Here is a 50,611-nt window from a genome sequence, read left to right on the forward strand (position 1 = left end):
TGCGACAGCTAGGAAACTAACATCTAAATGATTTGAACCCCTAATGCTAGACAAAAAGTTCTGTGTGCATGTATACATGCATGTACATGCGTGTTTCTGTGCGTGTTTGTTTGTCCATCTGTATCTGCATCATTCAAGTGTCAATCTGTTGAAGGGGAGGATTAATTCTGGTGCTAAATGTCACTCTTTCACCCTATCCCATCACCTCTGACACGGTCACCCCTGACTCACAACCCCCCCCCCCCCCCCCCCCCCTCTGCCCCAAGACAACCACATTTCCCAATGTATCATCATTTAGCTAGTAACAGAGCAAATAAGGAGGTGATCAAGATGTGAGAATGCAGTTCAAATCTCTCTCTCACACACACACACACACACACACACACACACACACACACACACACACACACACACACACACACACACACACACACTCCAAACTCAATAAAAAGAGCTTGAGGGGTTTAAAAGCAGCAGATTAAGACTTTAAATGAGGCCATAATTAAGACTTTAAATGAGGCCATAATTAAGACTTTAAATGAGGCCATAATTAAGACTTTAAATGAGGCCATAATTAAGACTTTAAATGAGGCCATAATTAAGACTTTAAATGAGGCCATAATTAAGACTTTAAATGAGGCCATAATTAAGACTTTAAATGAGGCCATAATTAAGACTTTTGACCTTCTCAGTCTCAGCTAAAACCATCTGTCACGGAGTGAGCAACCAAATACGTCAAACCTCTGTGAGACGTTTTGGAAATGTATGTTACAACATCCAAAGACCAAAGAGAACGGTCCGTGTCTATTTAAAATGTCTCTTCATCCTTCTATGATCATTTCACATTAACCCCGTCATTTCTTCTTCTTTGTTCCCTATTCGACCACTTTAGATTCTATCCTTCTAGATCAGGGATGGGCAACTTTGATAGGGGTGGGGGCCACAAAAAAATCTGAACTCATAATGAGGGGCTGCAGTGAATAGTGGGTCTGCATACCCACATTCATACCCAAACAAGCAGTCAGCACTGGCCATAGCCTTTTTGGGGCCCTAAGTGACATTTTGTTGCCCCCCCCCCCCCCCCCCCCCCTCACCTTCCAAGCAAAACATTTTCTTGACAGCGAAGGAACATTCTTTAGAGTTCATGTCCTGTAATTCTACACATTTTGCCATGGGGTGTAGAACAAATATGACCATTTTAAAGCAGGTTTGCTGCAATTCTACACATTTTGCCATTGGGTGGAGAGATTTGCCATTTTATAACTAAATTCATGCAATTCTACTAATTTTGCTATGGAGTGGAGAGAAATCTGAGTGACTAACAACATCAATGCCCCCCCCCCCCTAAGTAATGTCACCATGATAAATACAAGTTTAGATGGCTGACTAGACTAATTGACCAATCTTAACCATGCTAGCTAACATGGGTTAATTGAGTGAGTCAGTGACTGACAATAAAAAGCTCATGCACAACCACATTTCCAAGTAGCACCTTGTGTATTCTACTATTATAACCCTCAACAGTAAAGACCCTGGCTGACTTTCTATAGAAAGTTGCTCATTTGCCAATCCCTGCTCTAGACACTACACCTTGATAGGGACCTGTAATGCAGCTAAGGCTGTAAGTGTGTGTTTCTGGTGTTTTATTATACAGTGGTGTTGTACTGTGTTTTCTCCTTAGCGATTTGACCTTTTGGAGGAAAGCCAGAGAAAGAGAGACTCCCACACGGTTCCGTTTTAGTAAAACCAAGAAAATGTTTATTCACAGCTTCCATTGAAAAGAAAATGTGCAACATTATCACAGTTTCCTTCATATTCCATTCAACCACATGGTCAGGGGAGGAGAGGGAGTGGCACATGGGGAGTGACAAACAGAAATGCCCCGACACTCATTATTACCTGGTTGAGTTTGCATTTGATTTGACAGAGATGTACATTCAGCCATGCACCTGCTGTCGGGAGTGTGTGTGTGTGTGTGTGTGTGTGTGTGTGCGTGCGTTAGATCTGGAATCAAACAGCTGTGTCTTCTGCTCCCAGTGGAATCCTCTTAGAGTCAGACTTATTTAAATAGCACAGCTTGCTAACGAGAGGGATTGTTAAACGACTTTTAGCACGAGAGGCTACTGACAAACACACACACATTAAAGGAATGACTGGGGCACTCCTTATCTGGTGCTGACCCGCAGCAGGACACTGTCACTCCTTTGGACTGGATCAAACCTGCTAGACCCGGGCTTCAGTCACCATAATGGGCTATAGGTTCTTCCCAGTATACCGTCCTTCTGTGTGCATCTCACATTAACACAGAGCGAGACACACACTGTGGTCACGAGGGGAACGACAGACTTGGAAACAAGAGGTAGAGACGGACTATTGAAGGGAAAGATTTCCATATATCTTTTCAAATCTCCTCAATCTTTACTAATAAACATGAGGGTGTTGCTCATGGCAACAATCACCAATGGAAAAAGAGAAAGAAAAACTAGAAAACCTGAAGAATGTTGAAGCATGGGCTTCATACAATAAACTACACAGCAGTGTCATGTATGTAGCTATCTAGTGTCACAAGTGTATCACTACCTACAGAGTTCGTGTGAGATATTTACAGTGTGGTTTTTATTGATGGTGTTGACAGGAAAAATATATTACATGTCAAATGTTGGGAGATGGAGAGAGGCACCCTCGTTTTCACTCCCTTACTGGCACTCTGACCTGGCCTGATGTCTGTTGTATGTCGTAACAACTCTTAATCCTATCACTCTCACACTCTCTCTCTTTTATCCCGTCTCTTGCTTGCCAGCATCCTTGAAAGTCTTGTATTTTCCTTTCTGTCCTATCCCTGTTACATAACACGCTCACATCCTTTACTTCACATCTATCCACCTCTCCTTTACCATTTCAGTGACAGATGTCTCACTGCAGTATTTGTCCATAAGTATTCTTGTCTTCCTGCTATTCCCTCTATGAGATACCCTCCGTGTTCTCTGTCTCCTGCTGCGGTAGCCCTGTAGGAGCAGCACTCTGGTGTCCCTGGTCTCTCAGGTAGAGAGGTGAAGGTTGAAAGGTCAGTGACAAAGATGAAGCCAAAGGAAAGTGTTGCTTTTGAAAATCTTTTCTTAGCAGGACTGGCACGCAGTGGTTGACAATGGTGAGCGTTTTGACGCCATACAAAATAGCCAGTGTCACAACGCCTGCGTTGTTCGCTGCGAATATAAACTAGTAGTTATGGTGATAAAATTCCTGAAAATGCCACCAGCTTACTGAGTGGTATGAATTGAATGCAGCGCTATGGTGTGGTACTAAATGTATGGATGTATTGGTGTGTGGTGTGTTAGTACGGTAGAAGCAGTAGTGATTGGAACTTGCGTAAGCTGGCCACACTATCGTGCTGTCAATGGCGACAGAACCTGCTGCTGTGATGTCATCTCAGTGAAAAATGAGCTCAGCCCTATCAGCAGCAGCGGTGCCCTCCAATCAAATGGTGTCCTACACTGCATCTCACCTGTACTCCTGAGAGCAGTTCCCTACTGCCTGCCTGCCTGCCCGCTCCTACATCAGTGTACCGCCCCCTGGGGGCCAGGGGGGAAACTGAAAGGAATCAAGATCCAGGTGTGCAGAGGAGAAAGAGAAAGTTGGAGAAATAGAGTTGGAGAAAAAGAGAAGCTGACAGGGCTGTTCAGCCAAAGAGAAGGTGGAGGCAGAGAGTTAGCACAGAAAGGGAGAGGAGAGGGATGAAAGACTGAGTGGGGGAGAAGGAGGAGGAGGGCAGGAGGACCGGGGTGTCGTAGCCGGGCGGACACTCAAGCTCGAAGCAGCGCACGGAGGCATCTTCGTTCCCGTAGTTGGCCCAGTACTCCTCCTGGTCCACCTTGGGCAGGTTCACCTCCTCCTCCGCAAGCTCGTACTTAGAGAAGAAGGAGTTGGAGGAAGGGTTGGAGGGCTGGTTGGGCTTGACCGAGGAGAAGGGGTGCGCCTTGACCGTTTCGGAGCTCTTCTGGAAGATTCCTTTGGACGAAGCCACAGGCTTGTGCTTGGAGAACCACCATCTTGTCTTGGTGCTGAAGGTGGTCGTGGTGGTGCCGGCCAGTGACCCAGGGTCGGGGAGGGGGCAGAGGGCAAAGTCCATCTCTCGAAGGAAGCGCAGGTCCTGTCCGCGGCGGGGGGAGGGGGAAGTGCACATCAGCTCGGAGGAGGAGATGCGAGCTGTACGGAACCACTCCCACAGGGGGCGGGCCTCACAGCCGCAGGACCAGGGGTTCCCATTGAGGCGGAGGAACTGGACTGCCACAGCATCTTTCATGGCCTGGCCCGGAAGCTCTGCCAGGGAGTTGTTGAACAGGTAGAGGATGGTCAGACGGCCCAGGTCGCGGAAAGCACGGCGGTTCACCTGCCGGATTCGGTTGTCGTGGAGCAGGAGGCGGTCCAGGTTAACCAGGCCGTGGAACGCGTTCTCGGACAGCGTGCGGATGCGGTTGCCGTGCAGGAAGAGGTGGTTCAGGTTGACCAGGTCGGAGAAGAGGTCGTCCTGGATGAAGTGCAGCTGGTTCTCCTGTAAGGAGGAAGGACAATGTCAGTGTGTGTGTGTGTGTGTGTGTGTGTGTGTGTGTGTGTGTGTGTGTGTGTGTGTGTGTGTGTGTGTGTGTGAGAGTTATACGAGTATGTGTATCCATACCTGCAGGTAGAGGAACTGCAGGCTGTAGAGCTTGAGGAAGAGGTCGTGGGGGAGAGCGGCCAGCTTGCAGCGATGCATGTGCAGGCTCTGCAGCTTCTCCAGTCCCCGGAACGCTCCACCCTCCAGTCGCCGTAGCGATGGGTTGTCACCAAGGTCCAGCTCTTCTAGAACCCTCAGGTTGCTGAAGGCTCCAGCCTCAATCAATGTGATGTTATTGGAGTAGAGCCAGAGAACCTATAGGGGGAGGGGTTGAAAAGGGAAGAGGTATATAGAAAGTGATCGTTACACATCTGAGAAAGGACACAGCTCCAATACGAACACACAGAGCTCAAATACTAAGCAAAATACTACATTTAAATGCAAAACTATGCAATATCAATCCACAAAAACAATTATAGTTCATTAAAGAATAACCTACACAAAAACACACACATTCTAACCTGTGTCTCGAAGCCAAAAGAATCTGCTCTGAGCTCGGTGATGCGGTTGTTCTGCAGAAAGACGCGCTGGGAGTCGTAGGGAACTCCGGAAGGCACGGTGGTGAAGTTCTGAGACTGGCAGCTTACCGTCATGGGTGACGGGTAACACACACACAGCCTTGGACAAGTCCCCGCCCCACTCGGCTTCACCGCCACCAACCACACCAGCCATAGGGTGAGCCCACCTGAAACATACACACACACACAGAGAAAGAGACATAGATTAAAATAATGGAACATTATAACAACTAGCAGATGAATAGTACAGTAAAGACAACCAGAAAAAGAAGGAGTGAAAAAGAGAAAGAGGACAAGGGATGCAGAGCTGTTTTCAGCACTTGGAGCTGTCCAGTCGAGTGGTGCAGAAAGTTGTTGATGGACACGGATATGACGCAAAAGCCAAGATTGATGATCTCAATCTCGGATATGACGCAAAAGCCAAGATTGATGATCTCAATCTCGGATATGACGCAAAAGCCAAGATTGATGCCATGATCTCAAGTCTGACTAATAGGCCAGTCGCACTCATTCATAATACATGACATTATACAAATCACCCTCCTATTCATCTCTACCTGATCATGTTACATAGGCTAGTCAGCCTATTGGGCATAGACCAGTTTAACTTCTAGTTTTGATTTACATTTGGTTGAGTTGTCAAATAATGTGAATTCAAAATGAAATCAACCAACCACCATGTCATTGGATTTAGGATAAGAGTTGGATGAAAAAAATATGAAATTCCCTAACATTGATGACTTTTTTCAAATCCAACCATTTTTCCACGTTGATTCAACGTCAACACATATATTTTTGTTGGTTGAAATGAGGAAACAATGTTGACTCAGCCAGTTTTTGCCCAGTGGGAGTACAGGTTTATAATTCTGGTAACTTCATTCAACATTTATCCCAGACTAAATAGCTGAATGAGCGTAAAACCAATCTTCTTCACCTCTGGTTCGAAGTGCTATCAAGTTCTATCACACGAGCCACACAAGGGCTAAACAAGATTTACCCTAGTAGCCTAAATTCACGAGCCAACTTCACAAAAAGGTTGGCTCACGAAGAGGTTACAGAGTATGGACAAGCGTAAAACAAGGTAACCGGACCCGGCTCGGTTTCTCTCTGCACATGGATTATTCAGAGGCGGTTTGGCAAGCTCGGATAACGGGGCACAAAGAAAAACTCGCATGAAAAAAAGTATCGCGTGCCCATTCAGCTACCCCCTCAAATGTTCCAACGACCTCACCTTTCTTACGCCAACCCGGTAACGACATAGCTCGTTAACTGCGCGCGCACGGGACGTGGAGAGGACTTGTTTAGTAGGTGTGCGCAGCATGAACAATCTCCGCGCGTGTGCGCAACATGAACAATTTACAAATGTGCTGTTTGTTGTTGTTTGTTTAGTAGGTGTGCTCAACATGAACAATTTCCAAATTTGTTTTTGCTTTATAAAGTTGAGGTGGATGGAGACTGAAAATGATATAGGTTTTAAGTGGCATCTTGTTTGCAAGAGACAGATGTATACTTCAGGAAGCCAACAACGTCTTTGAAAACGTGAGCCTAGATACAGTAGCCTAGATGTGTATGCATGCAAGCACGGGCATACATCTGTTTACGCACCTAACTCTGAACGAAATCAACTGAGTAGTTCAGTACTTGAGACGTTCTTGTCTATTGCTGTTCTGTATTATCTCATGTTTCATGTTTTGTGTGAACCCCGGGACGAGTAGCTGCTGCTTCAGCAAAGCTACGGGGATCCTAATAAATACAAAAAAATACATAAAACAGTGATTCACTGTAAATCATATCTTAGGACATCACCCTCCTCATCCCCAGTACCACCAACAACATCAAGACTACAACAACAAAAAGAATAATAACCTAGTCAAGCCTGTAGCCTATGAACTGAAGTCAACTCACTTTTGAAGTTGTGGATGTTGGAGCTCCAAGACCTCCGTGCAGTCGAGAGAGTTTCCATCTCGAACCAAAGCCGACAGCGAGTTAGCCTGAGCGCTGAGAAAGTGCCTGCTATCTCCGCTGAAGTTCAGCTCTGGTAACGGAGTCGGTGAGACTGAGTGAGTGACGAGGAGAATTCCCGGGATTTATACTTGATGAGCTCGCGCCCACGGCTGTGGACTGCGGCGGAATCTCTCATACGTCACCCTGTATGGGTCAGATTCGCGCGGGCGAATGGGAGGGGATGGGGTGGATGAGAGAGTTGCTCAGAGGAAGCGACTGGAAAGGAGAGGACGCTCACAGTGGAGTGCGTGTGTATGTGTATGCGTGCGTGCGTTGAGGGAGCTCGGCGCGGTGTGAGTTTGGATCACAGAGGGGGATTGGAGGAGGATAAGCAGGTGGGAAAAGAGCATTTGGCTTATAAACAAATAACTTTTGCTCATTTAAAGCATCAATCTGTAGTCGCTACATCCATTTTTGGACTTATACATTTATGATATGTACCCATTGATTCTTGAATAATATACATTTTAAATAAATGTCTCATGAGCTTAGTTCAACTGTTGTACCACATCAGAACCCAAAATATAAGCTTGTTTTTTTCTCCAACGTTTGTAAATAAAGCAAATATAAACAAACAAGCTATAGCCTGGAAACATGGTTAAAACGAACATGTTGATAGCATGTTCTTGGATGATTAGTCCTTGCATCCATAGCTCTGTATTTGCATTTGAGAGTGGTTACATTTCTCCAGGCCCATAACTCAGCTTTTTTACAGAAACAGTGGCGGGGCTTTCGCTTTGTTATTGTTTAATGCCGATCGCGAGTTGGATGGCATGCGATTGAGAATATCTTAATAAAGTATTTTGTCTTTACTTAATAAAGAGATAGAGTAGCCTACCTGTGAGATGAGAGAGGGCATCGTGGACGTCAATTACTATGCAGGAATGAGGCAGTTAGTTAGGCCTACCTCATCATCTCAAATGTACAGTATATATCGTCGCTCTACAGCCAATACTAGTATGTCTTGATCATGCGTGTGTTATAGGCCTACATCAAACATTCATAACCTTTTACACAATAGTCTATACCGTTTCAAGTATTCTACCCTGATGCCCCTAAAGGCATCGCAGCCCACAGGCCGTTTTTCCTTGGGATTTAACCACACATTTTCATCGACCTTATTAAGAAGTGTGTTATTGTGTAAAAGACTAGATCAGGGATGGGCAACTTTGATGGGAGTAGGGGCCACAACAAATCTGAACTCATCATGAGGGGCTGCAGTGGCTCGCGAGTCTGCGGGTCACATTCATACGCCCTTGCCTTTGGCTCCCACATTGCGAGTAAAACATTTTCTTGACAGGGGAGAGACAAAATGTCTGTTTCAGAGTTAATTTCCTGCGACTGTAGGCCTACACATTTTGCCATGGGGCAAAAAGAAAATATTACTGTTTTAAAGCAAGTTTGCTGCAATTGTACACATTTTTCTATAGGACAGAGAGAATGTTTGATAGCTGGCTTGACTAATTTACCAATCTTAAAAATGTTAGCTGACATGGGCTAATTGAGTGACAATCAATGACTGATATAACAATTAACTGCTGATGCTCAACCACATTTCCAAATTGCATCTTGTGTATTCTGTTATTCTAACTCTCAACAATTGCGACCCCACTGACTTTCTAAACAAATATATAGAGTACCATTCATAAGTTTGGACACACCTACTCATTCAAGGGTTTTTCTTTATTTGTACTATTTTGTATATTGTAGAACAATAGTGAAGATATCAAACCTATTAAATAACACACATGGAATCATGTAGTAACCAAAAAAGTTGTCACGACTTCTCCCGAAGTCGTTGCCTCTCCTTGTGCGGGCGGTGCTCGGCGTTCGACGTCACCGGTCTTCTAGCCATCATTGATCCATTTTTCATTTTCCGTTGGTTTTGTCTTGTCTTCCCACACGCCTGTTTTCAATCCCATTCATTTACCTGTTGTGTATTTAACCCTCTGTTTCCCCTCATGTCTTTGTCAGAGATTGTTTTATTTGTCAGTGTTGTTTATTGTTGTGTTGGTGCACGACGGGTCCTCGTACCCATGTTTGTTCATGTCTGTACTTTTAGTGTTATGGAGCATGTTCCGTGGACATTTATTAAAAGACTCCATTTACACTCCATTTTGACTCTCCTGCGCCTGACTTCCCTGCCACCTATACACACGACGCTGACAAAAGTGTTAAACAAATCTAAATATATTTTAGATTTTAGATTCTTCAAACCTCCTCCTCCATGCTTGATGGTGGGAACCACACATGCAGAGATCATCTGTGCATCTACTTTGCGTCTCACAAAGACACGGAGGTTGGAACCAAAAATCTCAAATTTGGACTCATCAGACCAAAGAACAGATTTCCACAGTTTATTGTCCATTGCTTGTGTTTCTTGGCCCAAGCAAGTCTCTTCTTCTTATTGGTATCCTTTAGTAGTGGTTTATTTGATGCAATTCGACCATGAAGGCCTGATTCACACAGTCTCCTCTGAACAGTTGATGTTGAGATGTGTCTGTTACTTGAACTCTGCGAAACGTTTATTTGGGCTGCAATCTGAGGTGCAGTTAACTTTAATGAATTTATCTTCTGCAGCAGATTTAACTCTGGGTCTTCCTTTCCTGTGGCAGTCGTCATGAGAGCCAGTTTCATCATAGTGCTTGATTGTTTTTGAGACTGCATTTGAAGAAACTTTCAAAGGTCTTGAAATTTTCCGTATTTCTTGACCTTCATGTCTTAAGTAATGATGGACTTTCATTTCTCTTTGCTTATTTGAGCTGTTCTTGCCATAATATGGACTTGGTCTTTTACCAAATAGGGCTATCTTCTGTATACCACCCTACCTTGTCACAACACAGCTGATTGGCTCAAACCCATTAAGAAGGATAGAAATTCCACAAATTAACTTTGAACAAGGCACACGTGTTAATTGAAATGCATTCCAGGTGACTACCTCATGAAGCTGGTTGAGAGAATGCCAAGAGTGTGAAAGGCTGCTTTTGATTTGTTTAACACTTTTTGGGTAGTTTTGATGTCTTCACTATTATTCTACAATGCAAAAAATAGTACAAATAAAGAAAAACCCTTGAAGGAGTAGCTGTGTCCAAACTTTTGACTGGATCTGTATTTATTTAGTTTAATCCTTGGGCCTACAAAAGGGGGGCAGCGGGCGCCCGTTACCCATCCCTGGGCTAGATGGATTCATACTTCAAAAGTCTGAAGTTGCTAGACCTTTCAGTGTGCGGATGTCCTGAAGAAAATGTTGTCAAAACATCCATTCACGTGTCGTTACACGCAAGACTGACTGGTTTATTTTTGTACCGTTAGAATGGACATTCTGTCTCAGACTACACTCTAAAAGATGTTAGGTTGTTTGGTTGACCCAACTGTTGGGTTGCAGGCATTGGGTCACTTAGTTGGTTTGTAATTTTGTAGCCTCCCTAAAAGCCTATGCTAATCATATTGTTGGGATAGATACCACTTTATTATAATATGTAATAAAAAAAATCATAATATTCTAGCAATATGTGTCAAATGCAAAAAAATGCAGGGAATAAAAATCAATAAAAATCAATTGCAGCATATAAACTCAACATGATCAACAGGAATGACATTTACTCTCACGGGTGGTCAATAAAATATATCAGAAAGCCACATCCCTAATAATCCACACCTCCTACAAATAATACAATGACCCAGCTGCTAGGTCAAGCCAGCATGAAAGTAAAAAATAACCAACTGATGGTTAAATTATCCCACATTTGGGTAATCTCATCAACCCACCAGTTTGGGTTATTCATGCAACCCAACAGGCTGGGTCAAAATAACCCAGCATGTATTCTGTCCAATATTTACCCAGCCTGTGTTACCAATGAACTCAAATTGGGTTGTTTTTAACCCAGCCTTTTTTTTTAGTGTAGAATCAGATGAATTAGTCAGGTTTTGCTTGATATTGGTTTTGGATTAGGTTATTGATTTGTGAAATTACAACCAAAGAAGAAAGTGTCCAAAAGTAGGGCCTAACCTGAGTCTGGATCTCCTTAGTAAATGGACAGAACACTACTCAATTTGTGTGTGTCTGTTTGTGCATGCGTGCGCAGTCTGTGTGCTTTCTAAGGTACATTTCAGTGGGTGGAGGAGGGGGGTGGTTTGGTAGGGATTTTATGTAGCATGTGTGTGCATGGTTAAGACATGTTTTGGGGGTGGGTTGAGTCAGAACTGAGTCCTCTCCCGCCATGACTTGGGTCAACGCTGTTCCATATCCAGCAGCATGATGCACACAGTCTGTTCCTGATGGCAACACAGAGGTAACGGCACAGAACAATAACAATTGCTACTCAGGAGAAGGTCAGCTCCACAAGCTGTGTAATAGCATATGACATCATTCATTCGCAGATGACATCTTTGTGTGTGTGTGTGTGTGTGTGTGTGTGTGTATGTGTGTGTGTGTGTGTGTGTGTGTGTGTGTTTGTTTGTTTGTTTGTTTGTGTGTGTGTGTGTTTGTCTGTGTGCACCTAGGATCTTTTGCATAACAATCACACTACCTAAACCTTGGTCACAACTTAAAATATCTGGTGATCAATTAACCAGCTAGCAATCTGCTATGTGTGTGTTAGTGCACAATGTTCCTTGAGCCTCTAAGCTTTGGGGGTGGTAGTCAGCTCTGTGAGCTGGCACCAGTGGTCACCATGGGTGGCCGTGGAGAGTTGGTAAGGAGTGGAGAGGGGTTGGAGAGGGGTGGAGAGGGGAGGGATGGGGGGAGTGAGAAGCCGATTGCACAGCTGACTGAGGGTGGCTCTGTGTGCCCCCCTCCCTTCATCACGCACCCCTACATTGGTCATGAGGCAGTATGTGTGTGTGTATATGTGTGTGTGTGTTAGTATTCTGTCGATGATCTATTGAAGTAGTCAAAGATCACAAGCCTTCACCACAACTTTCTTTCTTTCTCTGCTCTCCCTCCTCTCTCTCAAATCCCTATCTCTGCTCTGGTACACTAACATGTGATCTGGTGTAAACACAACATATTGAAAAGATTTGTCCTCCTGTCACATGCCAACCCATCCCTCCTCGAAAACACTCACGCACCCCTACACACTTGCACCGACCCCCATAGCCAGCACCTACACAAAATCAGGCATGGACACATTGTCGTGTCTTTGCTATTCTATAAAATAATTTATCCGTAATTAATATCACCTGATTGAGCTAATCATGTAAATGTAATTAACTAGAGAGTCGGGCACCACAAAATAATATTTATAGAGCTGTTATCTTCCGAATAAACTCTTAAAGACCTAGTAATATTTTACATCCATAGCAGTCAACATTAATCTTCATCTTACTTCAGTCTTATCTGAAAGTTGTAAATTCTTGGTTATCTGCAAGAACCCTGGCTAACAATTTGAATCAGCAATACAATATTGGGTGTAATCATTTATTTACTAAATACCTAACTAATCACACATACACATAATTAAATCATAACTTGATTACAAATGACAACATAAAGGAAAACGTCCCTAGCGGGCGGAACAGAAATGACAGCTTGTTACACAAAGGAAAAGGGGCTGGGTTGAGTGAAAGAGCGGGAAGACCGGAAGAAAGTCGAAGCTGTGCTATCGTAAATACAGTATCTTATGCATTCTAAATTACCGCCCATTTGGAAAAGGAAAATGCAATAAATATTTACTCTGAGCTGCGCTTCAGTAGGTTGGTGGTAGATGGAAGGCCGTGTTGCCAAACCGAGTCCTCTGTCCTTTGAAGAATGTCTCTGGTTGTCAATTGGATACGTTGTAGTGACGTTGTTGTGTGATAGACGGGATACTCTGTCTGTTCCTTTCTAACCTGCGTTTGCAGCTGCGGTCGCTAACTCAACAGCTAGGAGGTATCACTTCTGTAGTGAATAAGAGTTCAAAGTTCATACCATTCGCGACCAAAGCTCCTGCTGATGTTGGCTTCATCCTGTAGTTATTTTCTGAACCATTCTGACATAGGGTTGTCATCCTACCTCATCAGAACAGGAAGTTATGTTGTTGTCAAGGGCTTATATAGAAAGGGAGAGGAGGGTGTGTTTGAAAAGTTTTATAGCCCTTGTCCCTTCACAGGGGAGGGCCACTGATTGAGCAGCCCTATCTTATGAAAATCCAAATCTCACATTTTAGAAGCTAAAATCACATTTCATCCCATCACAAATAATTTCAAATTCAAACATTTAAATTGAACAACAATTCCATATGAATCCGATAACTCTGATGTGTAGACTTTCCACTGTAGAGTTTATGTCATCTTATCATTGATGAGAATGTCTCAGATGACAACCGAACTGACATCATATTAATTAAGTACCACTGCATATGTTAAATTGTTCGGATTACAAGAATATAAGAATATAGTTCATTTCCCCCCACATACTGATGTTCCCAGAATCTCTATGTTAACCAAGGGTTTTTTAAATGTAACCTCAGTAGGTTAGAGAAGGGAAAAGGGGGGAAGAGGTATTTATGACTATCATAAACCTATCCCCCAGGCCAACGTCATGACAACATACAGTACAGAGCCGAACTAACACAGACACGTTTCTACTATAGATGCAAACATACTATACACACATGAAATAAAGAGAGATGGGCAGGGCAGAGAGATAATAGGAGGGAGAAAGAAAGAAAACATAGGGGATGAGGATTAAAACAGACATGGAGAAGTTGAAGAGAAATAGGACTACTTGGGTGGGATATGAAAGGGAGAAATGACTGTTTCTCGTTTTGGTTTCCTGTCCTTTTAGAATACAGAAAACATGAGAGTGCATTAGTGGATGTATTGAATGACGTGCAGCCGGTATTCTAGTAAAAGTGTTGACTGATAGTGTGAGAGAAAATAAAGGAGAATCCCACTTTCAATTACATAACTGTGATAAATCAGAGGGAGCTGTATAAATCTATGCCAGAGTCTGTGTGTATGTATGTGTGTGCCATGAAAAAACATTCCCTCCTTCTCTTTCTGCCTTCGAGACTTGATTAAAAAAGACAGAAAAACATCACGTCAGGCTCATTAGCACTGACGGAATTATTTATATCTCATTCTCCTCCCTACATTTCTCTATTGCTATTTCTTATTTGTTCATTCCTTTATTTTTACATTGTGACGTGGGATGGGGATCATTGATGACGCAGATAGATGACAGTCACCGAACTAGACTGAACAAACAGCTGGGCAGGAGCTGTCTGAGTGTGACTCAAAATAACAGAGACTTGAAAATATTTGTTATTTCAACAGTTTCAAAACTAAAATTAAGTAAATTAAAGTTTATCTCCAAGTTATTTACTTCCACCTAACTAGGCTGCATTGGTGTAAAGTACTTAAGTAAAAAATACTTTAAAGTATTACTTAAGTAGTTTTTTGGGGTTTCTGTACTTTACTATATTTTTACTTTTACTTCACTACATTCCTAAAGACAATAATGTACTTTTTACTCTACATTTTCCCTGACACCCAAAATTACTCGTTACATTTTGACAGGAAAACGGTCCAATTCACTCAATTATCAAGAAAACATCCCTGGTGATCCCTACTGCTTTTGATCTGGCGGACTCACTAAACACAAATGCTTTGTTTATAAATATGTCTGAGTGTTGGAGTGTGCCCCTGCTATCCGTCAATAAAAAAAACGAGAAAATGATGCCGTTGAAATGATTTGTACTTTTACTTTTGATACTTAAGTACATTTGAGCAATTACATTTCCTTTTGATACTTTAACATATTTAAAACCAAATACTTTTACTGATGTAGTATTTTACTGGGTGACTTTCACTTTTACTTGAGTCATTTTCTATTACGCTATCTTTACTTTTACTCAAGTATGTCGACTGAGTACTTTTCCCACCACTGCTAGGCTGGAGACCTTTCACGTACCACCTCAACACAAGGCTGCGGTAAACTGCTCACAAGTGGAGGGTCGTCACTTGTTACCTCACCCACAAAGTCACAAACCCCGCCTATGTCCACAGTTTATCTTCTTAAACATTTATTTTAAAACTAACTTTAAGCACACTGCTAACCTTATGCCTAACCCTAACTTTAAATTAAGACCAAAATATCCTTTTTGTTCTCATGAATTCGTACAATATAGCCAATTCTGACTTTATCGCTGTGGTAGCTAGTGGAAACTCCAAGCGGTCCCCAGTCGCTATTCATTGACGTCGCGGTATTATGTACTGTATTTTGCTGCTTTCATTTTTTCTTGTAGCTAATCTGCTAGCTAGTTGTCAACAATGGGCGATAGTGAGCAGGTAGAGTGGACGTTTATGAAATTATACCTTAACGATATTGGAAACGCTCTTTCACATAAATCTGGAACATGGATGTCGAAAAGAAGTAGGTGGCATGCTAATGTATCAACACATAGCAAAATGTTAACGTCACCAGCTAGCTATTTGCTGCTTTATGTTTCAGCCAAGGCGGTAGTGTTAGCTAGCATCTATAGCTAGCATAGTCATTCACAAGTTCTGCAAGTATAGTTTTAAACGTGCATCGTCTAGGGGTCAAGCATCGCGACCTAATTAGCAATGTCTGATGCCACTGGGCACACACTGGTTGAATCAACGTTGTTTCCACGTCAAATGACGTTGGACCAACTTGGAATATACGTTTAATTGACGTCTGGATTGTTTCCACTAGTTACCACAGCCACAACGTCAAATTGAGTGTATCGTAAAAATACATAAACAAAAATGAGCTTTTTGGTCTTAATTTAAGGATAGAATTAGGCATGTGGTTAAAGTTGGGTTTAAAGTCACATATTTTTAAGAATAAAAATCGTAGAAAAAGTCGGGGTATATGACTTTGTGGCTGTAGTAACTAGTGTGACAACCCAGTGGGACAGAACAGCACTGAAGCAGCAAAGGCTGAGAGATAACAATAGAGCCCCACAGTGGATGTGCCATAATACTCATAAAACCTAGTGGTCAAACACGAAAATGTTTCCAATCATTTTTCACATAGGGGATTTTTAGAAACACATAAAATAAGGGCTGTGTTTCGTGTAGGCTTACACAAGCGTGACGTTTTGATAACCATGTAAATCTCTCTCGACTAGGTGACTTTTATCACTATATTTGGCACTATTTACGCTGATTCGAAAATGCTAATTAGCATCAAAGACTACAAATCCCTGCAAGCACTTACACCTTTGCTAACAGGTATTGTCAATTTAAAACTTGCACAAAACAGTCACCGAATTTTCAATTTAAAGAAAAGTAGCAAATTGAATAATGACTACATTCAGCTAACATTAGATAGTTAATCCGAGATTCTTAACTTTGCCTCGATTCGGTAGTCTCGTCCAGATCATCAAGGCATTTGTTGTTCTTTATGATAGTCACATTAGCAGCAAATTAGCATTTCATTTTTGGGGGGTAAATACAGGCAACTATATTGATAAAAGTCAACTTGTCCTAGAAAGATTTATGCGGTTATCAAAACGTTATGCCAGTGTAAGCCTACATGGAACACAGGCCTTCTTTTAAATAAAAATATGGTCTGTGGTAAACACAGGTTTAGGAGATCGTATATGTCTGGTTCAATGACATCATGTTCGTCAGCTAATGTCACTTTAAATTAATTGTGACGCATTTATGTAATAAAAAGCTCACAAAGGCTTCATAATTCATGAAGGTAACGTTAACTGACTAATATTATCTCATAGAACAAAGCATATAAGATCTCCAAGCCTGTGTTAACTTCAGACCTTATTTTTGGCATTTATCCCAAAACCCAATTTTTTCCCCCATTTTAATTTCCCCCATAGGAAAGAACCAGAGGTAACTCATTTCTGTTTTTTAAGACTACAAGCTGGGGAGCTCTATACGGTGTGGTTCCAGCAGATACCTTCTCACGCCACAGACACTGTGAGACATACGGGATAAGACAGGATGTCGAATGGTGCTAGTTTGTACTAGCTAGAGTGTGTGCTAGGTAGGTAGTTTGTACTAGCTAGAGTGTGTGCTAGGTAGGTAGTTTGTACTAGCTAGAGTGTCTGCTAGGTAGGTAGTTTGTATTAGCTAGCGTGTCTGCTAGGTAGGTAGTTTGTATTAGCTAGCGTGTCTACTAGGTAGGTAGTGTGTACTAGCTAGTGTGTACTAGCTAGGTGCACAAGCAACAGTGGTTAACATAACATCCTGGACCAGAGCTAGTGCGCCGACTGGTATGTTCGTAGCACACTGACGCCCTGAAACAAAGCTACCGACTCACACAATACAAGAAACTAACAAATGTCAACAGGTTGCGAGCACACATACCTTTTCAGATGGAAAAATACCATCTGAGACGCATGCGCTTTGAGGTTTGTAGACCACACAGACGACGTGGCGCAATTGGGCATAATCTGCAGCAGGAGGCTTCTGAGAAATAATAATTTTGATTCCCAGCACACACATCTGGGGCATATTCATTCGATTCTGTTGAGAAACATTTTTACAATGTTGGACAAATTCAGGTAGGTCCATCCCCGTTTCGTTTGCTTCCGTTTAAGAAATGTTTTGCAGCAGAATGGGTGCAATGAACACGCATCTCAGTGCAAGAGGTGTCACTGCAGTACCTGGTTCGTATCCAGGCTGCATCACATCCGGCCGTGATTGGGAGTCTCATAGGGTGGCGCGCAATTGGCCCTGCATTGTCCGGGTTTGGCTGTGGTAGGCCGTCATTGTATGTCTTGCCTAGGTGGAAAAAAAAACAAATTGGGCCTTATATGGGAATTATTTTTAAAAATTGTGCTCTTTCAAAAATGTATAAAACCCCGCTCCTCTTTTTCCCGCAGAACCGGCTGCCTATCATGAAGAAGAACAGGCACCCACTCTAAGGTCAGAGAGGCAGCTGAGAACTCCCCAGAGAAACTCCAGGTGGCAAAGTCCCAGGACGCATTCTAAACACCTGACAGAAGAAGAGAGGGGCTTTTCTCCTGTGTCTGGGTCTGGGGAGGAGAGCGACAAGGAGGCCTCCCCACCAAAAAGGAGGACCACAATAAGCAGCTCAAAAAAGACAAGAACCAAGTCTCACACAAAGGATTATGATGACTGTTCTGGGACAGAATCTGGCAAGCAGCCAGAGAAGAGCACACAAAGAAAGAAAGGGCACAGCAACTCAAAAAATAATAAGACTAATACTCACTGTAAGGAGGAGGATAATGACAACTTGTCAGACAAACCAACTGTGGTGGCTTCCCCCAGAAAAAGGAGCAGGCAATGTAGTGACTTCAATGTATTTGAAGCAGAGGCTGAATCATATAATACTGTGTCTGAGCCTGAGGTGGAGGTAGTTGTGGAGGGGGAGACTGAAGTGGCGTCTGCTTCAAAGAGGTGGAAACAGAACAACCCCCCCAAAATAACTAAGCCTCATGCCGAGGACAAAGCTGAGAGTGAACATTATGAGTTGGTAGAACAGGCTGAAGAGACTCCCATTAGAAAAAAAGTTAGCAAGTCTAAAAAGATAAGAACGAGGACTCCCTCTGAAGACGTGACGGAAGATGAAAGTGACCACTTTGAGACGGAAGGACATGCTGCAGCTGAAGACACTACCCTCAGAAAAAGACAGAGGAGGTTGATGAAATCCAGAAAGAAGAGCTCCAAGAGTCCTTCGAAGAAGGCCAGCGATGCAGAGAGTGATGGTGAATCAGGCAAACATGTTTCCAAGACTCTGCCTAAGGACTTACATGAAGAAGAGAGTGACCAAGATGCTGAGACGCAGTCTAAGAACCTCTGTGAGGAGAGTGACCAAGACTCCCAGACGGAGCCTAAAGGCTTAGGTGCAGAGAAGTGGCACCGCTCTGACCATCCAGAGGAGGAGACAGAACAGGAGGTGTTACCTGCAAAGAGAGAAAGAGGACCCAAGAGCATGAAGACCGTGAAGTTAGATTCTGACTCTGAAAATGTCACTGTTAAAAACAAAGGCAAAAAGCAAGGTGCCACGGGTTTGAAGGCACCAAGAGTAAGATTTAGACCACCTATAGAGAAAAAGAAAAGGGTGAAAATACTTCATATTTGCAGTTTCTGTGAAAAGGTCCTGCCTAACAGGGATGCTCTGGGTAGGCACCTTCAGCGTCACACAGGGGAGAAGCCTTACCACTGTGAAGAGTGTGGCAAAGACTACGGCAGCAAAAACACCCTGAAGATTCACAACATGCAGGTTCACCACAAGGGGACAAAGGACTTCATATGCAATGATTGTGGTCAACAGTTTACCCACTTCACGTACCTCAAACGCCACCTGTACTCCCACACGGACAAGGAAAAGAGGCCACACCTGTGCAATGTGTGTGGGAAACATTTCATCCAGAAGTCTCACTTGGACCGTCACAAGATGATTCACACCGGAGAGAAACCATTCAACTGCGAACACTGCGCCATGGCCTTCAATCGGCCGGACTCCCTGCGGATGCATCTGAAGCTGCACGTGTCGGGTAGTGAGGGGCCAAATCTGGCAGAGCAAGAGAAGACTAAGTGCACAGCGTGTAAGAAGAGCTTTGTCAACCCAAATTACCTCAAAGTCCACATGAGAATACACACTGGGGAGAGGCCATACAAGTGTGAGGACTGTGCCAAGAGCTTCACCCAGATCAGTATTCTCAACGCGCACCGGCGCACGCACACTGGAGAGAAGCCACACGAGTGCAAAGCGTGCGGCAGCTGCTTCACCCGTCGCAAGTACCTGGATGATCACATAGGCAGAAAGCATGGGTCTTTAGAGCAAATGATTGAACAGGAGGATGAACAATGATACCTGAGTTTTTAGGTGTTGTGACTTAATGTGTGTAACACATAATATAAATATTGAAGATCAGGCAAGGCTGGACTGTTGCCTAGTAGTTTCTCTTGTGATGTTGCAGGATGTTTTTTCCTGTCATGCCATGATAAAAATACTGTTTTGGCTTTATAGTGGCGCCCATTCTGAAAATGGATATGTTGCCTTCACGATCATTCCTTTGAATCTATACTAAACTTTGATGGTCCACACAATTTACTGTAATGCTTTATTGGTTTGCAAAAGTATGTGGACGGCTGCTCGTCGAATATCTCATTCCAAAATCCTTGGCATCAATATGGAGTTGGTCCCCCCTTTGCTGCTGTAAAAGCCTCTACTCTTTTGGGAAGGCTTTCCATTAGATGTTGGAACATTGCTGCAGGGACTTGCTTCCATTTAGCCACAAGAGCGTTAGTGAGGTCGGGCGCTGGTGTCGGGCAATTAGGCCTGGCTCACAGTCGTCGTTCCAATTTATCCCAAAGGTGTTTGATGGAGTTGAGGTCAGGGCTCTGTGCAGGCCAATCAAGTTCTTCCACGCCGATCTCGACAAACCATTTCTCTATAGACCTCACTTTGTGTACGGGGGTATTGTCATGCTGAAGCAGGAAAGGGCCTTCCTCAAACTGTAGCCACAAAGTTGGAAGCACAGAATCGTTGGAAGCACAGTTATTGACAGACAATTTTTACATGCTAGGCGCTTCAGCACTCGGCGGTCCCGTTCTGTAAGTTTGTGTGGCCTACCACTTTGCGGCTGAGCCGTTGTTGCTCCTAGACGTTTCCACTTCACAATAACAGCACTTACAGTTGACCGTGGCAGTTCTAGCAGGGTGGAAATTTAACAAACTGACTTGTTGGAAAGGTGGAATCCTATGAAGGTCACTGAGCTCTTCAGTACTGGCCATCAGGACCGAGAGACTGAAAAACAGCTTCTATCTCAAGGCCATCAGACTGTTAAACAGCCACCACTAACATTGAGTGGCTGCTGCCAACACACTGACACTGACTCAACTCCAGCCACTTTAATAATGGGAATTGATGGGAAATGATGTAAATATATCACTAGCCACTTTAAACAATGCTACCTTATATAATGTTACTTACCCTACATTATTCATCTCATATGCATACGTATATACTGCACTCTATATCATCGACTGTATCCTTATGTAATACATGTATCACTAGCCACTTTAACTATGCCACTTTTTTACATACTCATCTCATATGTATATACTGTACTCGATACCATCTACTGTATCTTGCCTATGCTGCTCTGTACCATCACTCATTCATATATCCTTATGTACATATTCTTTATCCCCTTACACTGTGTATAAGACAGTAGTTTTGGAATTGTTAGTTAGATTACTTGTTGGTTATTACTGCATTGTCGGAACTAGAAGCACAAGCATTTCGCTACACTCGCATTAACATCTGCTAACCATGTGTATGTGACAAATACAATTTGATTTGATTTGATTATCTGATATTTTCTCCTTGCCATTACTGATATTTTATTATTATTTTAATTAATTAATTAATAGTTGAGAACAAGTTGCAACTGCGACCTGGCCAAGATAAAGCAAAGCAACACATACAACAACACAGAGTATGCGACACATACAACAACACAGAGTTACACATGGAATAAACAAACGTACAATCAATAACACAATAGGAAAAAATCTATATACAGTGAGTGCAAATGAGGTAAGATTAGGTAAGGCAATTAAATAGGCCGCATAAGGCATGTGCTTTAACTCAGTTATACTGTATTTACCAGATACTGTTTATCTAGTGGGGTGCTGATCGTGCTGTGCAATACTGTTTGCTGATAGAATATCAGCCGTGATTACCACATCCTGTTCTACGATACATAAACCCTGTAAAGCTTCTCGCTGTTATGATATTTGTTGGTTCGACCCTTAAAATACTTCACATATAGACAGACCATCTGTCATGTTGACAGGTTTTGTTAATAAGAGGATCCTGTGGAAATAAATAAAGTCATTTGGAAACAGGCTGCATTCTCTGTTAATGCCAGTAGGTGGCAGACGTGTACTGTTTCTACTCTGTCAAGAGGTTGATTTAAGAGCAGCTCAAACTCTTTAAAACATTGCTCGAAGAGACAATACTTGGCCTACTGGTCAGCTGCTAGATAAGCAAAAACCACTTGGGCTAGCTAACGTCAGCTACAGTGCCTTCAGAAGGTATTAATGCCCCTTATTCAACATTTTGTGTTACAGCCTGAATACAACATTTCTTAAATTGATTTTTTTTCTCAACCATCTACGCACAATAACCCTTAATGGCATTTTTGCAAATAAATTGAAAATGACCCCTGAGTCAATACATGTTAGATTCACCTCAAAGGCAGAGGTGACAGCTGTGAGTTTTCTGGGTAAGTCTCTAAGAGCTTTGTACACCTGGATTGTAAAATGTTTGTACATAATTCCTCGAGCTCTATTGAGTTGTTTGTTTATCATTGCCAGACAGCCATTTTCAAGTGCTGCCATAGATTTTCAAGCCGATTTAAGTCAAAACTGTAACTACACCACTCAGGAACATTCAATGTCATATTGGTAAGCAAATCCAGTGTATATTTGGCCTTAGGTTATATTGTTTTAGGTTATTGTCCTGCTGAAAGGTGAATTCAGCTCCCACTGTCTGTTGGAAAGCAGATTGAACCAGGTTTTCCTCTAGGATTTTGACTGTGCTTAGCTCTATTCTGTTTCTTTTTGTCTTTTTTACTGGTAGACCAGCTGTAATTCTGCAGATAGATTGTGGCTGCTATCAATGTAATTGTCCGTATCATGCCCAATCCCCCATATATTTTTTAGTAAATATATATTTGATTTTCCTTTTATTATTTTCCCATAACCCTAACATCCCTCCCTAATTGGAGTAAACGAATGGACAACAATACAGCTTATAAACAATAAATACATTTTAAGGACAAGATACCTTTTACATTACCGGAAATTATATTTTATTTTTTGTCCCACTCTTCAGCTCCCCTCAACCCCTCCCATCTAGCTCTGAAGCCGTTCAGTTTTAACTTCTACTTCCATATATTTTTTAACTGTGCTGTGATGTTTCACAGAAGTTCTGAACATTTCTATTCCCATAATTTCTACAAATGGTAGATTAAGAGTATTATTATATTATTGATCAAATTACTTTGGCTTCTCAAGTCACCCAGAAGTGCTATTTGCAGAGTTTGCGTTAGGTAAATGTTGTGATTTTCCAGCCATTCCTGAACCTGCGACCAAAAACAAGCTACGTATGGGCAGTACCAAAACAAGTGATCTAATGATTCTGTCTCTTCGCAGCAAAATCTGCAGAGCTAGGATGGTTGTATCCCTCATATACATAACGTTCTATTGGTTGCAAGGATTTTGTTTTCTCATTTAAATAGAAAATGTCAAAGTTTTGAATCCGGCGTTGTTTTGTATATCAGTTGTGCAATGGAATCGGCACATCGAAATCTCCCAATTACTTTGTAACCTGTATGGCTCAGGTGTCAATTTGTTGGTCCTAAATTGGAACTGGATACTTTTTTAAATGTGTTTATTTTTTAAATCAAATGTTGGTGTTTAATGCAGACGCGCTCCTTTTAGCTTCTCCCACTCTCCTCCTCCAGTTTTTGCGGTAATGCTGCAATCAGTTTTAGATAGAGCAGACATTTACATCTAGTTTTGTTAGCTGCATGTGTGTAGTGGTGGGAAAAGTACCCAATTGTCACACTTGAGTAAAAGTAAAGATACATGAATAGAAAATTCACCCAGTGAAATACTACTTAAGTAAAAGTCTAAAAGTATTTGGTTTTAAATATGTAATTGCTAAAAACATACTTAAGTATGAAAAGTAAAACTATAAATCATTTCACATTCCTTATATAAAGCCAACCAGATGGCATAATATTCTTGTTTTTTTTATTTAGTGATGGTCAGGGGCACACTCCAACACTTGGACATAATTTACAAACAAATAATTTGTGTTTAGTGAGTCCGCCAGATCAAAGGCAGTAGGGATGGAAAGTATTCAGTCCCCTTGATTTATGTGAATAAAGTATTTATGTTTAAAAATAAATATATATATACATTTGCAAAAATATCAAAACAACTGTTTTTGCTTTGGAATTATGGGGTAATGTGTGTAGATTGAGGATTTTATTTATTTAATACATTTTAGAATAAGTCTGTAATGTAGCACAATGTGGAAAAGGGGAAGGGGTCTGAATACTTTCCGAATGCACTGTATAAGCAGATTTCAATATAATTCCAATGCAAGAACCTTCCCAAAATGTTGTCTCCTCGCCGATTTCAACTGCCCCCTTAGTCACTTTATCCTGGCACTGGGTCTGTATTGCCCAAGAATGGTTGAAAAATCACAACATTAATTGGAAATGAACCCTACAAATAGCACTATTGGGAGATTTGGAAATACAAAGTCAATCAATCAACAATATAATACTCTTCTCAAAAATATTTTCTGATGCTATCCTGTCAAAAATAGTATGACATTGTTGCAGCCCATAGCATAGCATTGAATGTAAGGAAAGCCAGTGAGCATTTGGCCTCCCTTGATATTTTTTAAATAATAATAGCTAATCAGCATTGAGCTAAGCTGAGTGAGGTCAGCTGTGAATGGTCCTGGGGCACCAAAAAAAAAAAAACAGTCAATAGAAGCCAGTTTGGATTTGGCTTTAGACCAATGACTTCACATCAGAATCTAAATGTCATTGACAGAAAATTGATGCATCTCATTTTGTTGTTGTCCTCCGGTGGCTGGCTAGTTATTAAGACTGTCCCTTCCTAAATGAGCCATGGATGGAGAGGGATTTGGACTTGTGGTTTTACCTAATTCTCCTTCCCGACCAATGATTATAACAGCGATTCTGATCCTACCATTAACTCATACATTGTTGTGCCCCTGGCCTGAGAGGATAGAAGTTCAATATGTACCTAGATGTTGTATGTTAATGTTAACTAGCTGGCCTGGCTCATCGTTGCCCATGAAAGGAAGTTTGGCTACCTAGCAAGCATTTTAGCCAGGTAGCCAAGGACAACAAACATGGTCATAGACCATTTAGACAACATGAAAGAGGAGAATGCCATTAACGTTTCTCTACATGCATGGTGAGTCGACATCTTTTTTCTACTTGCACGCACGCACACACACATACACACACACACACACGCACACAGTAATCTGTACAATGGACAGCCACATATTTAGTTTACGTTGATTGGACTAAATAGTTTTTGGTATCTTTTAGTTGTCACTATTAGACTAAGCATAGGTGATTAGATGATGTTGAATTTGAAATGGTGCTGGAATAGTGGAGGCAGTTCCTGCTTTCTTTGCGACTTGCGGTAACTCCGTGGTTCTAAATCAATAGTTGTTTAGTAGTCCGAAATTGTCGGAAACATTAACTTGATTGACCATGCTGCAGGTCATGTAACTGCTTGTGACATGCAATATATTATGTGGACTTCACCGGACAGATGATGCTCTCCGGTTTTGTAATGAAACAAATGTGTTGTTGAATATATTCTGCCACCGAGTTTTCTTATTGTATCGGCCTTAGGCCTATATATCATGGTGTAAAGGAATATGAACTAACATGTTATAGAGCAAACAACGCAATAATCACAACACAGGTTGTAATATGGTTTTGGGTGGGGGCTTGGCTTCCCTGGTGATTTTACCCACACACCGCTACTGTGGTCTGCAGAAATAGGTGGGATGGACTGAGAGAAACTGAGGGTTGGGATAAAGAAAACTGGTGATCTACTGTAGTTATGGCTGGGACTACTGTGGAAAAGATTACTATGTATGTATAGAATGGGCTCCGGTTTTGCAGTTTATTAAATGTATGATTGAATTTGCCTGTTAACTAATGCCACACACACACAGAGAGCCCCACAGTGGAGGTGTCATAATACCCATAAAACCTAGCGGTCAAACAGGAAAATGTAGAAACACTTAAAGTAAGGGTCGTGTTTTGTGCAGGCTTACTCTGGCGTGAAGTTTTGAAAACTGTCTAAATTTCTCTAGGACAAGGTGACCTTTATCAATATATTTGGCTCTATTTGCTCTCAGATTCGAAAATGCTAATTAGTATCAAAGTAGACATGCAAGACTACAAATCCCTGCAATCTCCTGCACATCATCTCTAGCTGACACCTTTGCCAACAGATCTTGTTTCAATTTAAACCTTTCACAAGACCATTCACAGAATTGTCAATGTAATTTTTTTCCTAATGAATCCTTTACTAAATTTAGCTAAGATTAGATAGTTAATCCAGAGATTCTTACCTTTGCCTCGATTCAGCAGTCTCGTCCAGATCATCATGGTATTTGTAGTTCTTTATGATAGCCACATTAGCAGCTAATAGCATTTAATTTTGCAGGTGGGAAATACAGGCGCATATATTGATTAAAGTCACCTTGTCCTAGAGAGATTTACACGGTTGTCAAAACATCATGCCAGAGTAAGGCTACACGAACACAGTCCTTATTTTAAGTGTTTCTAAAATCTCCTAAGGGAAAAAGGAATGGTAGAAAAACGATTGGAACCATTTCCCTGTTTGACCACTAGGTTTTATGGGTATTAGGACTCATACTGTGGTACTCTATACGCACACACATACACACACACACACACACACACACACATTGTACACACACACGGGCTCGGGGGACAACAGGAGGGTTTTGGGTGTTCGAAGAGTCTTCACTTCAGTGTAGAATGTATGTTTACAAATCTCAGGAATTTGATCAGAAGTTCTGTACATTTTAGCATCTGAGGATTGCTGTTCTGCTACAGATACATTCCAACACAGATCCAAACATGCTAACTGCTAGCTTGTTAGCCCCGGCCTACTAATTGCTAGCTTGTTAGCACCGACCTGCTAACTATCTGACTTGTCGTGTCCCCAGCCAGCCCAACCACTCAATGGAACCATATGTTCATTTGGCTACGCATGCCTCTCTTTAATATCAATATGCCTCATCCATTACTGTCCTGGTTAGTGATTACTGTCTTATTTCACTGTAGAGCCTCTAGCCCTGCTCAATATGCCTTAACCAACCATGTTGTTCCACCTCATACATATGCGATGACATCACCAGGTTTAAACGTCTCTAGAGAATATATCTCTCTCATCATTACTCAATGCCTAGGTTTACCTCCGATGTACTCACATCCTACCTTACCTTTGTCTGTACACTATGCCTTGAATCTATGCTATTGTTCCCAGAAACCTGCTCCTTTTACTCTCTGTTCCGAACGTACTAGACGACCAGTTCTTTTAGCCTTTAGCTGTACCCTTATACTACTTCTACTCTGTTCCTCTGGTGATGTAGAGGTTAATCCAGGTCCTGCAGTGCCTAGCTCCACTCCCACTCCCCATTTGTTAATTCTGTAACTGTAAAAGCCTTGGTTTCATGCATGTTAACATTAGAAGCCTGTGGCCTCCCGGGTGGCGCAGTGGTTAAGGGCGCTGTACTGCAGCGCCAGCTGTGCCATCAGAGACTCTGGGTTCGCGCCCAGGCTCTGTCGTAACCAGCCGCGATCGGGAGGTCCGTGGGGCGACGCACAATTGCCCAATACTTATTTTCCACCATAATTTGCAAATAAATTCATAAAAAATCCTACAATGTGAATTCCTGGATTTTTTTTCTCATTTTGTCTGTCATAGTTGATGAAAATTACAGGCCTCATCTTTTTAAGTGGGAGAACTTGCACTTGTGGCTGACTAAATACTTTTTTGCCCCACTGTATGTAAACTTCTGACCCACTGGAATTGTGATACAGTGAAATAATCTGTCTGTAAACAATTGTTGAAAAAATGACTTGTGTCATGCACAAAGTAGATGTCCTAACCGACTTGCCAATACTATAGTTTGTTAACAAGAAATGTGTGGAGTTGTTGAAAAACGAGTTTTAATGACTCCAACCTAAGTGTATGTAGACTTCCGGCTTCAACTGTAGCCAGAGTTAAAGTGACTATACATAGATTATAAACAGAGAGTAGCTGTTGATTAGCCCTTTGACTAGCTGTCTTATGGTTTGGGGGTAGAAGCTGTTAAGAAGCCTTTTGGACCTCGACTCGGCGTTCATGGTACCCCTTGCCGTGCAGTAGCAGCGAGAACAGTCTATGACTAGGTTGGGTGGAGTCTTTGACAATTTTTAGGGCCTTCCTCTGACACCGCCTGGTATAGAGGTCCTGGATGGCAGGAAGCTTGGCCCCAGTGATATACCGTACCCACTATCCGCTGTCGTGCCTTGCGGTCGGAGACTGAGCAGTTGCCATACCAGGCAGTGATGCAACCAGTCAGAATGCTCTCGATGGTGCAGCTGTAGAACCTACTTTTGATCTACCTGTACTTTTAAAGACATGGTGTTCACACTACACTTTCCACAGTACTCACACTGTGAAAAACACAACCGTATTACTCTAACAGTCCTGTGGAGGACCAGCGTACCCTTAATCGACCAGAGATGTTACTCAGGCAGCATTTTGGTTTTGAGCTCTGTCGCACACCGGGTGGCACTGATTGTATGAGGGCTGTCCCTGACCCATGGGCCTCATTTAACCAGAGCGTAGTTTTACAACAGGGAAGGTGAAGGACGGTAACTTCTCAATAGGAGGGGGTGCAGTGACATTAATAAAAATGCCTCTAAGATACAGTAAGCAACAGTTACAGCACATTCTAAGTGAAATAGTCTTGGATGACTAGAACACATCTTTGTCCTAAGGGTGCTATAGGGAGCTCGTGTTCAGCGGACACTGATTTTCATGCTATAAACTCATGACAGTACTTTTCTATATCCTAAGTCATGAATGGACCACTGACTAGTGTCTTTTTATAACCCATTTGACCCCCTGAGGGGTGTCCATCTACATCTTGCAACACCTGAGGGAGAACAACAATCTGCAGGGACAACAATCCTGGACAACAATCTGCAGGGAGAGGCTCATCGGAGCTGTCGTATGTACGCCGGCAGACCAATCGACAGCTAACCATCAGTCATGGTTAAATATATCATGGGTGCACCTAATAAATTGTCTGGTGAGTTTATTTCAACCCTGTGCAGCTTATTACTATTTAGTCAGTTTTCTCCTCTGAGATCTCAAAGACTCTCTTGAATAGCACATAGCCTAAATAATGCTTTTCTGTGTTGACTGATGACTGGCAATTGCATTTTACTGCAGTCATATTAAATGCAAACATACAGTACATCCTTACACCCAGACAAAATTGCCCAATAAAACACATGCAATAAAAACAAGACAACTGTCCCATTGCAACATTCATTTCGGTGGAAAAATGAACCACCCTACATTACTCAAGTATAACGCAAGTGTGTAGCAAACCAAAGGTTGGGCTAATTAGCAAGTAGCTAATTAGCAACTTTTCAACTACTTACTACTTTTTAGCTACTGCAACTACTTAGCATGTTAGCTAACCCTTCCCCAAACCTTAACCTTAACCCTTTTAGCTAACCCTTCCCCTAACCCTTTAACCTAACTCTTAACCTCAACCCTAACCTTAACCCATAGCCCGAACCCCTAGAGCTAGCTAATGTTAGCCACAACAATTTGCAACTCGTAACATATCATACAAAATGGATGATGGACATCCACACATTAATACATACCATACATAACATATAATGATCAGCTATGAAAAGTCAACTGACATTCACTCCTGAGGTGCTGACCTGTTGCACCCTCGACAACCACTGTGATTATTGTTATTTGACCCTGCTGGTCATCTATGAACATTTGAACATCTTGGCCATGTTCTGTTATAATCTCCACCTGGTACAGCCAGAAGAGGACTGGCCAACCCTCATAGCCTGGTTCCTCTCTAGGTTTTGGCCTTTCTAGGGAGTTTTTCCTAGCCACCGTGCTTCTACACCTGCATTGCTTGCTGTTTGGGGTTTTAGGCTGGGTTTCTGTACAGCACTTTGAGATATCAGCTGGTTTAAGAAAGACTTTATAAATACATTTGATTTGATATACTAAATGGAGTACCTTGGATTTACATAAAGTATGATATGAAATGCTCTGAGACCATGTTGGGTACGCTGAGAAAGTGTAATGGCATTTTACTACCAGTTCTCACTTTACTTGGGGTAGGGGATAGTGTGCATGTGTGTGTGAGTAAGTGAACGAGAGTGGATGAAGTGATGAGTTTTGCGTGAGTTTCTGTTGCCACTGTGTCATATTTTGGACAGTGGTGGAAAATGTACCCAATTGTCATACTTGAGTAAAAGTAAAGATACCTTAATAAAAAATGACTGAAGTGAAAGTCAATCAGTAAAATGCAACTTGATTATAAGTCTAAAAGTATTTGGTTTTAAATATACTTAAGTATCAAAAGTGAATGCATAAATAATTTCACATTCTTTATATTAGACATAACAGATGACACAATTGTTTAAAAAATTTAAATGTACGAATGGCCAGGGGCATACTCCAGCACTCAGACATCATTTACAAATGAAGCATTTGTGTTTAGTGAATCCTCCAGATCAGAGGCAGTAGGGATGACCAGGGATGTTCTCTTGATAATTATGTGAATTAGACAATTTTCCTGTCCTGCTATGCATTCAAAATGTAACGAGTACTTTTGGTTGTCAAGGAAAATGTATGGAGTAGAAAGTACATTATTTTCTTTAGGAATTTAGTGGAGTAAAAGTAAAAGTTGCCAAATGTAAATAGTAAAGTGAAGTACAGATACCTCAAAATGACTTATGTAGTACTTTAAAGTGTTTTTACTGAAGTACTTTACACCACTGCAAATGAAGAATCAAACTGGAGAATAAATTAATGTAACATCACTTTATTTACATTGACATTTTTCATTGGCATACAGATTTTTGTACAGTTTTTTAAAATCTTCATGCCTTGTTAGGCGTGTATATGGGAGGCGAAGTCAAGTGCAGGAGAGTGGAGTATAATAAACAGGCGCACTTTAATACCGGTCAACAAACGACAGCACATAAACATACTAGTGCCAAAAAACACAGTCTAATACAAAAGTTCAGCGCCTGCCAAAATGTCCACGTAACAATAAATAATTACACACAAAGACATGGAGGGGAACAGAGGACTAAATACATGCAGTGTGACTATGGAATGAAAACCAGGTGTGTGTGAAACAAAGACAAAACAAATGGAATATGAGAAATGGAGCGGCAATGGCTAGAAAGCCGCTGACACCGAACAAGGAGAGGAGCTGACTTTGGCGGAAGTTTGACATGCCCACACTTTTGTATAATTTATTTTATTAATCATACTTACGATGTATGGTGGATTTATTGTTCTCTATGTTGAATCGCTACTTTTTAATACAACTCATAATTTTGAATTGTTTGCTTGGTGGCGTTGCTTGTTTTGGCCTTTTCACTGGAAATGTGAAAGAAGGACATTCATACATCTTCAGGCTTGATATAGAGGGTTTGAAACTACTGTATGTGTACCTGATATTTTCACTTCGCCTTTAGCACATGGTCGTTCTTGAATTGCAGTGGCATATGGGCATGGCATTTTGGAAATAATTTACATAATTTTAATAGATTTAAAAAAATGTCTTCCCATTGTCACCTATAGGAGTAGTAACACCGATGACACATTTTAGGTAATTGAGTATTAGCTCATTGCGCTCTAGTGACTCATTGTGGCGGGTCGGACGCCTGCAGGCTGACTTCGATTGTCAGTTGAACTGTGTTTCCTCTGACACATTGGTGCGGCTGGCTTCCGGGTTAAGCGGGCGGGTGTTAAGGAGTTTGGTTTGGCGTGTCATGTTTCGGACACATAATATATATATATATATATATATATATATATATATATATTATAACAATTTACTGAAGTTATATGGTTAAACATGCTGCTCACAATGTTTACTTTCTAGCATCCAAAATATTAGATATACTATCTATCTATAATTCCCCAAAACATCTCACCACAACTCTAATGGGTCACTATGAGGACAAGCCAATTTGCTTAACCTAAGTACTTTAAACAATGCCTAAACATAAAGTTTTTCAGTTTAAAGAACATGCGTTGTTTTATCATCGATAAACAGTTCACTATAAACAAAAACAAGTATGATGTGTACTTATTTGTCATTTTAAAGTGTTTTACATAGTTGCTAAGGTAAAAATATGTATATATATATATATATATATATATATATATATATATATATACACCTACCTAATGCTATAGTCCCTGCATGTCCTGCATTGAAATAATCCCTTCACGATTAATACAGTACATTCTCAATACAAATGTAATAGTCTCTTCAATGTTGTTGACTTCCATGTATAAGGCATAAGTGGTCTATCTCTGCTATCGATACCAGACATTCAGGTTTATTCAGTGGGGGGATGATCGTGCTGTGCAATACTGTTTGCTGATAGAAAATCAGCCGTGATTACCACATCCTGTTCTACTATAAATAAACTCTATAAAGGTTCTCGCTGTTATGATATTAGTTGATATAATACTTTAACACACTTTACAAAGCCCATCATCATGACACGGTTTGTTCAGAGGAGGGAAGTAAATGCCAACAGGAAACAAGCGGTTTTCCCCAGTTTAGGTCAGTAGCTGGCAGACCTGCACTGCCTTTCCTGCCAAAATTATCTCTCAAACTCCTGAAGGAATTTAAAATTTGAGACACTGGGGACCCAGCGTGGAACCTGTGGTCAGTTCAGTTGTGTTATGTAAAAAGCCAGACAGTTGTGTATGACAGGATGAGAAAAGATCAACAACATTATCTGATCATCTTCTTGCTCCTGACTTTCTCACGTTGCTGAGCAGTTTCTTAGATCTGTAAATCCCTTACAATTCCTATACCTCAAACTGATTATCACATCAATTAATCCTTATTCTAACAGGAGTAGTAAACACTAGATTTGTTTATATGTGTTGTTGTCCTTTAGGCAGCAGTGTCAAAGTGCACAGTTAATACTGCTTAAAGTGGAATAAAAGGAGGCAGACTAGCTAGCTAGAATGCACCAGATCAAATACATGTTCAACTACAATACATACAATAGTAGCCTATGGGCTTCAGCTGTAGCCAAGGCCAACCAATGGGGCAGTCAATGCAGGGCTGAAAAATAACATTAGCACTTAGGAGGAGTCTGTAAACAGTTTTTGTTCCCACTCTGACAGAATTGGCTAAAATCCTGATATAAGACATGTATAAAAGTTAAAAGTTAAAGCTTGGTCGCAAATGGGTCTCCCAAATGGACGATGACCCCAAGCATACTTCCAAAGTTGTGGCAAAATGGCTTAAGGACAACAAAGTCAAGGTACTGGAGTGGCCATCACAAAGCCCTGACCTCAACTCTTTTGAACATTTTTGGGTAGAACTGAAAAAGCGTGTGCGAGCAAGGAGGCCTACAAACCTGACTCAGTTACACCAGCTCTGTCAGGAGGAATGGGCCAGAATTCACCCAACTTATTGTGGGAAGCTTGTGGAAGGCTATCTGAAACGTTTGACCCAAGTTAAACAATTTAAAGGCAATGCTACCAAATACTAATTGAGTGTATGTCAACTTCTGACCCACTGGGAATGTGGTGAAAGAAATAAAAGCTGAAATAAATAATTCTCTCTACTATTATTCTAACATTTCACATTCTTAAAATAAAGTTATGATCCTAACTGACCTAAGACAGGGCATCTTTACTAGGATTAAATGTCAGGAATTGTGAAAAACTGAGTTTAAATGTATTTGGCTAAGGTGTATGTAAACTTCCGACTTCAACTGTATATAATATATAAACTGGAGAAGAAACAGAGGAGCGAGGGTTGAAATGGCCTTTTTAAAGTGTGTGTTTGTTTCCCTTTTTAGAGCTGGTCTAGGAGGAGGGGGAGGGGAGAGTGTCCTTGGGTTTACCCCTCTGGGCTGCCAGGCCACAACAGTGCAGATAGACACAGACAGGATGAATGAAAGCCAGCAGGCTAAGTAACGTCAGGGCTATGTTCACCTGTAGAGGAAAAATAAAAAAGAGAGAGAGTGATGAGGGGGAAGGAAGGGGGAAGGGAGATGGGATCACCACTCTGCAATAAGTCGACATCAGAACATAATGGTACAGGTTAAAGCCTGCTGCAAAGCTCTCCCAAAGGTAAAGGTAGTCTATCTGGTCATTCTGATAACAGTAACTCCACTCACGTATAGTGGGTCTCCTCCCAGCACTCCTTTGACCAGGGTGAAGCAAGGGTACTGCAGCAGAGCCACCACTGCAGACAGAGCCATGAGCATACCGTACAGCTTCCCAAAATGACACGGAGGAAAACTACACAGAGGGAGGGAGGCAAGGGAGATAATTTAATTAATTTGTTACTACTGTACAAGAGTATGACACTAAGAATGTGTGAGCGTCTATCTGTACTCCCCTTATCCTGTTGCATAATGTTTGTTATTGCAAACAGTTGGTGTGTGTGTGTGTGTGTGTGTGTGTGTGTGTGTGTGTGTGTGTGTGTGTGTGTGTGTGTGTGTGTGTGTGTGTGTGTGTGTGTGTGTGTGTGTGTGTGTGTGTGTGTGTGTGACTCACGCAATGCTGATGAAGGCTGCATTGCCTCCATAGAGGAAGGATCGGTTGAGGACCTGCAGGATGAAGGTGAGGTACTGGAGGGGGAGGAAGGGAGTGGAGGCACAAATGGAGAACAGGACACACTGCAGCGCCGTCAGGGTCAGGGAGAGCACTGATGCACGCAGGTCTGCCTCCTTCTCACTCATTCCTGCACACACATACACCAAAACATACAGTATGCCCACACACATATACACACACAAACACACAGATAAGATTAGTGTTGTGTGTACAAACCCATGCATATTTTACACCCTTCCCCGCCCCCTTCACAGTTAGGTATCAGGGTCAGAAAATCAAGCAGTTCTCTGGGATCTGGTGTTGAAGTTAGTTTAGAGTATGATTTCACTGTTTTCACAAAAATACCGTCTTGTACACATATTTCGGTAGTGTGAAGATGTTAATCTCGATTTAGTTCTGTCTTCTCCATTTCTACACCACCTCATTAGGTAGCATACGACAACACCACTTCAGTCACCCCTTTCCAAGCAGTAATGTACTGAAGGTCAGAGGCTCTTCAGCCCAAATGTTCCTCCAGTAAAACTCTTAATAGCAGAGCAATTTATTTGAAAACAGCTGTAATGTATAGACATCCTTATATTTGAGACTTGTTTTATTGAGTTTTAACTGAAATTGCAGTAATAGCCTGTTACATTCTGAAATTGTTGGCATAGCAAAAAAAATGACCTGTGAAAGAACGTTCTTTGTGTGTTTGGTTTGGAGTGTGAGTGATAAAATAATGTATATGTTAAAAGATAATGATAAAATAATTCCACTCTGAAACCTTATAACTGCATGAAATTGTTTAGAATCATAAAATTCTAATCTGATGATGTGTGTAGTTTTAGTCAGAATTAGGTTAAACAATGTATTTGTATAGTGGAAAAACACAGACTGTCTGAGCAAGGCGTAGCTTAGGATTTGAACTTGTATGTGTGTGCCGAAGAAAATAACCTGAGAAGAGTTCAACTTTGTTTGGACCGACCTGGCTAGGCCTCTGAGGAATTTATGATAGCATAGGGAGTACTTCTCAAGGTTTCCCTAATCTCGGGGGAATGGAACTGTCGGCTGGGTAGTGATACACAGTGGTGAGAACTATGGAGAAGGATACAACTCATCTACTGTTCGTGTGTATGTATGTGCGTAGGATACCTACTGTTTATGTGTGAAGGTATGTGCGTAAGGAGCCAGTATAAAATGCATGTTTTTGTACAACGGACTAGGACGTCCTCGTGAATAAACATTTTGACTATTGTTAGCTGAGAAATCTGTCTGTTTCATTTAAACCAGAATCTTACAAACTCTGGGTTGCAGACTGAGTAGAATAATTTAAGTTTATGAACATTGATAACAAAATTCTCATAACAGTGAGTGTGTGAGGTTTCACATGTGTGTTGTAGAGAATTTGTATTAGTGTCTGTAGGTGAAGATTGTACCTGGGGCCCTGGGCTTGCCCTTGTGTCGGTCCATGATGAGGCCGTTCCAGGGGGCACACAGCACCCCACAAAGCTGTGTCACAGCAAAAGCATTGGTGTATGTGCTCACTGCAGGGAAAAACAGAGCGGTATAAGTTTGTGCTTAGAAAGAGAGAAGAGTTACACTTTAAACAACTTTTGTTTGTAAGTCTACTTTATTAAACATCAGTAAGATATTTATAAATGGTTAAGACAGTAATATACTACATGGCCAAAAGTACATCTCATTTCAAAATCGTGGGCATTAATATAGAGTTGGTCCCCCCTTTGCTGCTATAACAACCTCCACTCTTTTGGGAAGGCTTCCCACTATGTTGGAGCGTTGCTGCAGGGAGTTGCTTCCATTCAGCCACAAGAGCATTAGTGAGGTTGGGCACTGATGTTGGGCGATTAGGCCTGGCTCGCAGTTGGTGATCCAATTCATCCCAAAGGTGTTCGATGGGGTTGAGGTCAGGGCTCTGTGCAGGCCAGTCAAGTTCTTCCACACCGATCTCGACAAACCATTTCTGTATTGACCTCACTTTGTGCACGGGGGCAATGTCATACTGAAGCAGGAAAGGGCCTTTCCCAAACTGTTGCCACGAAGTTGGAAGCACAGAATCATCTAGAATGTTATTGTATGCTGTAGCGTTAAGATTTCGCTTCACTAAATCTAAGGGGCCTAGCCCGAACAATGAAAAACAGCCCCGGATCATTATTCCTCCTTCACCAAACTTTACAGTTGGCACTATGCATGGGGGCAGGCAGCGTTCTCCTGGCATCTGCCAAACCCAGATTTGTCCATCGGACTGCCAGATGGTGAAGCGTGATTCATCACTCCAGAGAACGTGTTCCACTGCTCCAGAGTCCAATGACAGCAAGCTTTACACCACTCAAGCCGATGCTTGGCATGCAGCTGGTTGGAAATGGAAACTAATTTCATGGAGTCTCATTTCTTGAAGCACGAGATGAACCGTTCTTGCGCTGACGTTGCTTCAAGAGGCAGCTTGGAACTCGGTAGCGAGTGTTGCAACCGAGAACAGAGCATTTCTACGAGCTACACGCTTCAGCACTCGGCAGTCCCATTCTGTGCGTTTGTGTGGCCTACCACTTCACAGCTGAGCCGTTGTTACTCCTAGATGTTTCCACTACACAATAACAGCACTTACAGTTGACCGGTGCAGCTCTAGCAGGAATTTGAAGAACTGACTTGTTGGAAAGGTGGCATCATATGGCGGTGCCACGTTGAAAGTCACTGAGCTCTTCAGTGCGGTCCATTCTATGACCAATGCTCGTCTATGGATATTCCATGGCTGTGTGCTCGGTTTTATACACCTGTCAGCAACGGGTGTGGCTGAAATAGCCGGAGCCACTAATTTGAAGGGGTGTCCACATAGTTTTGGCATATGTATAATGTCTGATGCATAAGTATAATGTCTGACAATAGGCATTTGTAAGTGGGTGTGTATGTGTGTGTGTACCCAGAGAGGGTTCTCCCTGGGTCAGTCTCTGCAGCATGGGGTTGAGGGTGCCGATGAACAGGTAGTGTCTCAGCTGCATGACAGATAGCCACACCAGGTGCCAGAGGAAGAACTTGGACAGGAAACACTCCCAGAAAGTAGCCACTGAGAGGGGTTGGGGAGGAGAGGAAGAGGTCAAATCAGTCACAAATACACACAGATTACATAATTGCAGTTAACAAGGTCTGTATGGTCAACCAATCATGAATATATGGGACAAGGGAATGAGAAGGGCTGATATCAACTTAACCTAAATCTACACACCTTTCTCTGCGCTCTCCTTGTTAAAAGGCGTTTCCTCCGTGACATCTTCACTCTGCACACTGGCAATTGCTGCTGTCTGCTCCGGGCTAAAAGTCTTGGTCTGGCCACAGTTTATTCTGTCACAGGAAGTAATAGCAACACTGGTTAGAGTCACACAGAGAACAGACAGACTGGACCCACAGGGGGTGTGCTGGGGTCTCTAGTTTGTTAGAGCTTCTGCTAAGAGCAACAAACACTCAGCAGACATGTATTCCCTTCTTTCCCTGGGTCAATTTTTGGTTAGAGGTGTAGCCCTCAGGGAGGGGTAGGGGATGTGTTCTTTCACCTAGGTGTAGCCCTCGGGGAGGGGTAGGGGATGTGTTCATTCACCTAGGTGTGTCCCTCAGGGAGTGGGTAGGGGATGTGTTCTTACCCCTAGGTGTGTCCCTCATTGAGTGGGTAGGGGATGTGTTCTTACCCCTAGGTGTAGCCCTCAGGGAGGGGGTAGGGGATGTGTTCTTACCCCTAGGTGTAGTCCTCAAGGAGGGGGTAGGGGATGTGTTCTTACCCCTAGGTATGTCCCTCAGGGAGTGGGTAGGGGATGTGTTCTTACCCGTAGGTGTATCCCTCGGGAGGGGGTAGGGGATGTGTTCTTACCCATAGGTGTATCCCTCAGGGAGAGGTAGGGGATGTGTTCTTACCCATAAGTGTATCCCTCAGGGAGGGGGTAGGGGATGTGTTCTTACCCATAGGTGTATCCCTCAGGGAGAGGTAGGGGATGTGTTCTTACCCATAAGTGTAGCCCTCAGGGAGGGGGTAGGGGATGTGTTCTTACCCGTAGGTGTATCCCTCAGGGAGGGGTTATTGTATGTGTTCTTACCCATAGGTGTATCCCTCAGGGAGGGGGTAGGGGATTTGTTCTTACCCATAGGTGTATCCCTCAGGGAGTGGGTAGGGGATGTGTGTTTACCCATAGGTGTATCCCTCAGTGAGGGGGTAGGGGATGTGTTCTTACCCATAAGTATAGCCCTCAGGGAGGGGGTAGGAGATGTGTTCTTACCCATAAGTATAGCCCTCAGGGAGGGGGTAGGGGATGTGTTCTTACCCATAGGTGTAGCCCTCAGGGAGGGGGTAGGGGATGTGTTCTTACCCATAGGTGTATCCCTCAGGGAGGGGGTAGGGGATGTGTTCTTACCCATAGGTGTAGCCCTCAGGGAGGGGGTAGGGGATGTGTTCTTACCCGTAGGTGTAGCCCTCAGGGAGGGGGTAGGGGATGTGTTCTTACCCATAGGTGTATCCCTCAGGGAGTGGGTAGGGGATGTGTTCTTACCCATAGGTGTATCCCTCAGTGAGGGGGTAGGGGATGTGTTCTTACCCGTAGGTGTAGCCCTCAGGGAGGGGGTAGGGGATGTGTTCTTACCCGTAGGTGTAGCCCTCAGGGAGGGGGTACGGGATGTGTGTTCTGGGTAGCAGGAGGAAGGTCCTGACCAGGTGGATGATGCCACACGCAGCCAGGAAGAGGAAAGAGGCACGCAGAGAGATCCCAGCCTCAAATAGCAGCTAGAGAGGCAGGAGGGATGTCATCATTATCACCATCATCATCACCATCATCTTCATCATCATCACCATCATCATCATCACCACCACCATCATCATAATCATTACCTCATTGACAGCTATCAATTTATAATCTCTGTGTGTGTGTGTTTTACCTTGATGATGAGAAAGAGTGCGGAGGAGGAGTCGAAGGCGCCATTGTAGAGGGTGATGATGGTGGAGCGAGTGGAACCAAACAGGTTGCCTATCTACAGGAGTAATAGAGAGGTGAAGCATATTTCATGAGTACATACCACAGACGGACAAAACCCCAAGTCAAACAGAAGCAAAAGCATGGCCCAAGGCAAGGCTTTGCTATATCATGAGTGTGTTCCCAGTCATGGTCCTCTTTAATTACTGAGAGAACTCCTCTGCCCTGAGGACTGCTGGGTACATGACTGATGTTTATTCGGGAGGGAATGAATATGAGAGAACAGACCTGCATGTTGGTGACCAGAAACATGATGCCTCCCACAGAGATGCAGGACAGCGCCGGGAAGAGGAGAACGGACAGAGCTGAGAGAAGAAAAAAAAGAACAAACTTAGTTCTCTTGAAATCTTGCGAACTGCTGACAAAAGGGTAAAAAACGTTCCAACTGTTGATAAAAATGCATCAAGCGCTTTGGGGTTTGGGTAAGCTGTGCCATAAAGCATGTTTTTGAAAAGTCAATGATTTTACCTGAACTTGAGAAGGCCACAAACAAGGCACCAGAGGTGTACATTGATCTGGAGAAGACACACACATACACACTTGCTGACAATCAGAAACACAATGTCACAATGAGACCAGTAATGTTAAAAAAGACTCGTATTCTTGCCCTCTGGTTGTTCCTCCCACTATCCTAGCCCTGTTTTAAGAGCCTTAGCCCACAACAGCTGTGTTTTCCTGGTCCTTGCGACGAGGTCTAGATCACACCTCAACCTCTTTTATTTTTATTATTTCACCTTTATTTAACCAGGTTGGCCAGTTGAGAACAAGTTCTCATTTACAACTGTGACCTGGCCAAGAGAAAGCGAAGCAGTGCGACAAAAACAAAAACAACACAGAGTTACACATAAACCTCCCTCTCTAGTCTCTATCCTCTCTCTATTTGCATTCCTTCTCTTTTCAATTCCCCTCCACCTAGAGTGAAAACATGTGGATTTGCTTCTGATTGGCTTAGGAGGCGATGTATGGGGAGTTTGTTGATGCAGATTTGGAATCTTGGGCTATGGAAGGTTTTTTCAGTAACTGGGTCTGTGCCACATTAACCCTAGTTGGCCCAGCCTAACCCCATCAACCCCAGGCTCAACCACACCCCGAACACTCACAGTCAACAACATAACCCCCAGCCCTTAACCATATCTGTAAATGTCTCCCACCCTGTCCAACTTCATTCCTCTTTCTCATTCCCTCTCTGCTTGGCATGTCCACTCCCCCTCCATTCCTTACCTCTGGCAGTGCTCGCCCTCTGGAGCTGTCTTGCACCGTCTCTTGAATAACTAGGCACTGAGTCCAATCTACTCCAACAGGCAACTAGAAGCCCAGACAACTCAACTCACACCTTCCCCAGCACTTTCCATTGGCCTATCATTGGCGCGCCTCTCTCTCTCTCTCTCTCTCTCTCTCTCTCTCTCTCTCTCTCTCTCTCTCTCTCTCTCTCTCTCTCTCTCTCTCTCTCTCTCTCTCTCTCTCTCTCTCTCTCTCTCTCTCTCTCTCTCTCTCTCTCTCTCTCTCTCTCTCTCTCTCTCTCTCTCTCTCTCACTCTCTCACTCTCTCTCTCTCTCTCTCTCTCTCTCTCTCTCTCTCTCACTCTCTCTCACTCTCACTCTCACTCTCACTCTCACTCTCACTCTCTCTCTCACTCTCTCACTCTCTCACAAACACACACAATTCCCCTCTCCCTTGCTTCTCCCAGAGCTTTCTCCACATCTGTTATTGTGAACAGACATGGGAAGCCCTCCAAAAGGAAATAACAGGATGTGACAGCCAGAAAAATAGTGACTTAGCACTAGAGGGTACACATCCTCATGCTTTCCACCATCACTTAAATACCACAAACAGAGAGACAGATGGGCAGGGACAGAGTGAAACTGTTGGAGAGAGTGGTAAAGAGAGAGACTGAAAGAGGTTCTCTGTTATGGCTGAGGCGATGGCAGACTGTGTTTAGTTTAGTATTATAAACTGAGTAGTTTGGGTCCTGGATGCTGATTGGCTGAAATATCAGACAATCAGTTTATAATAGCAATAAGGCACCTGGGTGGTTTGTATGATCAATATACCACGGCTAATGGCTGTATCCAGGCACTGCCCGTTGCGTCGTGCGTAAGAACAACCCTTAGCCGTGATATATTGGTTATAAAACACACCCCCTAAGGGCCTTATTGCCAGCTGTCTGGCTGCTTCATAGCACTGTGCTTTTTGAAGGTCTCTCAGTCTAACAGCCATAAAATGAGCCGTTAGTGCAGCATCGACCAGAGACAACGAAATCTCAACTCCCATGAGATTAGGCATGCATTAAAGCCTCATTAACTCTGAACAGATTCTTAAACGTTTAACAAGACTCTATAATATACTGTCTTCACGTAAGGCCAAACCATTGCGGGTAACTCAAGACTAAACGCAAATCAATGGTTGATGTCAACGGGAGATTTGCGGGAAAGATCAAGATACAGTCACAAGATAAGATAAGACAAGGCTCATATAGTTGTGCTCAGTATCTTGTTTTAGTGACACTACTGCATTAGGTTGTTTACATTATGGATATGGTTGAATATAGGTTATCAACCCTGTGCCGCTTAATGATGCGTTATAACATGCTTACAAAAAATACTCACATTCCCAGCAGCCTGGCCACCATGGTGCCAAAACGGTCAAACAGGAAGCCGTTGGGCAGCAGCAAGAAGTTGTTCATGAAGGAAGCGATGGTGAAGACGAGGGAGAACTGTTCATCCTGAGCACTGCAGTCTGACACACACACACACACACACACACACACACACACACACACAGGCAGAGTGCTGTCAGTATGGGCAGGTGTGTGTGCATGAGTGTGCCCAGGCCTCTGAATGCCCTTAAACATATTTATTTGTATTGTAAGATATACTGTGAATCCAAACAAATGATACATTATGTGAGAATGTGTTTGAAACGGGATGGTGAGGTGTCTCAGTCACTGACCTAGGAATTGTGTTCCATTGACCCCGGTAGTGTTGACACACAGGTAGCTGAAGTAGCCTTCCGTCTTCAGGACGAACACCAGGGAGGCCCAGCCAAAAACGGCCCCCGCAAAACACAGGCACTCCAGCAGTCCTGTGACCAGGGTCAGCCACCGCCGCACCACCGCCTCACCCTCACAACCCAGCATGGTCTTGTCCCGCACTTTCACTCTTTTTAGGTTCCCTGGTGGAGTCACTTCACCTAAGAGAGAAAACAAGAAAAAGAGAAAATCAGAAAACAAAACCCAACAAAGATTTTTAAAAGCCCATCTCTTCTCTGAAAGTGATTTCAAATCTCAATGACTCTCTTGAATGCCCTCTTGAATAGCATATACCCTAAAATAAGGCTTTTCTGTGTCGTTTTGATCGACTGGCCATTGCATTTTGCAGCAGTCGCATTGAAGGCAAACATACATATCTAACATTCCAAACATATTGCCAAAGAAACTAGATGTAATAATTAAGAGACAACTGCCCTGTCGCAACATTCAGTTTTGTGGACAAATGAACCACTTACTCACAGTTCAGAAGAAGCTCTCCAGCTACTCTTAGAAAACTACTCCCCTTTCTTCCCTCAACTCTCTTTTATAGTTTATATAGCCTTCCTTCCACCCAGTCTCCCCTCCCCGTTCATTTGACCCCTCCTCTCCCCTAAATCCCTCTCTCTCTCACCAAATGAAGTCCTATTTTCAGTCCTATTTTTTGTCTGATGGCGAACACATGAATGTGAAGGAAAAGATACAACGAAAGAAAGCCAATACACACCATGAAAGCAAATTAAATGACATATGGGAGAGATACTTCCAATATTGCCCATCTGTAAAAAGGACTGTTCATTTGTCTGTACTCTTTTGCTTGTCTAAACTGTTGCTATTTACATTGCTAGTGAATGACCAGTGTCTTTCAATGCGTATCAAGGGCATTAGCACTTAGCCTTTAACATTCATGTGGTCCCTTTCTCACTCATTCACTCCCTACTAGTAAAGTGAAAAGGGCTGGAAGACTCAATGGGTGATGCAAGTAAACTATGAATAACGACCACAAGGTCTGATAATGTCATAATTCAGTTTTTACACCTCGGATCACAAGACCCTCTTTGCCAGAACACAGCGTAACTTCCTCAAATCCATGACCGCATACGTCAAAAGAGACAGAGAGAGAGAAAGAGAGAAATAGAGACAGAGAGAGATATAGAAATATAGACACAGCAACAGAGAGAGAGAGAGTGGATGATTACTTTACAACACACTCAGACACAGCTTGGTACTCTGCTGTGTTGAAGGCCAGGGTGAAATTCTTCTCTCTTTCAGATGCGTTCAGGGTTGAGAAGTCAAAGGCTTCTGGGAAGAAGCGATGGATGAGTGCACAGAACACCAGCCCATCACACCATGAAGATGAGAAGTTCTCTAGGGAAATGCCCTGGGAAAGAGGTGGCAGGCAGAGAGAAATTGTGACAGAGAGAGAGAGAATGAGAGCGGGAGAGAGAAATAGAGAGAGAGAGAAAGAGAGAGCGAGAGAGCGAAATAGAGACAGAGACAGAGAAATAGAGACAGAGAAAGAGAGAGTTGAGATAAAAACAAACACACAGGCTATCACACATAAAGAAACAGTTATCAAACATACAGTCGGAGAGATCCTACATTCCCATCCTATTCAGATCCATGACTGGTCATGTGTGATAGGATTTATCTTATGCATAGTAAACTCAGCAAAAAAACAAACGTCCTCTCACTGTCTCATTATTTTCAGCAAACTTAAGATGTGTAAATATTTGTATGAACATAACAAGATTCAACAACTGAGACATAAACTGAACAAGTTCCACAGACATGTGACTAACAGAAATGGAATAATGTGTCCCTGAACAAAAGGGGAGGTCAAAATCAAAAGTAACAGTCAGTATCTGGTGTGGCCACCAGCTGCATTAAGTACTGCAGTGCATCTCCTCCTCATGGACTGCACCAGATTTGCCAGTTCTTTATGTGAGCTGTTACCCCACTCTTCCACCAAGGCACCTGCAAGTTCCCGGACATTTCTGGGGGGGGAATGGCCCTAGCCCTCACCGGGAGAGATCCAGGCTCTTTGCTGGCCATGGCAGAACACTGACATTCCTGTCTTGCAGGAAATCACGCACAGAATGAGCAGTATGGCTGGTGGCATTGTTATGCTGGAGGGTCATGTCAGGATCAGCCTGCAGGAAGAGTACCACATGAGGGAGGAAGATGTCTTCCCTGTAACTTACAGCGTTGAGATTGCCTGCAATGACAACCAGCTCAGTCCGATGATGCTGTGACACACTGCCCCAGACCATGACGGACCCTCCACTTCCAAATCGATCCCGCTCCAGAGTACAGGCCTCGGTGTAACGCTCGTTACTTCGACGATAAACGCGAATCCGACCATCACCCCTGGTGAGACAAAACCGCGACTCGTTACTGAAGAGCACTTTTTTCCAGTCCTGTCTGGTCCAGGACGGTGGGTTTGTGCCCATAGGCGACGTTGCTGCCGGTGATGTCTGGTAAGGACCTGCCTTACAACAGGCCTACAAGCCCTCAGTCCAGCCTCTCTCAGCCTATTGCGGACAGTCTGAGCACTGATGGAGGGATTGTGCGTTCCTGGTGTAACTCGGGCAGTTGTTGTTGCCATCCTGTACCTGTCCTACAGGTGTGATGTTCGGATGTACCGATCCTGTGCAGGTGTTGTTACACGTGGTCTGCCACTGCGAGGATGGTCAGCTGTCCGTCCTGTCTCTCTGTAGCGCTGTCTTAGGCGTCTCACAGTACGGACATTGCAATTTATTGCCCTGGCCACATCTGCAGTCCTCATGCCTCCTTGCAGCAACTTTCACGCAGATGGGCAGGGCATCTTTCTTTTTGTGTTATTCAGAGTCAGTAGAAAGGCCTCTTTAGTGTCCTAAGTTTTCATAACTGTGACCTTAATTGCCTACCATCTGTAATCTGTTAGTGTCTTTACGACCGTTCCACAGATGCATGTTTATTAATTGTTTATGGTTCATTGAACCAGCATGGGAAACATTGTTTAAACCCTTTACCTTGAAGATCTGGGAAGTAATTTGGATTTTTACTAATTATCTTTGAAAGACAGAGTTCATATGCCAGATAGACTTATGTATTGGAACTCTTCCTCTCCTGCACTTTAGTCTGGGGTAACTAACGGTCAATGTGCCTGATGTAAATAGACTCTGAATTCAAGTTACTGGCCCCAAACTGCACTGATCAGCAGATTTTCCGGCAATATTTGTCACAACCATCTTTATAAAAACCAGCAACCACGAGACTCTCTTTCTCCATGACCATCACACTTCTCCTGCCACTGCCAGGAAGCACTGCCACTTCCTCTTTTAGGGGGCCAGGGAGAGAGAGGGCATCAAGGTATCAACCACATGTCTAAAGGGATCATCTTAGAGCAAGGGAATACCATAGAAATATAATGGATGCATGCAATGTTCATCAAATCAACATTGTAGATGGAGGAAGGTTCAAGGGCTATTGGGAAGAGAATATAACCCTTTATGTCCGTATCTATTTCTATGGATACCATCCCTCTACATCCTAGCACGTATCTACAGTTGAAGTCGGAAGTTTACATACACTTACGTTGGCGTTATTAAAACTTGTTTTTCAACCACTCCACAAATTTTTTGTTATCAAACTATAGTTTTGGCAAGTCGGTTAGGGCATCTACTTTGTGCATGACACAAGTAATTCTTCCAACAATTGTTTACAGACAAAAAGTATTACAATTCCAGTGGGTCAGAAGTTTACATACACTAAATTGATTGTGCATTTAAACAGGTTGGAAAATTCCAGAAAATGATGTCATGGCTTTAGAAGCTTCTGATAGGCTAATTGACACCGCTTGAGTCAATTGGAGGTGTACCTGTGGATGTATTTCAAGGCCTACCTTCAAACTCAGTGCCTCTTTGCTTGACATCATGGGAAAATCAAAAGAAATCAGCCAAGACCTCAGAAAAACAATTGTAGACCTCCGCAAGTCTGGTTCATCTTTGGGAGGATTTGACAAACAGCGGAAGGTACCACGTTCATCTGTACAAACAATAGTACGCAAGTATAAACACCATGGGACCACGCAGCCGTCATACCGCTCTCTCCTAGAAATGAACGTACTTTGGTGCGAAAAGTGCAAATCAATCCCAGAACAACAGCAAAGGACCTTGTGAAGATGCTGGAGGAAACAGGTACAAAAACGTATTTATCCACAGTAAAACGAGTCCTATATCGACATAACCTGAAAGGTCGCTCAGCAAGGAAGAAGCCACTGCTCCAAAACCGCCATAAAAAAGCCAGACTATGGTTTGCAACTGCACATGGGGACAAAGATCGTACATTTTGGAGAAATGTCCTCTGGTCTGATGAAACAAAAATAGAACTGTTTGGACATAATGACCATCATTATGTTTGGAGGAAAAAGGGGGAGGCTTGCAAGCCGAAGAACACCATCCCAACCATGAAGCACGAGGGTGGCAGCATCATGTTGTGGTGGTGCTTTGCTGCAGGAGGGACTGGTGCACTTCCAAATGGTCTTCCAAATGGACAATGACCCCAAGCATACTTCCAAAGTTGTGGCAAAATGGCTTAAGAACAACAAAGTCAAGGTATTGGAGTGGCAATCACAAAGCCTGACCTCAATCCTATAGAAAATTTGTGGGCAGAACTGAAAAAGCGTGTGCGAACAAGGAGGCCTACAAACCTGACTCAGTTACGCCAGCTCTGTCAGGAGGAATGAGCCAAAATGCCCCCAACTTATTGTGGGAAGCTTGTGGAAGGCTACCTGAAACGTTTGACCCAAGTTAAAGGCAAGTTAAAGGCAATGCTACCAAATACTAATTGAGTGTATGTAAACTTCTGACCCACTGGGAATATGATAAAATAAATAAAAGCTGAAATAAATCATTATCTCAACCATTATTCTTACATTTTACCTTCTTAAAAAAAAGTTGTGATCCTAACGGACCTAAGACAGGGCATTTTTACTTGGATTAACTGTCAGGAATTGTGAAAAACTGAGTTTAAATGTATTTGGCTAAGGTGTATGTAAACTTCCGACTTCAACTGTATTATAACACCTTGATTGTCACCACAACACACCAGTACAACTCACAACCCTGCAAACAACAGCTGTCACTCAAACAGCCATTATAATAGAATTAACAGTAGTGACAGCAGTTTTAGAACTGATTACTGTCAACAAGCTAACAACCAAAACAATATCGATGTAACCGAGTAATAATACACAGCTTATTTTATACAGACGAGACTGAGCAAAAGCTATCATTGGAGTGACTGCCATGAAACAGAGAATAGAAGCAGATTCTGAATCTTTGGCTGCAGCTAGTTCAGACTGAATAGAATAAGAGTCATCATGACATTGACATGTGAGGAAGCATGAACAGAGATCATTAGCTATTTTACACTGAGTGTCCAAAACATTAAGAACACCTTCCTAATATTGAGTTGCCCTTAGAACAGCCTCAATTCATCCGGGCATGGACCAGGTGTCCAAAGCGTTCCACAAGGATGCTGGCCCATGTTGACTCCAATGCCTCCCACAGTTGTGTCAAGTTGGCTGGATGTGCTTCAGGTGATGGACCATTCTTGATACACACGGGAAAAAACTGCAGCATTGCAGTTCTTAACACAAACCAGTGCACCTGGCATCTACTACCATACTCTGTTCAAAGGCACTTAAATATTTTGTCCTTCTTGCCTATTCACCCTCTGAATGGCACACATACACAATTCATGTCTCAACTGTTTCAAGGCTTAAAAAATATTATTTAATCTGTCTCCTAGCTGAGTGCCTCCTGTGATGGAGGGGCAGTCAGCAGAAAATACAGAGCATAGCGTTGGTAATCTTCTCTAGTTGCACCGTGATTGGCTCAGTGTTCTGTCACTCATGGGGACAATACATCACCACATAATCTACAGGGAGAGCTAGGCCGCTGCCATAGACTTGCATTAGAAGTGCCCATCCAAGAAGGCTCAAGATCATTGGCCACATATAAAATGATGTCAAATCACGTTATATCTACTGTAGTTTGATTGGACTGGTCATGTCAACATCGTACTTTCAAAATATTAGCTAGCAAGCTAGACAAGCAGTCATCGTCATAATTCACGTCGACAATCTACTGGCAAATCCTTTTCAATCCTTGTCATATGAAGAGAAATTATAGATCAAATGTATCGGTGCTCATCGGCCATTGGACTTAAACATTACACAAGAAGTTGGAAATCATAAATTCATCAATTAGTGGTTTGGAAGGAATCAGTGGCTAACTGCAAAAGTTGCAAAGCAATCACTATTTTGCTTCCCCTGCCTTCTATTTAGTGGAGAGGGTGTGTGGCCCAAGTCTCAGTTTAAGGGTCTCTTTTCCAAGCTTATAAGGATAAACATACACACGCAACACCATGGGCAAGGAAAAGGTTGACTACATTGGCCATGCTGTCAATCCAGCATGACTTCATACTTTTTCAAAACAACTAGAAACTCAAGACCGGGAAATTTCAGACTTCAGTGAGTTCAAGACAACTGGGAACTTGGAAAGAAATGAGCTCCGACTGGGAAAATACGTTTTGAACGGTCATCCAACACGGAATTCCAAGTCAGGAACTCGGGCCTCTTTCTAGAGCTCCGACCTGAAGATCACTGACGTCACGATTTAACCTTGTTTTTTTCCTGAGTTCCCAGTTGTCTTGAAAGCACCATAAATCCAGAGAATGCCAGACTTTGATGCTCGCTCATTAATGTCATAATCGAAGTTACCGATTGCCTCTTATCCACTCATCGTTCCCTTACGCCATAGTTTGTACATCTCAATTGTCAGTAGAAACTACATTTGTTTAAGCAGGTCAGCCATATCAGCTACAGTGCATTCCAGAAAGTATTCAGACCCCTTTACTTTTTCCACACTTTGTTACATTACAGCCTTATTCTAAAATTGATTAAATAAAACAATCTACGCACAATACCCCATAATGACAATGTGAAAACACTTTTTTAGAAATTCTTGCCAATGTATTCAAAAGAAAAAACAGAAATGCCTTATTTACATAATATTCAGACCGTTTGCTATAAGACTTGAGCTCAGGTGCATCCTGTTTCCATTGATCATCCTTGAGATGTTTCTAAAACTTGATTGGAGTCCACCTGTGTTAAATTAAATTGATTGGACATGATTTGGAAAGGCACACACCTGTTGTATGTGCATCATTCTTAAATGGAAGAAGTTTGGAACCACCAAGACACTTCCTAGAGCTGGCTGTCCCGGCCAAACTGAGCAATCAGGGGAGAAGGAATCTGACAGAGCTCCAGAGTTCCTCTGTGGAGATGGGAGAACCTTCCAGAAGGACAACCATCTCTGCAGCACTCCACCAATCAGGCCTTTATGGTAGAGTGGCCAGATGGAAGACACTCCTCAGTAAAAGGCACATGACAGCCCGCTTTGAGTTTGCCAAAAGGCACCTGAAGGACTCAGACTCTGGTCTGACGAAACCAAGACTGAACTCTCTGGCCTGAATGCCATGCGTCACGTCTGGAGGAAGCCTGACACCATCCCTACGGTGAAGCATGGTGGTGGCAGCATCATGCTGCTTGGATGTTTTTGAAGCGATATGGTCTGGGAGACTAGTCAGGATTGAGGGAAAGATGAACAGAGCAAAGTACAGAGAGATCCTTGATGAAAACCTGTTCCAGAGCGCTCAGTACCGACTGGGGCGAAGGTTCACCTTCCAACAGGACAATGACCCTAAGCACACAGCCAGACAACGCAGAATTGGCTTCGGGATAAGTCTCTGAATGTCCTTGAGTGGCCAAACTTGAACCTGATCAAACATCTCTGGAGGGACCTGAAAATGGCTTTGCAGTGAAGCTCCCCATCCAACCTGACAGAGCTTGAGAGGATCTGGAGAGAAGAATGAGAGAAACTCCATATATACAGGTGCACCAGCCTTTTAGCTTCATACACAAGAAGACTCAAGG

At 42.8% G+C, this 50,611-nt stretch overlaps 3 protein-coding genes across 7 annotated transcripts; 1 reads left to right on the forward strand and 2 right to left on the reverse strand.

The window, feature by feature from the left end:
* Positions 1-1,740: 1,740 nt before the first annotated feature.
* On the reverse strand, positions 1,741-7,346 carry LOC110488837 (reticulon-4 receptor-like 2). The gene is made up of 4 exons (XM_021561258.3): positions 7,075-7,346; positions 5,113-5,336; positions 4,673-4,906; positions 1,741-4,549 (listed from the first exon to the last, which is right to left on the reverse strand). Exons 1-4 carry the CDS (start codon positions 7,130-7,132, stop codon positions 3,677-3,679), a joined length of 1,389 nt encoding a protein of 462 aa, XP_021416933.1. The 5' UTR covers positions 7,133-7,346; the 3' UTR covers positions 1,741-3,676.
* A 7,852-nt stretch (positions 7,347-15,198) lies between these two features.
* Positions 15,199-20,163, forward strand: LOC110488838 (uncharacterized). 2 transcript variants are annotated; one of them, XM_021561260.3, is made up of 2 exons: positions 15,199-15,444; positions 17,970-20,163. In XM_021561260.3, the coding sequence occupies exon 2, from the start codon at positions 18,752-18,754 to the stop codon at positions 19,922-19,924; it is 1,173 nt and encodes a 390-aa protein (XP_021416935.3). In that variant the 5' UTR covers positions 15,199-15,444; positions 17,970-18,751; the 3' UTR covers positions 19,925-20,163. The 2 variants fall into 2 exon arrangements, with proteins under 2 accessions (XP_021416935.3, XP_021416934.3); XM_021561259.3 differs by having other exon boundaries at positions 15,307-15,529.
* Positions 20,164-30,795: 10,632 nt separating this feature from the next.
* Positions 30,796-43,179, reverse strand: LOC110488839 (equilibrative nucleobase transporter 1). 4 transcript variants are annotated; one of them, XM_036942979.2, is made up of 13 exons: positions 43,107-43,179; positions 42,552-42,791; positions 42,209-42,338; positions 40,071-40,117; positions 39,831-39,907; positions 39,508-39,600; positions 39,216-39,355; positions 37,817-37,932; positions 37,514-37,657; positions 36,015-36,122; positions 34,540-34,726; positions 34,158-34,281; positions 30,796-33,972 (listed from the first exon to the last, which is right to left on the reverse strand). In XM_036942979.2, the coding sequence occupies exons 2-13, from the start codon at positions 42,736-42,738 to the stop codon at positions 33,844-33,846; spliced, it is 1,482 nt and encodes a 493-aa protein (XP_036798874.1). In that variant the 5' UTR covers positions 42,739-42,791; positions 43,107-43,179; the 3' UTR covers positions 30,796-33,843. The 4 variants fall into 4 exon arrangements, with proteins under 4 accessions (XP_036798874.1, XP_036798875.1, XP_090054509.1 ...); XM_036942980.2 differs by having other exon boundaries at positions 43,111-43,172; XM_090198383.1 differs by lacking the exon at positions 43,107-43,179 and adding an exon at positions 42,925-43,091.
* Between the last annotated feature and the right edge of the window lie 7,432 nt (positions 43,180-50,611).

Source organism: Oncorhynchus mykiss, chromosome 14 (genome assembly GCF_057628025.1).
Source record: "Oncorhynchus mykiss isolate SJ-2025 chromosome 14, ASM5762802v1, whole genome shotgun sequence".
Lineage (NCBI taxonomy): Eukaryota > Metazoa > Chordata > Actinopteri > Salmoniformes > Salmonidae > Oncorhynchus > Oncorhynchus mykiss.

Excerpts from the sequence above, each read along its gene's own strand:
- LOC110488837 (XM_021561258.3), bottom strand. The coding sequence starts at position 7,132 with ATGGAAACTCTCTCGACTGCACGGAGGTCTTGGAGCTCCAACATCCAC. Across the intron at positions 4,907-5,112 it reads CTTTTGGCTTCGAGACACAG|GTTCTCTGGCTCTACTCCAA; the intron begins GTTAGAATGTGT and ends CTCCCCCTATAG. Across the intron at positions 4,550-4,672 it reads TGCAGTTCCTCTACCTGCAG|GAGAACCAGCTGCACTTCAT; the intron begins GTATGGATACAC and ends TCCTCCTTACAG.
- LOC110488838 (XM_021561259.3), top strand. The coding sequence starts at position 15,427 with ATGGGCGATAGTGAGCAGGTAGAGTGGACGTTTATGAAATTATACCTT. Across the intron at positions 15,530-17,969 it reads AACATGGATGTCGAAAAGAA|AACCGGCTGCCTATCATGAA; the intron begins GTAGGTGGCATG and ends TTTTTCCCGCAG.
- LOC110488839 (XM_036942979.2), bottom strand. The coding sequence starts at position 42,738 with ATGCTGGGTTGTGAGGGTGAGGCGGTGGTGCGGCGGTGGCTGACCCTG. Across the intron at positions 37,933-39,215 it reads CCTGAGGGCTACACCTACGG|AATAAACTGTGGCCAGACCA; the intron begins GTAAGAACACAT and ends TTCCTGTGACAG. Across the intron at positions 36,123-37,513 it reads CCAGGGAGAACCCTCTCTGG|TGAGCACATACACCAATGCT; the intron begins GTACACACACAC and ends TTTTCCCTGCAG.